At 40.3% G+C, this 59034-nt stretch overlaps 2 protein-coding genes across 2 annotated transcripts in view; one reads left to right on the top strand and one right to left on the bottom strand.

The window, feature by feature from the left end:
• Positions 1–2222: 2222 nt before the first annotated feature.
• Positions 2223–47378, top strand: LOC103771349 (serine/threonine-protein kinase MRCK alpha-like; the record flags this gene model as incomplete). The annotated part of the gene is made up of 20 exons (XM_008938642.1): positions 2223–2328; positions 2922–3070; positions 4069–4160; positions 7435–7511; positions 15786–15905; positions 16593–16673; positions 19164–19269; positions 20011–20147; positions 21095–21234; positions 21988–22069; positions 24049–24265; positions 24930–24992; positions 25876–26469; positions 28449–28546; positions 29751–29835; positions 31533–31656; positions 32955–33072; positions 44177–44294; positions 45270–45427; positions 46631–47378. Coding segments are annotated over 20 exons (2797 nt in total), but the record flags the coding sequence as incomplete, so codon positions are not given.
• Positions 47379–54315: 6937 nt separating this feature from the next.
• ADCK3 (aarF domain containing kinase 3) overlaps positions 54316–59034 on the bottom strand; it is a 32924-nt gene continuing 28205 nt past the window's right edge. The window contains exons 11-14 of the mRNA XM_008938641.1: positions 57877–57984; positions 57062–57127; positions 56198–56284; positions 54316–55731 (exon numbers count right to left, since the gene is read on the bottom strand). Of these exons, the coding sequence (XP_008936889.1) occupies positions 55438–55731; positions 56198–56284; positions 57062–57127; positions 57877–57984 (555 nt within the window). The 3' untranslated portion in view covers positions 54316–55437. The remainder of the gene's footprint in view (positions 55732–56197; positions 56285–57061; positions 57128–57876; positions 57985–59034) is intronic.

Genomic DNA, 59034 nt, shown 5'->3' with positions numbered 1-59034 from the left:
TATGATTCTATGATTCTATGATTTAAAGTTTTTCAGCTTTAATTTGCGAAGTTAAAAATAAGGCACCAGTTCAATTTTATTTTAATCTGATGTTGTCCCTTTTTTTCTGCAAAGATTTTACCTGTCATTAAAAATAGGGAAGATCAAATACTGATTCCTAAATCTCTTTTCCCTCCTTGTACATGAGGAAAACTTTCTTACCTTGAGAGCCTCACATTTTTATTCCTGCTTACATGCTTTTCTTTTTACAATGCATGTAATAATGCACACTTCTTCCCCACCCCCCCCCAAAAAAAAAAGACATCTTATGCTACTTCTCACATCTTTTGGCCCGTCTTGGCCCCTCTTATAGCCTAAGTGGTGTGTATAGGCCAAGATTATTATTGGTCATCACAATGTGTCATCCTGCATGTTACAGGAAAAGGTTTGTATGCTCCTTCCATTGAGTTCTAGCATATCGTGGGAAAAATAGTGACTCATTAGTCACTAGTGACTCTATGATTAATATAAAAGCTCTCACTTTAATAGAGTTAGGATGTTTTTTTTTACCTAGGCTTCTCCTCACATCTTGAATTAAGTTGTAAGCAGGAGACAGAGGAGATAACACCCAAAGCATGAGTAAGTGCTGACTCTTCCATGTTGGGTGTGAGTTTTGTGGCAAGTGGTTGCTATTTTTGCATTAGCCTCCTTTGTATTAACACAGTCTTCCTCATGTGAATCTTAAACTGCACACCCAGAAGTTACTGCAGCCTGTGGATGTTTAGCCCACAGCTTTTGCATTGGGATCTTCCCTAAGGCCACTGGGGGAAGACTCTCCTGTTCCTCCCTTGCCTGTGGCAGTTCACAGTAGGTACTCTGTCTTTCTTGCCTCCTGATTGAAATATTATATTATCTTTATTACTTAATGGTAAACTGGCAACTAACACCATTTCCATACTCTCTGTGTGTATGAACCCCATTGTATCAACCAGAGAAATTTATATTGCATTATAGACATGGGGAGGGAATCACTTTCTGCAGAAAGGCCACAACAGGACACATTCAACCATCTGGAGAACTCTCATCTCTAGTCCAACACAGTCAGGATTACAGTTACTAAGAAAAGATCAGGAAGCAAGGATAAGTTGATCTCTGTGAAATAGAAAGACTGTTTTCCACTTTCCTCTAAGTTATTTAAAACTATTTGAGGTTCATTACTTAGAGCACTTTCTAAACATTTCTGTGATCTGTGTTGATGGATCTAACTGTGATCAAGCTGTTGCATTAGAGTGCTGGTCTCTGAGACCAGCTCAGAGACTTGGGTATGCCCTGGTGTTGCAGAACTGAGTTTGTTCTGTGGGCAGGATGAGTATGTTCAGAGCCAGGCATGTAAGGTGTGAAAGGAATAGGGGAGTGGGATGATGGTTTTTTTTTTTCTGTTTGTTTGGCTAAGGTTTTTCATAAGCTAAGTTTTTTTCTTAAACTTTTCATAAGTTTTTCAGTGAGGTAATTTTTTAGCAAATTTCTTTTCTGTGTTAATACCAGAGGCAAAGTGAAGAAAGAATCTGCTTCGGTGATTAATCACAGAAAGGTGTTGGTTTTTTTTTCCTTTGTAACTGGTGATCAAAGAATCTGAAAAACAGACATGTCTCCTCCTTGATGTCTTTACACCCAGAAAACATGTCTTGATAGAACGAAAGCTCAGGGGATGGGAGAGTGTCTTCTGGCTTATGCTGTTTAATAACATTACAATTAGACTCTGCCTGTTTAATTAGTGTTTCAACATCACTGTTTGATTCTAACTACTAGTTCTCATAGTCAATTGATACAGTAAAGTCAACCACTAGTTCCAGTATTGCATGGACGTTTGAATTGTTAATTACTGGTTATAAATTTTGTCTTAATTTACTCCCTAAAAATAGGTTGAATCCTGAAAGGTTTCTTTCCCACAGTCTCAATTTCAGGTAGTTGACATTTATACTGAGGAATATATTGCTTACTTAGATACGTAGTTCTTCAGTCTTTATGCCTTGTCTTAGTGATGCATATTGTTTAATGGAACTCTGCAAAGCAGCAAAGGCCTAGTTCTGTGTCGGTTTCTGGAGTTCTTGTTTGTTTGTTTCCCTATGTTTTATTATTTTTGGTGTGTATTCTGATTTTTGCTGGTTGCTATTTTGTTGAAGGGATTTTTTTTTCCTTTGAATTCTTTTGTTAAAACACCTTTTTCTTATGTAATTGTTTAGGGTGAGTGATGAAAAAGATGCTCGAGGTTATCTTCAAGCCTTGGCCTCTAAAATGACAGAAGAACTAGAGGCCCTGAGGAACTCCAGTTTGGGTGCAAGAGCGACAGTAAGACTCCACTTCCATATGTCAGAACTGGTTTTCTTTGAAAAACACAATTGGATAATTTCAGCTGCAGTCTGTAGAGTGTGTTAGTCAAAAATTCAACTTTCCTAGAGGTTCCCTTCTGAATAGGAAATTCACTGTTCATTAATCAAGTAAATCAGTATCTTTAGAAAGTATTTTTATCTGTGATGTTGTTCAACTAGCTACTTTATAGTTACATATCAATTTGCTGAAGCATATATATACTTAGGGTCATGAAAGCCTTAAAGTCTTTTGTTTGTGAAATGTGAATGTCCTTTATAGGTGCCACTTGAATTGAGGCACATCAAAACTAGAATTCACCAGATGTCTTTACTTTTGAGATTACTACAGCATAAGACATTCATCTGGCCTATTTAGTACCTGAGTTTAAAAACAGTAATGCTAATAACAATCCTCTTTCGGTTTTTAATTTTTAGATTACTTTGGAATGAATGAACTCTTACATTAAGAATGTTACAGACTGCGAAATGTAATTGTTGAAGTTAGTTCCATTCCTCATTTCCAGCTTTCTTTCCTCTTACTGTTTCTCCTCCCACTTTTTGATTCCTCACTAGGACATGCCCTGGAAGATGCGCCGCTTTGCAAAACTGGATATGTCTGCGAGGCTGGAGCTGCAATCTGCTCTTGATGCTGAAATCCGAGCCAAACAAGCTATTCAAGATGAGCTGAATAAAGTCAAAGCTTCCTGTATCTCTACAGAGTGGTAAGACTGAATTGTTCTGATGGAAATTTACTTTTGATACCTCCCAGTGAGTGTCATCAGACATGATTTTAATTACCTTGTCTGTCCAAATTTGATAATGATATGATATGATTTGATTTGATATGCCAGTTTCTTATATCCAAATGTGAAAAAAGACTCTGTCTCCGTTGTTTAAGCAGCTAAACACTTACTGGGAAAATTTCAAATATTTAAGACTTTTTGAGGGAACACTTTAATACAATCTCTCATAGTTGTGAAAACAAGTTCAAATGCAAGCAGAGTTTGGGTCCCCAGCTTCAGCCTAGCTCAGAGCACTGACTTGTTTTGCAGCTTTAGGAAAGGAGTTGGGCAGAGCTGAGGTTCAAGTATGTTATCTGTGAAGTGGGAATACCTTGTCCACCTGACTTGTGTGTTTTTCAGACCAGGTAACATGATGATAGGCAGCATTGTAGGTCCTCTAAGAACAGGAGAACCAGAGTTTGCTTTAGTAGGCAAGGGTGAGAAGCACAGTGGAAATGCATGGTAGAGTTGCCTGTCGGCTGTGAATTGGACAGTAATGAAACATCTCTCAGGTAACTGAGAAAAAGAATAGATCAACATAACCTATCAGTATCATAGGTACTGCGAATAAACAAATTTAAAAAATAATAATTTTAAGCATAAAAATACATGTGGTCTTTTTTTATCATTCACAGGGTACAAGCTCACTCAATTACTCATAAATTAGAAACACAAGCCCTCTTTACTGGGTAAACAGGGACAGCTAATGACTTGTTCTCTTCTGTTTGGTTGGGTCTTTTTGAAGCAACCATACTAAACAGGTCACAGTAGATGAATTCTGAATTCATTCTGGCATTTGATGATATCTGGCATTTGATGATATCAAGAAGCTTGCTGGGCATTAACTCTTATAGCATGCAGAGATGGGCAAAGAAAATTTTACTTGTATTGTGGGTTCTCAGTATTTATGTAAGTTTTTTGTTTGTATTCTTTTGAAGTAAATTGCAAGAGTCTGAGAAGAAGAACATGGAGCTGTTGACGGATATTGAAAGGCTGAAAAAGGAGACAGAAGAGCTTAGATCAGAAAAGGGTATGGCAACTGATATCCAAGTAAATAACATGTTTCATATTGGGGGGTACATCTTACCAATTAAGTGTCACCTTGCAGGTAAAATACGATGCCAGCAGATGCTGACATACAAACTGTGAGCACAACAATTGCGTGTTAAGATGTACCCACAGCACCTGCCTTTTCACTTGTAATGCATACTTGTCACATGCTTCAGTTTTGTTGATATGCTTGAACCAGTAAGGCATTATTTCAGCTGGAACTGTATTATTTTTATTTGGGGTGTATGGTGCCTTACTGCTGAAGAACTCTTAGAAGTACAGATATTTATAATTTCCACCCCCCCCTTTATGATGGGTGAAGGTATTTAGACTTGAATACCGATCATACTGCTCTTCATCTATGAATGTTTTGGCCCTGACTGCATGGCAAGTAAATAACTGCAGAGGCATTCATAGCATTTATTTCTTTCTGGGGTGACTTTGTTGATTGGTTTTGTAACTGTATAATGAGCAGTGTGGTCATGTTTGCTTTGCTGGGGTATTAAGAGTATGTTCCGGGATTTCTGGTGCATCTGTCTAACAGTATTTTGCATGGTTGCTGGGAGAAAAGACTTTTTGGTAGTTCTGGAATTAAAAAAAAAAAAATTCATTGAGAGTTGATTAATGCTTTGGATAATTCTTTGCAGTTCCCGCAGTAGCCCTGCTATTTGTATCTTAGGAGTCACATGGGAAGAAGTGATTTTTGAGACTGAATGGAATTACCTGACTTTCTGTAGGGAACTGTTTGAACTCCACAGTTTCAAACCTGGCAACAATTGCTTTGTAGAGATGTCAAATATTGTTCAGCCTTTGCAACCTAACAGCATGGCAATCAATAATATATTGAAGTTAATATTAATCTCCTATATATAGGCCTCTAAGTGCTGGTTGACTGGTAGAAGTAGTACAAGCCCATGCAGAACATTAAAAAATGACGGGTGCTGATGGACTTGGGAAACTTATACCTGTTCATCTTGGTGTTTAGCACTGGTACCAGGATTATGCTTCTTCCAAGTGCTTGAAGAGGAACTCCTGGTAGCATCTCCCTGGAGACAATAATGTTTTGACATGTCTCACATCGATTTATAGATTATCGAACTGTCTTAAATATTATGCACGGTTACTTGGCTTTTGAAATCTTCCTTCGCATTAAACAATCTGTTAAGATTTATAATTAATATTTTACCCTGTATTTTTTTCCAGTGTTTAAAACTTTCTTGGTTTTGTGACAACCAAGATAAATATTTCTCTTTACTCTAAAAGAAAAAAAAAAGGAATTTACTATTCAAGTAAAAGTTATTATCCTTTTTGACAGAAGTAGATTAATAAGATTCTACTGCAACTGTTCAAATATTTTGATAGAAATACACCTTAATCCAAAATCTTTACTATATTTGAACTGGGTTTTCTCTTGTAAGAAGAAATATATTGATGACATACAATATATTGCTATCATGAACTGTACAGAGGATTCAAATGGAGTCAATGTACAGTGATAGAGTAACTTCCCATTTGTGGAAATTGATTTCTAGGAGGGGATTACTTAAATTAGCATATGCATTCTTTGCTCTTTATAAATGTGTTCCAGAAGCTGAGGAGAGTAGGGAAAAAAGATTACTAAAAATTTTTCTGTACAGTAGCAGGTAGTTTGAGAATGGTTTTTAGTCTTTTATTGGGGTTTCAGTGGATTTGTATTTTGAAGAGGAAAGAATGCTTTGTAACTTGTTTGTTCATTGCGGGTTGTATTTAGTGCAAACAGGGTGATATGGACAGTTAGAGCAAGGCACTGGCAATTTTTTAAAACAAATAAATTGCTTTTGATGGCATCAGTCTTTTGAGATGCACACAGTCCTGCAGGCTCTGGTCATAAGGAGTATATGTGTTTATGATGTATTTGTACTGTTAAGGAAGCTGGAGTTTCTACACATATGTGATTTATAAATACCCAGACAGCAACTTGAATTGTTCCTCAAAGGAAAGAGCAAAGGAAAAAAAAAATCATCTGCCGCAAGTTAAAATAACAGTCAAGATGTGTCAGCCTCTGTGACTTCACAGGATGCAGCACTCCTGCCCTACTTGCTGGATGAAAGCTGTGTGGCTGGTGTAGCATGAGAGAGGCATTTGATGCTTTACCCAGGGTTGTATTACTCTCGTACATTCATAAGTGAGCAGTGGCAGACAGACATAGAACATGGGTCAGGGAACTTGTATTATTTGGAAGTGCAGCATGTTCCTCAGGCAGGTTATTCTGTAGGTTTTTGGGGAAGCCCACTGTTTGCTAAAGGTGTCTTGTCACAATAGGCTCTCCAGGGTGGGACTAGAGCAGGGCTGACACCTGCTGTGCTGGTGTGTGTGCCTGCATGTGGTGCAGTGTGTGGACATAGCACATTAGAAACCTCTGCCTTCTGCTTAACAGACATGTACATATGATGTTTTCAGGTGAAATTCACACCACACATGCTAGCTTGGAAAATTCATCCTGGGTGTGGCCAACAGGACTAGGAAAGTGATCCCCCCCCCTGTACTCAGCAATGGTGAGGCCACACCTTGAGTACTTGGTTCAGTTTGGGTCCCCTCAGCACAAAAGAAGACACTGAGGTGCTGTAGTGGCTCCAGAGAAGGGCCACTATGCTGGTGAAAGGTCTAGAGCACAAGTCTTACAGGGAGCAGCTGATGGAACTGGGGTTGTTTAGCCTCAAGAAAAAGAGATTGAGGGGAGACATTGTGGGTCTCTACAGCTAACTGAAAGGAGGTTGTAGAGAGGTGAGTGCTGGTATCTTCTCACAAGAAATAAGTTATAGGACAAGACAAAATGGCCTCAAGTTGCACCAGGAGAAGTTTAGGTTGGATATTAGGAAAAATTTCTTCACAGAAAGAGTTGTCAAGCACTGGAATAGGCTGACAGGGGAAGTGGTTTAATCACCATCCCTGGATGTGGTTAAAAGTCATGTAGATGTGGTGCTGAGGGACATGGTTTAGAAGTGGATTTAAGATAATGGTTGGACTTGATGATCGTAAAGGTATTTCTCCAACCTAAACTATCCTATGGAAAGGTTAATTAAACATACCCTGCTTGCTTAGTGGGTATACGTCTTTTAAAATCTTTTACTCTGGAAAACAGACCAAATGCAACAACTCATTTCAAAAAGATGTAGGTGGTTCAGGTGGATACTCAAACCCTGATTCAGCAAGGCAAAGGTCCTCCATGAAAAGGTCATTTTTCTGTAGCTTAAAAACCTGCTGCTGTTTTCTAGGTGTAAAGCACCAAGACTCACAGAATTCTTTCTTGGCATTTTTGAATGCGCCTACCTCTGCTCTGGATCAATTTGAAGTAAGTGTACAGCTCTTCTAACTCTATGTTAATCAGTGCAACTACTGCTGTTGTGTGTAGGTTATACACAGATTTGCGGAGAGTTTGCTACTGTATTTTAATCAGATTGCTTTGTTTATATTTGTGTATAATAATGTGTGAGAATTGTCATTTGCAGTGCTGGCTGGCTTCTCTCGAGCACTGGCAGTGAATTCTCTCTCAAGCCTTCAATGCAGAAAAAAGCACAGCTGTGCCATTCCTTTGTATTCAGAAAAATGCTAGGTAATGCAGATACTGGTTTGGTAAAAATGAGAGAAAACAGATAAACCTTGAGCGTATTGCGTGAAGTCAATGATAGTCTCTAATAGTTTGTGTTCATCTTTTGTTCATTTTACACAGCTGTAAAATCCAGATAATTACTACTAATTTCCTCTCCACAGATCCTATATATTTAAAAAAATCTACTTAATTCCTTTTTCACAAAAGACCAGTTTAGGTAGAAAATCTGGAAGAAAAAAGTGGAAACAGTAGCATGCATTTCACATCTTCTGTTTTTTAATCAACAGTAAGCAATGCATCATTTCTTTTGAATGACCAGGGGGTTGAAATATTGGTCCAACTGAATTCAGAGGGGACAAGGCACGACCTTTATAGTTGTGCACTGGTCTAAAATGTGCCCATTTTTTTCCTGATGGGTGTACAGGGTCATCACGTTTAGCTATGAAAGAACACAATCCCTGATGTTCTGGTGTTCCAAATTTTCTTTCTTTTCATTGTGTATTCATTAATTCATTGTTCTCTCTTGAAATACTCACAATTAATAACATTTTTTAAATTTGCTTTTTAATTATTTATCTTAGAAGTTGCTTTCAATAAAAAAATCCTGCTGGAGTATAGGAACATTATTTTATTGAGTGAATGCTGGCAAAACATTGGGTTTAATACAGGTAGTGTATTGCTTAATTGTCTATGAAAGGCAATTAATGAAAATTTACTGAGCTGGCTATTACTGGCACTAGTTACTTACAGTTCTTTATTTTTTTACTTTCATTCATACTGAACAGTTTTCTTCATCCGTTTCTCTCTGTTTCTTTTTTTTTACTGCTGTTTTCATTAAAATAGGATTCATTTTCCTCCTCTTCATCCTCATTGATTGATTTTATGGATGACGTAAGTCTTTGACTTTCAAACCAGTAAATCCCTCAATAGCAGAAATCAGTTGATTGATTTGGAATATTCAAATGTTAATGCAGTCAACTTAAAAAACCTTCAAGTGCAGTGGAGAACAGAATATTCCTATAATAGCATACTTACACCTATTTATAGAGGTAGATGTGCAGTTTTAGAGTAAGTGTTTTTCTTTAGGTGCAGGTGAAGAAAACCTAATTGCAAACAGTTTTTCTAATGGAGAATCTGCTTTTGAGCCTTATCTAGAAGGCCTTATCTCTTTGAAAATGGTTCCAAAATCACTGGCACATTTATTTAATTTAGTTCTATTTCTTCCTATTATGTGATCATTAGTTGTTTTCAAAAGTTTTCTGATCACTTCAGTGAAATTGTTTTCTTTGCATACACTTAATTTCTGTTTGCCCAGATAAAATATTGTCTCTGTTCTAGCCTGTATTGTTAGAAGTAGTTTTCATAATAACTGAATATACCACTTTTTATTGCCATTTGAGGGGCTCATTTTCTGTCAGGACAGCATTTAAATACTTACCCTAGTTAACTGCACACTAAGGGAATTTAGTTAAAAGCTGAAAATTGACTGCATTATGTTTCTCCCAGACTGAACAAGTAGCCACATGAAAGTAAATAACAATAAGATTTTAAAAATCAAAGTATATACTGTGCATCCATGGTAGAGAACCATCCATTACAACTCTGTAGGTATTGTGTGTGTATGTCTGTGTGTGCATGTATATATGTGTATACACATATTTATACATGTAGAGTTAAAATTGTATAATCCTATTTTGCATTTAAGTGTGATATAATTAATTTTATCCTAGAAATGTCTTCTGTGAAGGATGTAACAAAGAGATTATAGTATATGAGCCTGTTCTAGTGATTGGATTTCCTTTCACAAACTCTGAAAGACTGCTTTTCTTCTACATGCTTTTTTTCTGATAATCAGGTATATACCTTAGATAAAATGTAAAGGTACATCTGTGTTGTAGTGTAGTAGAAGGTTTTTGCCTGCACTTCTGTATAGCATACAGAAAATTTTGGCTTGCTCATATTTTTGGAATTTTCTTAGACCACAAAAAATGAGAGTACAGTTGCCTGTCATGTTAAATCTACAATAAATGAATAATATTTATATACTTTATCCAGATTAAAGAAGCGTTCTCTGTGTTGCCTGAGTATTGGGTACACTTAGTTTGTGTCAGCAGGTTCTTTCATAGAAAGATAACTAAACATTTTTAATACTCTCTTCTAAGATGTGTTAAAAGAGAGATAAAGTACATATGCAGCAGTCCCTGATAATATTCTATTTTTCAAGGGAAAACTTAGGACAAGAAAGTTTTCATCATTGCCATCTAGTGAATTTTGAAGAACGTCAGTACTTTATTCTGTGTTTAGTGTTGGTTTGTTGTTTGTTTGTCTCTGGGTTTTTGGGGTGCTTTGTTTTGTTTGTTTGTTTTAAAGAAGGTATATTATTTTCATAAGTATTTTGACAAAATCACCTTTTCTTAAAAGAAAAATCTATACAAGTGAATAGTTTTCAGCTGTTGGCATACATCCTTTAAGACACTTGTCTTGATTAGTCCACCCAGATCAAATATTTTCAGATACTCATCTTAGTCTTGGATAAACCTCCAGGTTTTAATGTGTATATTGTTGCACGTGAATGACTTACCTAATACGTGCAGACTCAAACTTCCCTTGTTACATCTTCAATCTGAGTCCAGCAGGAGGGTTTTTTTTTTCAGTCGCATTGAGCCAGAGTATGTATGGGCCTGGCCTGGTCTGGCCAGAGGCTATTGTCTGTAACACTGGGGCAGAATTCTTCCTCATAGGACAAAACTGCAGAAGAGGGTTGACGGTTCGAAATGGAAAGAGTACCTTGCAGACAAATACAAGACTTGTTGAGCTATCTGTCTTTATTAGGAAGAGAAATAAAGCTAATGTTTGCATTCGTAGGTGAAAGGTGGAAAGTCGTGCTTAAAGTCAGTTCAATATCTTTCATTTATTGGACAATTATTTAATTCATAGAGAGATTCATAACATATAGACTTTGAATTATCAAAATGAATGGTTATTTATGTTCTAGCTCATTGAGTTGGTTCAATATCAATGTATTAGGCAGACTTAAGTGAAAGCAAGGGCATTAAAAAGCCCTTCCCACTGGATGTGACCACCATTCCCTTTCTAGTATCTTTTTTTGACTTGAAGGGCAGTTTCTTGTAGCAACTCAAGAAGAATTAATCTGTGCTCAGTCCAACCTGAGAAGCGTGTGGTTTTTTATGTACAAGGAAGAATTAGAAAACCTCAGGTCAGGCTCATGCAGTGCTGCAGTATTGCATGGGTTTCAGGAAATCCTTTCCTGTCATCAAGAGCCCCAAGTAAATATTAATAATGGCCCATATTATTTCTTCAGCCTCTGTGCTTCATTAAGAAATGACAGAGAGTGTAAAAAGAATACCAGTTACCTAGCACTCTTTGCAAGGTCTCTGCAGTCTATTTAACATACAGATGTGTAAGCAGCACCGAGTTTGGCCCACCCATTACATTTGGAGTTTGCAAGAGTTCAGTGTGTCTTGTGTATCTGACATCCAAGTAACACTGTTTATAGCACTCTGAATGACTGGAGTAAATTCTAGTTTTTGTCATGAGGAAAATGGTAGTTCTGCAATTGCTACTGGAGAGTGAAGTGCTCAGAATTGGGGTTTGACATATGGACTATTCCCTTCTCTGCAGAGATGTGTGATGATTCTTGTCTCTGAAGAGAAGGGAATCATCCATATGTCAAACCCCAGTTCTGATACTTCAGAGAGAAGTAGAGCTATATGTCCTGCTGCATCTGTAGCCTGCAGGTGCTGAGCAAGAAGAGTAGCAGCTCACTATTCAGACGGGTAGCAGTCACTGGTGGTTTCACCTGTCCCTCCCTGAAAAGATACTTGGTCAGGCTGGCAGAATGTGGTGCCCAAATCCTCATAGCTGCAAAAGCTCATGCCCTCAGAAATGATCCTTCTGCGTCCTGTGCATGCAGGAGGGTGCAGAGGGGAGTAGGAGTGGATTTTGCTGTCCCTGGTTTCTGATTTTGGTGAGGTGGAAAATCACCCCCAGCGACTTTAATACACTAATTTAGAAATCTTTGCTGCTGTTTCTCCTGTGTGTTGCAGGCTGTCTCTCCAGTAACGTCGTCTAGCTGTAAAGTCTCCTGTGTTCACTAGAGTGTCTGATAGTGGAACTGTTGAGGTTTGGGTTTATTTTGCCAGGTGGATCTTTCTGTATCTTGACAGCTACTAGAAGCCATCAATTTGTTTTATTTAAAGATGAATTTGTGATTATTCAATAACAATAAAAGGAAATGTCATCTTCCCTTGACAAAATTATTTTCCCCAGTTGCTAGAAAATATTATTTTCCCCTGTTATCAAACCATTATGAATTAAAACTAGATTTCTTAAAACCTCCTGCAGTCTATTCTCACATGTAGTCTCCCTGGGCTTTGGTTAGACTAAACTAATCTGAATTTTGTAAATAACTACAGAACAAATCATGTTCTGATTTCTCATGATGAAACAGAATAAGTCATAGTACTGTGGCTAGAGCCCTGGCTCTACCTGAACATTCATAATTGAATTTAGAATAATTCTGATTCTTAATGGCACTTTAAATTGGACATAATGCCCCTCCAAGAGATTTTTCTTTTAATGATCTTTCTTGAAGTACAGAGATGCTAATTGCCAATTAGTGGTGTAATGTACTCTGCAGTTTCATTGATATTGACCAGTGTAAGTCTACAGACTTTAAAACTACTGTTCTTCTCTCTTTGTTTTTTTTTTTTTTAATGTTTTTCCCCCTCTTGTTGCCCCAGCCTATCTTGTTTCTAAAATACCTGTGAAAATGACCATGTTTGTGTGTGTGTCTAAGCACTACCTCTGGAAATTTAGAGCAACAAGTTCTGAGCTGATGTATCTGTCACTGTTTGGTTTTGTAACATTTTCTCCTCCTTTCTTTGTTAAAGCGCTCTCCTTCCTGTACTCCAGCTAACAAAGGCAGACGTGTAAGAGGCTGTCTCACTCTTTGTGGCCCTTTATTTTTTGCCTGTTGTGTACATGCCTTTGTTTAATGTATGGATTGTGTATCTACCTCACTGCATGTCTGTGCTGCTGCTGCTGTTTGCTGCTGCTGCTGCTGCTGTGCTTTTTGTTGTTTTGCAGCTGTGGGCTAAAAGCTTTTGGACTATTTCGTTTGGTAATTCCGTGAGCAGAATATCACAGTAACGGGAGAAGATGCGTTGGGTACTTTCTCATTTGAACATGAAAGTTCCTTGTGAAGGCTGACCAGGTAGATGCATGTTGGGAAAATGAGCCAATGTCAGATGAGGGCCTCTTTGTCTCCTTGCCCTTAGCAGAGGGCATGTGTTGAGTTATGGGAATTGCCTCTAAAAGTTTGGCAATGGGAGGCATGTCATATGGCAAATAATAGAAAGTACTGCAGTACAGAGATAAATGGGAAGTAGGGAACTGAGTAAATTGGAACATCAAGGAGGGCAGGAAAAATTCATACAGGGAGAACAGAGTTGGATGTGTTGTAGTCTGTTCAGCTGGAAAGCTCCATGGTGTTTCAAAAATCACTGTATATTTTTAAACATGGTATTATCAAAGCTCTGTCAGACTGAATTCATACCAGGCGTGCTATCTCCGTTTTAAACTTGTGCTGCCACTTTTGATTCTTTCATAAGATTATGAGGATAGGAATAGGAAAGCATACAAAGCATTTATATTGAATATTCAATAAGTAATAATACTCAACAGCTCTAATTATGACCTTACCCAAGCAGCTGAAAGCACACCACTCAGTGTCTTAGGCAAGCATAAAGAAACAGCTTGGTTTTGTCAGCTGTGGCTCAAATTCAGAAGTTCATCTCTCCTTAAGATGTGATTAAACACTGGCCAGCTTTGGCTCAACCTACACAGATGACACTGTCTAGGCAGCTAAGCACAGTCCTGTGGAAGATGGCAGGGCTATTAGAATATCTAGGAAATATTGAAATATGCTTTTAATAATCCGGTGGATTAGTTTAATTTTAAAGGTGTTAATACAGTCCACAGAAGGTTTTTGGCCATAGTTGAGTCAGGTTGCTTTTGTACTTGGTTCTTCTCATTAAAGCAAGGAATTTGGAGTTCAGTATGGTCTAAGGCCCTGTTTCTACAGTGAAGGTAGTAGTTAATTTCCCTTCAAATTCTGTAATGAATGGATCAGGTTCTCTGTTTTGTGGGCATTTTATGTTCATGAGTAAAATAAAAATATATTTGTTACTGGTTCATCAGTTGCCTTCAGCCACAAAGGTTTTGTAGCACATTCCAGAAAAGTTCTATCATTCATATCAAGCTTGTACTAAATTTTTTAAGAGACACCATGAAAATTCTTTGGTATGCAGATGCTACTTTGAAAGGGAAGGCCTTTTGAGTATCTGGAAACATTTATGAAATGACAGATTAGATCTCTGAGTTCAACTTGCAAAAGAAAAGGAATGTCTGCTTCTTGCTAGGAACCATTTGCCTGTAGTTACTCATTGGGCTTATTTTTAATAACTCTTTTAAGTAGAAGGTTAAACAGTCCTTGAGTGAACGTCAAGTTATCACGTGTTTAGACTTGATAAAAAAAAACCCTTTAAAATAATTGAAGCACTGTTACATGTCTGGGGATTTACTACCTAAGGGCATCAATGTTTCTAATACTGGATAAAGCTTCTAAATATTATTTGGTTCTGATAAATCTGAGCACAGAATTTTTGCTTTACTGCTAATTTTTGGCCTCAATGCTTGAAACACATGATCTACGTGTAGACAACAGGTGTATTCCAGTGAGACAATTTCATGTTTTCATTACAGAAATACTTGCAGGCATCTTAATAGGCCTAAGTTGATTAAGCTGATCATTTTCCACCAGATATATTTTTTTGAAGGCTATAATAATACTAGAAGCCATCAGATTTAACTCACTACTATTAAAAAAAGAGAAAAAGATACCAGGAACTGCACCTGTTTGCTACCATGACTGAGTTTCTGGAGAACAGGACTATATATGCATGTGTAAGATTGGCTTGGCAATATATTTTATTCCCAAAAGGCAGTAAAATTTGTGGGATTCTTTAGTATGATGTAAATGGCATATGAGATAAACACTGGAACGTTCAAATGCTTTCTGTAACCGTTGCTGCATATTTTAGCTTGTGTGCAAGGTAGCCAAACCCTTAGCAATGGGGACCTGATGATAGCATTGCTCCAGAAAGGCCAGGTATGCACCAGAGACTTCTGAAGGCTTCCAGCTTTTAGTTATATTATTAGTGGAGAAAAACATCATCTCGCTCTGATTTTTTTTTTTTTTTTTTAAATATATGAATTTCAATAGGAAACTTTGATATGGAGATGTCTTGTTTTCAAGGACATTCTCTGAGTTTTCAGTTGGACTGACAAAAGATGACTTGTTATCCAAGATACCTGGTTGTACCCATATGCCTTGTTGTTCAGTGTAGTTCTGTGTTGGGCTTAGTTTCATTGTATATCAGGGACTGGGAAAATATTCCCCTGAAGAAACTATTCCTGGGAAGGATATTTTGGTAGTTCATATGGGGTACAAAAACCAACTCAATTCTCTGTGAGTATAACTTGCACTAACCTCAGGAAATATGTTGTTTGCGCTCCCTTTTCATCTTATTTTGTACTAAATATGTTTGCAGTGATTTCTATGGACTATATTCACTCTGATGAATCTCTGTCACCAGTGGACAAAACCCAGTAGTGTTTAGAAAACATTCACCCTTTAAAAATGCTGAATTACAAGTCTGTTGAAGTGTTTATCAGGCCCCTGAACTAGCAGCTCTTATGCATGTGCTCACCTCTTAGCAGAAGCCTTGGCGTGTTTGTATTCAATAATTTTCACTGCATTTTTGTACTTTAATTAGGAAATTGCTTAAAACTGAATTTTTATCCTCTCAGTTCTCTCTTAGGAATTCTACTGCTCCCCTAACTTATTTTGGTAAGAGCTGAGAATTCTCTTTTAATGTTGTCTTTGATTTATTTTTTTGGTTGTCTTTTTTTTCTCTTGAACTGTTCTCCTAGATTGATTCCGTTGAGAATTTTACATTGTCTAATACACCGTCACGGGATGATGATAGCAAGTCTCACCTCCATTCAAGATCAAGATCTCCTTCTACAGCTAGTGAGATTGAACCAATCGAGGTACTTCAGTGTTGACAAGTTTTTGTCTTTATTTTAGGAGTAACAGTTTCACTCTTATAAAAATCACTATTGCAAATCCTTTTGTTTAGAATGAAGCTCACTCTGTAGCAAGACTATTTGACCTTGTAATAGCCTTCTGTGTTAGTGGTGAACTGTATTTTGGGGAATGTTGCACTTCCTTTCACATACAGGTAATGAACTGGGGATGGGAACTATGTTGAATCAACTATTTGATATGGTCTCTCTTCATAACATGTCCTTAGTCATTAATATTTCAGAAAAGTTGGCACAAAGTTAATGTTATACTGTAGTTTCCAAGAGCACACTTTGGTGTCCTGCGGAAAGTCTTGTCAATACAAAATATTAGCCAATCTCTGCAACGACAACAATGTATCTCCTTTCTCTGTTAAAAAAATTAACTGTCTGATTATTTCAGATTAGAAAAGATTGAATCAAACACTTAAGATAATACAGAGTTATTTTTGACATTTAGGAGATGAATCTTACACATCATTTTGCTGAAAAATAAGATTTGGTTTTCTGAGTCCTTGTGTTAATCAGTCTGGTTTCATGGCTTCTGTGTTTCGGGATGGGTGGGGTGGGATGTGGTAGTCTTTTTACTTTATTCAAGCTAACTGTGTTAGTGTGTATTTGATGTCTTACTGACCCTCTTGGGTCTGTGTTCAGGTTACAGATCATCCTCCCCGTTCAATTCACACACCCACCATGAGGACAACATATATTGGATTGGGACTCTCTGCACCAAAGGTATTCAGTCAAGCATTCACACTTCTTATATAGTGAGGGGGAAAATACCAGTCCTGGAGAACTGTTCCTCACAATACTTTTACCAAACCTGCCTAGAAAGAGTCTTTATGTGCAAGCTGGTTGCCTTCTAAAATTTAAACTTCTTCATTCTTATATAGTGTGTTGTGACAACTTGTACTGAGCATTTCACTGTAGCGGCACAAAAGCATTCAATTGTAGGAGAAGCAGTAGTTTGGACATTAGAAAAGAATAAGAGAATGACAACATAAAGCAAGGAAAAGAGACTTCCTAGAAAGCATGTTTTCCAGCATGTCTGACCAACCTCTGTCTTCTGCAGACAATCTGATGTCATTGTGGGCTGGTGTCAGATTAGCATACCTGTGTGCTAATTAGATGCTTATTTTTGAGAAAAGGCAAAGAGAAAGCCTAGAATCATAGAATGGGTTGGGTTGAAAGGGACATTAAAGATCATCTAGTTCCAACCCCCCTGCCATGGACAGGGACACCTCCCACTAGACCAGGTTGCACAAGGCCACATCCAGTTTGGTCTTGAACACTTCCAGTGATGGAGCAGCCACAGCTTCCCTGGGCAACCCGCTCCAGTGTGTCACCACCCTCATAGTGAAGAACTTTTTCCTAATTTCTGATAGAAATCTACTCTTTTTCCCATTTGAACCCATTACCCCTCATCCTATCGCTACAAGCCCTCATAAAAAGTCCCTCCCCAGCTTTCTTTAGGCCCCCTTCGGGTACCGGAAGGCCACAATTGTGTCTCCCTGGAGCTTTCTCTTCTCCAGGTTGAACAGCCCCAACTCTTTCAACCTGTTCTTGTAGGAGAGGTCTTCCAGCCCTCACATGAAAATGAAACTGTAGGTTTGCATTTTTTTATAAGCAGTGTAGAATGAGCACTACAGCCAGCACTGCAGCACTGGGCTGGGAGAAGGAATTTCAGGCTTTCTGTCTAAGGGCTTTTTACTTGCATCAATACTGATTTTACATCAGTTGTTCAAATTATTTTGCTGTTGGGCAAGTAAGCGAGTAAATATATGCTAATTCCCAGTGAACTGTGTATATTCAAGCAAATGAGGAATAAGATACAATCTATGAAAGGAAAAATTTTCCATCAAAGTTCCAGAAGTGCCTCAATGGCTTATGTATCTTTTGTATCTTTTAAAAACTGACAATTTTTCTGCAACTAATCAATGAAGTAAGTCTCTCTAACAGATCTGTTTCTCTGCTTTGATAAATTCCAGAATAACATAAGACTTTGTCTAAAGGAAAGTAAAAGGTTTGAGTATTCTGTGGGTAACATCTTAGTAAATCAATTAAAAAAATACTGTAAGTGCATTTGGAATCATGTGAAACTGATTTGCTTTCTAATTTAGTATGTTCCCTAAAGAATCTTCTTGCCTTATGATTACATCAGTTTCTAAAGTTAAGTATTGTTTCCCTGCAAGTTTCAAAACAAGACATCCATCTTTATACAGAAAGCTTCCATTTTAACAGTAAAGCTGTCATTAAATATGAATGCAATCTGAGCCCTTATCTGAGATGTCCTATGATGTGAAATACAGGAGAGTGAGTAAAATTTTAATATACCTACTCATTAAAGTAGTCTGCAAAATTGTTTTGTTTCAGATCACATGTGTTATCCAGGTTGTTTTGGCAGCCTTTGTGTTCACCCTGTGCTGTGTATCCTTTCCCCATCTACCAGTTTTACTTCACTGGGAGTTTTTTTAGAAAAGAAAAAGAATCTTCCTAGATTTTATATAAGACCTTTCATTAATTTGACTACCACATTACGTAGTCATTTAGCCTTGATATCATAGCATCAGCACTCCCACCCTTGAGGGCAGTGAGGAAATTAAAACACTCATGTAGTCTGTGTGCCCAAGAATTAACAAGAAGAGAAGCCCTTTCAAAATCAACTTCATCTGTCCTCTTGCTTTTAAATCAGGTGTTCTGAAATTGCCTATGCCTGACACCATAAAAATGAACTCTGTCATGTTTTCTGTCTTAAAAGGTAGAATTTTGAAAAAGTCTCGTGTTTTTCTTTGAACTAAGGCAGCACCTCTTACAGAGGAGCATTGAATTTGCAGCTTAGAAAATACTGTGGTGGTTTGACCTTGGCTCGCCGCCAGGTGTCCAGCAAGCACATACACACAATCAACTTCTAGAGTGCAATGGAATAATTTGGGCAACTTTACAGTTGCCCAAATCTGTAGTGGAAGCAAACTAATTTTCTGAGACAAGATCCAGTTTCCATGGTTTCATTTATAATGGATGGCTTAAATAATCCATAACAAGCCCTGATAAGGAGGGTTTTTTTGGCTCGTGTGTTAGGAGCTCAAATCTGTTTCAGCAAATACAAATAAGTGACCTTTTTAAATGCACCTCTGCACTCTTAGGTCTGTGAGAAAAACAAGAGTAAAACAACTGTTCTTCAGAAGTGTTAACAAGTATTAACATCCTTGTTTGCTTGTTTTGCAGCCTAAAGCCCACCAGTTTGTAGTGAAATCATTTAATACACCAACAAAATGCAATCAGTGCACTTCTCTGATGGTCGGTTTAATACGACAGGGCTGTACTTGTGAAGGTAAGCACAGAAGTTGTGAACAAGTTCTTACAGGTGCAGATTACACGGTAAGTGTAACGTGACAATGCAGAAGTCTTCTGTTCATATTTTGAATAACTGCATATATTCTCATGCTTCAGTCTGTAACGGTGGAAGCCAAACACCGAGCATCTTACCTAACAGATTGCCTAGTTATCTGGGGACAGACATATTCCATTTGGTAGTTGAAGAGCTTAGTTCACTTTACTTAAAGTAGTGATAAGGGGCCACAGCCAGTGGTCAAGAATGCTGACAGCAGCTTTGATTTCTGGCTTAGGACAAAATGTAAGACAGCGTTGACATTCAGAACCAATTTTGTTTCTTTCCAGGACTAATTTATTCTAGGTTTGTATGTACATAGAATGACACTCTCCATTTAGAGGATCTTCCAGCTTTTTCTTTGGTAGTAGAGTTGAGCCTAGAGGAAGTCATAGAGACTATCTCTGTATGAGCTTCTGATGAGGCTCGCTCTTACCTGGATGATACCAGACTGCATATCCATACTTTTCTGAAAATGAGAATACCAGAATGCAGAGCAGATAAAATCATGAGCTGCTGCCGTGCGCAGACTTACATTTCTGTCTTGGGATAGCAAGGCTCAGTGAAAATATTCACTTGTTGGTCAAAAAGAAAAAACAGAATTTCCTTAAAAATGTCATTGTCATAGCTTTCACTTTGCAAAATAAATAACCATGAAATCTTTTTGTTTCTTCTCCTCGCAAGTGTGTGGATTCTCTTGCCACGTGACCTGTGCAGACAAGGCTCCTGCAGTGTGTCCAATCCCTCCTGAACAGACTAAGGGACCTTTGGGAATAGATCCACAGAAAGGCATAGGAACAGCTTATGAAGGACATGTCCGAGTAAGTATCAGGTAGCTGCAATTGGGGCACTTCTATTAAATTTGTTGGGTTTTGGAGCTGAAATTAAACTCTACTTGGTGCATTGGGGACAGGGCAGGGAGAGTGGGTGTGGATGCAGTTTTACAGTAAGATAACAGCTTGGAAACTGTGACCTAAATTTTCACAAAGCAGCTCTTAGCATTTTCAGTAGTAACTTTCTCTCCATGTCTGTTGGCCATGGTACTTTGAGTGGGTCTTGAATAGCCCATTTGTAGAGACCAGATCATCTTACAGGGCCTGTTGAGTTTTTCATTCTTTCTGGTGATGCCCAGAAAGCTGACAGCATCCTGGCCTGGATCAAAAACAGTGTGTCCAGCAGGAGTAGGGAAGGGATCATGCCCCTGGACTTGGCACTGGGGAAGCCACAGCTTGACTGCTGGTTTCGGTTTTGGGCACCACAGTAGAAGGAAGACATGGAGGTGCTGGAATGGGTCCAGAGAAGGGCAGCGGTGGTGGTGGAGTCACAATACCTGGAGGTGTTCAAAAAATGTGTAGACATGGCACTTCAGGGTGTGGTTTAGTGGCCATGGTAGTGTTGGGTTGATGGTCGGACTTGGTTGTCTTAGAAGCTCATTGGTATGGATACTTTTATGTAAATACTAAAAAAATTGCTCAACACAGTTTTGACCATATTCCTGTTGACCAACTAGAGATGGATCTCTTATCTATTTAATATAGCTTTGAATGATTCTTTGAAATAAGAAGAATCTGCACTGCTATGAATTTTTAAAATATGTTCTGATGTCTGTGGCTGTTTGCTGCTCTTACTGCACCTGTGCTGTTGCTTAACATTATCACTGAATTAAAGCTTGTCAGCTTAGATGAGAGAATTGATTTTTGTACTGTCTGTCTGATTTTTGATTGCATGCAAACTCACAGAGATCTGATCAGGATTTATTTTGCTCAAGGTACCGAAACCAGCTGGAGTAAAGAAAGGTTGGCAGAGAGCACTGGCAGTGATCTGTGATTTTAAACTCTTCCTCTATGATGTAGCAGAAGGAAAAGCATCCCAGCCCAGCGTGGTAGTGAGTCAGGTCATAGACATGAGGTAAGCTGCTTGGTGCTGAGGGGGAGCTTTTCAGGGGCTTGGGGAATTTTTTTCTGCTTTTCTTTTTTGTGAAATCAGTAAGCAAGCTCCAGAGCTTTTATGAAATACTGTAATCCATGCTGAGAGCCTCTAATTTTCCAGAAAAAATGAAACAATATTTGCAGTTAGCCTGAACTATACTTGTGTGTTCATGTGTGGGAATTTAAACTTTCATTACTGCATCATGTGCCAAAATGCATCTGTTCAGCTGTGTGGAAGAGCTGAAAAGAATAAAGAAGAAAAATACATTCTTTCGGGGTTGAATAGAGTTTGGAAAGACAGCTAAAAATTTGTTACAGGATAAAACTAGTACAATTTTTGATTCAGAAGGGATAGATAGTTTTTTCCACAATGTCTTCAGTATTACTTCAGTACTACCAACTTCATGATGTAGGTTGGTTTATCCAGGATGTCTCAAACAGCTGGAGCTTGCAGCTTCTAGTGAGTTTGGCTTTTTAGGAAAGAGAGCAGTGTCATTTGTCTAGGCTTATTTTTAAAATTTGATTATTTTTCAAAAAAGATTTTAATTTAAACAGACAAAAATCAGAAACTCTGAATAGATTTCATCAACATTTACTGGGAATTAATTGTGTAGCATTGTGTTTGTGAGTTTCATCTGCAGATAATGAGGAAAGGATAATATTAAAAATTAGACCTCAGTATTGTCTTTTACTCTTTTAACTCTTTTCCAATTATGTCTGTGGTTTTTGTAAGGGATGAAGAATTCTCAGTGAGTTCTGTCTTGGCCTCAGATGTCATCCATGCCAATCGAAAAGATATCCCCTGTATCTTTAGGGTAAGTATTATGTCTTAGCCTAATGTGCAGGGTCCATTCACTGACAGCTTGCTAGTATTTAATTTCCTTTGCAAGTTCTGGCCCTGTGGTATCCATGGCAGCAACAGCAATGCATAGGGATCTGTGCATATATCATTTTCATGGTAAAAATAGAACGGGTACATTTAAACAAGTTCTCATCTCCCCTTTATGTGAGTTTTATGTTTTTTAACCTTCACAGTAAGGCATACTTTTCTCAGCCTCGTGGAAATCATCTGGAATTACAGAATCACGGAACATCAGGGGTTGGAAATCGAGTCCAACAATCGAGTCCAACCCCCCTTCCAGAGCAGGGCCATCTAGTCTAGGGCAGGTCACACAGGAACGCATCCAGACGGGTCTTAACAGCCTCCAAGGAAGGATAGTCCACAACCTCCCTGGGGAGCCTGTTCCAGTGCTCTGTAATTCTTCTGTTCCTCATGACCTTCTACATTTTCATTTCCTAAAGTTGCCTTCAGCTTCTCAATTTAATTTGTTGTGTTATTCCTGAAGCCTTTATTTGATGTGTTTTCTTTGTATATATGCATTGGATCTCTGAAAACTCCCATTCGTTGGGCTGTCACTATAGAAATGTAGTGTAAAATGCTCATCAAAATTTATATCTAGTATCTGGTATCAGGTTTTTGCCATCGTTGGCTTTTTCTAATATTCTTCTTATTTTTACCAGCTATACTATTGACGCTTTGACCTCAATGAAATCTTTGGTGTCTTATTAATTCCCCTATCATTTACAATACTATTATATTTCAGCCCACGTTTTTCCAGCTTTCAGACTGTTTTCATCACTCTGCATTCTGAGAGGATATAAAACTGCAAAAAGGGGCTTTCATTTTTATCTATAATAGCTGTGCCAAATACATGAAAAGGATTATAGATCATTCCTCCATAAAGACCTTTCCTGTTGCATTAAATTATTAACAGCAACTGTTGATCTTAAAAAACCCACAGAATACTTTGTAAGAAATTAGGAAGGTGCTGGTGGACAGCTGGTTGAACATGAGCCAGCAGTGTGGCCAGATGGCCAAGGCAGCCACCAGCATCACGGATTGGTTCAAAAACAGTGGGTCCAGCAGAAGTAGGGAAGGGATTGTGCCCCTGGACTGAGCACTGTTGAGGCCACAACTTGAGTACTGGGTTCAGTTTTGGGCACCATAGTAGAGAAAGGTGCTAGAGCAGGTCAAGAGAAGGGCAACAAAGCTGGAGAAGGGTCAGGGGAACATGTCTTCTAAGGAGCAGCTGAGGGAACTGGGATTGTTTAGTCTGGAGAAGAGGAGGCTGACGGGAGACCTTAGGGCTCTCAACAGCTCCCTGAAAGGAGGCTGTAGTGAGGTGGGGGTTGGTCTCTCCTCCCAGGTTACTAGTGATAGAATGAGAGGAAATGGGCTTAAGTTGTGCCAGGGGAGGTTTCGATCGGATATTAGGAGGAATTTCTTTCCTGCAAGAGTGGTGAGGCGTTGGACCAGGCTGCCCAGGGAGGTGGTGGAGTCACCATCCTTGGAGGGGTTCCAAAAACTTGTGGACGTGGTATTCTGGGACACGATTTAATGGTCATGGTCTTGGTGATCCTAGAGGTCTTTTCCAACCTTAATGATTCTGTGACTCTATGAAATGCTTTTCATTATAAAATTCCTGTGAGAAACAATTTTGACTACCTGATTTAGGGCAGACATTTCCAAATTGTGGAATACATTTATATGCTTTTAGAATAAAGCCAAAGTTTTGTCTGCTGTTTGCTTGGTTAGTCACATCTACAGGTTTCGCTGCTGTGGGTTAATGATTGAGACTGTTTTCCCTTAACTAAGGCTACGTTTTTGCATTCTTAGTTCAGACAGCTAATTAAAAGGTAGCTTACATGCATCTGATTTTTACCATTGTAAAAATGATATGATGAATTTTTTTAATTGTTTATGACTTAAAATGTATATTTTGGAATTTTCCAGGTTACAGCTTCCCAGCTCTCTGCATCCAGTAATAAGTGTTCAATCCTGATTCTAGCAGATGGTGAGAATGAAAAGAGCAAGTGGGTAGGAGTGCTGAATGAGTTACACAGGATCTTGAAGAAGAATAAACTCAAAGATCGCTCAGTCTATGTTCCCAAAGAAGCTTATGACAGCACCTTGCCCCTCATCAAAACCACACAGTCAGCAGCAATCATAGGTATGAAATGAGTAAGAAGAAATCTCTTTTAAGAAAAATGGGTATGCTGAAAGTATGGGATTTTTTTTAAAAAAACATGTTAAATGGTATTATCTACTGAATAGAGAGTAATATGTAGTAGATTTGCATCATATGGAAATGTGTGTGAGTTAAGAGAGAAGTAGAATTCACTACCCAGTGGTTCTATCAGTCTTTAAGAGTATTTCTCTCTATTCACACATATTCATAATTACGAATAATTTTGTTATACTGTAAACATAATTCCTTAACTGGGCAAAATTAACACTATAGAATAGCTGTGAATCACTGACTTTACAAAATCTGCTTGTGGGATAGAGAGAAAACATAAAAGCAGAGAATTTAGTAATTTTAAATGGTTCTGCATAAAATATGCTAAACTGATTATTTAAATATGACATAGTTATTTAAAGGTTGGTAGTACCCTTAAGCGCTCTGAATGTTTTGGTTTTTTTTTTAAATCATGTTTCTTGCTGTTATTGCTGCTAACAGAGTTTACCAGTTGTTTTTGTTACATGAATATGTTTGGTTTGGCTTCATATTTCTTTATTTCAAGATACTAAGAAACTGTCAATCAGAATTGTCTCTGTTGTTGATGAAGTATTTCCAAAGAAAAAATAACTTTTTTTTTTTCTTAATATCATAGACCATGAAAGAATAGCTCTGGGGAATGAAGAAGGGTTATTTGTTGTACACGTCACCAAAGACGGTAAGAGATTGGGAACTGGTAATAATTTCCCTAAAATAATCAGGAAGTGACTTTGTAACCTTTTTTTTCTTGATGTAGTAAACTACAGTATCAGCTGGAAAACTCCATATGAGAGCTGATAATCCGGATTATGTTCTATGTGCTTCTGTTTTGGATATCCTTTCCAATAACAACAATCCAGCATCTGGAATACAGTTTAAGTTTTTCTTCTCTTGTTAGAAGCAGGCTCAATACTGAATTCTGCCCAGGTTGCTCAGGCTGTCCAGTCAGGTCTTGAAAATCCTCAAGGACCAAGGTTCCACAGGCTCTCTGGGCTGACTGTTGCATTATTCTCACAATGAAATGTTTCTTTGTAATATCCAGTAGGAACCTCACTCATTTCAGTTTGTGGCTATTGACTCCTCTTCTCCTGTTGTGCATCTCAGAAAGGAGCTGGCTTGATCCTTTCTGTAACATCCTCCATTATACTGGAAATGAAAACTTATATTCAGTATCGTAAAGTAATGATGGATGCCCAAGATAATTCGACAAGTAACATGTTTAACTGTATGTTTCAATTCTCTGAGGGTTTTCTTTTATCAGTGGTTTTGTGGCCAGAAGCTGTTTTTGAAATGAATACTGAAATAATACAGTGTTTGTTGCTGTATCAGATTTGCTTCTCCCTTTTTCTGATGGGGAAAAGCCAAAGGTCTACTCAGCATTGCCACATCTGGTATTATTAAAATACAAGTTTTTATTCTTTTCAATATTGCAAGGAAGCAATAAAGGGGATTTCTTCCATTTCCTTGATAGTTTATCATTACAAATACATATGTTTATAATCAAGTCACACTTCAACATTATTTACTTGGATTTGGGGTTTTCTGCTTTGTTTTGTTTCTAGAGATTATCCGTGTTGGTGACAATAAGAAGGTTCATCAGATTGAGCTTATCCCAAATGAACAGCTCATTGCAGTAATCTCAGGACGAAACCGTCACGTGCGGCTTTTCCCTATGGCCGCCCTGGATGGAAGGGAGACTGAGTTCTATAAGCTGGCAGAGACAAAAGGCTGTCAGTCAATAGTTTCTGGACACGTGCGCCACGGAGCTCTCACCTGCCTGTGTGTGGCTATGAAAAGGCAGGTCCTCTGTTATGAACTCAGTCAGAGTAAGACACGTCACAAAAAGATCAAGGAGATCCAAGTCCAGGGGAACGTCCAGTGGATGTCAATCTTCAGTGACCGTCTTTGTGTGGGCTACCAGTCAGGTTTCTTAAAATATCCCCTTCAGGGAGAAGGCAGCCCATACAGTCTGCTCCATCCAGATGACCACACACTATCCTTTATCTCACAGCAGCCAACTGATGCCATCTGTGCAGTCGAAATCTCAAATAAAGAATACCTGCTGTGTTTTAGCAGCGTAGGGGTTTACGTTGACTGCCAGGGCCGAAGATCCAGACAACAGGAATTGATGTGGCCCGCGACTCCATCTTCTTGCTGTAAGTTGCCATCTGTGTCAGTGTATTTGTGGTTATGTGTTGAATTGGTCACTGCTTGTGTTAATATCTACAGGAAATGAAGTTCAAGGATAATTACCTGACAGGTAAATTAATTCTCCCAGCTTCTGTCAGCATATTTAATCTAGTCAGAGGGTTTAATCCTGTTCTAACTTACACTAGTTTTGACACCTCTGTCAGTGACCTGTACTGCTGTAAGACAAGAGAGGAATCTAGGCTCAGGATTTCTAGCTCTGATACCCAGCTTCTAAACATGTGGCCTGATCTTTAAAGCAGCCAAAAGCCTCAGGTCCTACAGAGGTTAATGGGGTCTTTTTGTATTCACCACTGCTGATACTGGACTGTTGTTACTTAAGGTCTTAATTGTACTTCAGCTCAGCACTGTGATACAGGCTTTCTTCATGTTCAGAGTCATCAGAGTCTGGTAGTTTAACTTGCTTTTCTCTGATGGTGTTTATTCCTTCTTACTGGGTTTTTTTCCTTTTCTTCCCTTATTCCTTCATCCTCTCTTCCTCAGCAGGTTTTGTTGATACTCTAGTCATTCAGCTCCTCTCTTCAATTTTTTAGAAAGCAAGGTTTTAAGTTTTTCCTCTGTCTCCCTTTTTCCTTCCAAATACAATTTATAGCAGGCAGTACAGAAAATATATTTCGTGACCTTAAGGGAAAAATACTGTAATTTTTCAAGATTTCTATTTCCAGCAAGAACTTTTAAACTTTTACTGTACATTTTTTGGGAACTGTTACTTCATCTTTGTGACAGTTGGATGGAAAAAAAAACAACCTGCAGTGTCTATATTCTTCTTTTTAATGTCTTTCTGAATGCAGATAAAGATTAGCCAAATTTATCCTCAGGAGTATCCAAGTACCTCTTGAATGAATGAGCCCAGTCTTACATTCATTTTTCAAGTAATCTGCCTTCTTCCCTCACTGTGACAGCAGTACCGTCACACTGCAGAGGAGAGGAATGTTTCACTTTGTTTGAGTGAAGCCCTTTCTGAATGTAGAAGGAGCAACTTTTACAGGCTGTGAATCATTTCTGGGTTTCAAGCAAGAGTGTGACTATTACAATAATTACACAATTGCATTATTAGAATTATTTCAATAATATTACTACCCGTAGAATGAATGAATCAAAATAGAAGATTATGTGATAGATTGAGAAATAGGCATTTTTACATGTAGTTTTTCTGTACTGGCCATTGGTGAAAGTTTTTTGATTGCCTTAAGTGAAGTGACTTGATGTTAATCCAATTCAGAATGAAGGTATATTTTATAGCAAAAGCTATTATGTTTAAACACAAATTGGATGCTTGTTAGTCTTGGCCAACCATGGCAGTCTTGTTGCCAACATGGAAATACTGAATTCTCCTTTAGAAGTGGTCCTAGTGGAACAAATTTAATCCTGGAGAAATGTGGCAGTTAAGTAGCACAAGAATTCTCTTTACAATCCAGTAAGTAAGAAAAGACAATTAAAGCTGGAAGGAAACATGGAGATTTTTATGACTGTGCCATGCTGCTTAGTTCCAACTGATGTTCATTTAGTACACAGCCAAAAGAGTGGGAGCTCAGTTCATTCAAATGACAGTTGTTAAATAACAGCAATATATTTTTTTACTATGTCATTTACAAAACGCAAACTCATAAAAATAGGGCTTCTAGAAGGAAAAAAGCCTTTGAACACCACCAGTGTTTGGCAGTGTTAACTGTAATCTTTTGTAGTTCAAAAAATAGTTTGGTTCTGAAAAGTTAGAAGCCGTGGAGGTTTTAAGTTTTTTGGTGGTGCTGATTTGCCTTCAGAGTCAATTTCTTGGTAATTTTTTAAGACACATTTTGCAGAGATTGTTGTTGGATTGTTGGATGTTTGTTTTTTTAAATAAATATGGTTAAACTATAAGAAATAGTGAATTTTGAGCCCTATCTAAAAAGCATATGATGCTATATATGTAATCGTTCCCCCTCAGGTTACAATGCACCATACCTCTCTGTGTACAGTGAAAATGCAATTGATATCTTCGACGTGAACTCCATGGAGTGGATTCAGACTATTCCTCTCAAAAAGGTAACTCGCATGTGATTTCCCTCTTTTGGATGAACCTGGAGCATATGAGTATGTTAGACTTGCTGATACTATTGTAGAGAGCAATTCCTTGGTATTAATTGCCTGTGGCTTCATTGGGACTGATTACAGCTGTTACTGCCAGAAGATGGTGGATGTTAAGATAATTAAACAGACTTTCAAAAATCTATCTTCTGCTCCTTGGGAACACTGTGGACAGCTAGGGTTAGAAAATTTTGGTTCAACCAGTACAAATACTAAAACCAGGATGATGTCAGTTTAGGAGGTGTTTGCTTGTCTGTATTTGGGGGAAAAAAAACCCCTTTTTTTCTTTGTCTTCCTCCCTCATTAGACTGACTTCAACTTTGTATCAGTGTCAACCTAATTCCTTTACTGGCATTCCAGTGACATAAAACTACAAGAAATTGCCATTGTGGCCGTGTGTTAGTTAGTCTCTCTGCTTATCAATTTCCCATGTCAGATGGAGAGCAGGATATTATGGCAATGCTGTAGGGATAAACAATGCAAAAATGAAGGCGCTTAGCTATTAACTGGCCTAAGGAGAGAAGAATCTGGCCTTTTACAGGACATTTCCTCCACTCTTTCTGTTGTCCAAACTTTCTGTCATTAAGCAGTTAGAGCATTTTTTTCCTACATAGCAGAATGTGATTTAGTACTTTGGTGAATACTTGGCTCAAGGCAGCCCATTTAATGAAATTAAGCTACTTTCAGCAAAGAAGAATTGCTATATGTAGGAGACTTAAAAATGGCAATTTAGTCCTAAGAGTGTTTGTAACACAATTCACATTCAAAGATTAGAACACTTCTTTCATTTTGAAGTTTGAAATGGGTATTAAGCCTATGTCTTCTAAGTGGAATTTTAAGCAACGCTCTCTGTACTCATTCTCCAAACAGAAATTCAAAATCTAATTTTTTTTTTTAGCTCTGCTTCATGGCTTTAATGACTCACAATTGTCATTCTTGAGAGCAGGCATGTGTTACCAGAGGCAGGAGGCACTACTCCCTCCAGCCTGCAGTTCTTCTGTGGAGCAGGCTTTGCTCTGGCCAGTTAAACTGTTCTGCTCTCTGATTTTATCACAGTGCTCCTATTACACAGTTTAGAATGCACCTTGGAGCTTTCAGAATAAGATGCATTACATAAATGTGAGTTATTACCATTATAAAGACTGATTTTTCCTTGTTTCAGGTACGACCCTTGAATACAGAAGGATCACTAAACCTTTTAGGCCTGGAGACAGTTAGATTAATATATTTCAAAAATAAAATGGCAGGTAAGTAAAAAGAAGATAATTGTCATCATACAAATTTTTGTTTAAAAAGAGCATTTTTCTTTGGCCTGGGTCTGTGCATTATAGAAAGTGATCTCTCAAATGTGTGTTTGCTTATTAATTTGGGAGAAAGCCAAAGCTTACAGATTCCACAGTGATTGCAATGATGTCTGCTGGGCAGCTACTCTGAACTTTTTTATTCCCTTTTGAACATTCAGTGAAGACTTGAATGAAAACTGCAAATGGAAAATAGAATGACAAGGTGCTCCCTCTGGAATCATCTGCCAGAATGCTACCTAGAAATGTCTGCAAAATTAAAGACTTTAGTAGTGCTCTTGGCAGTGTTAGATCAAAATTAACATAACTAAGCAAACCTTTCCCAAGGATCAGGAAGCCATACAATATTATGTATATAACTTCTCATTAGGACCACATATGACTGTGTGCCAAAGTTTTAGCTTCAGAATTCTATTTTTGTTATGAATCTTTTTCACCTTTTTTTTGTCTTTTTAAAGCCCATTTCCTAAGCATGCTCCTGAGTTGTTTCCTTAAACTTTTGTTTAACTTCTTAGATAGAGAGGGAATGTGCTTTGTTTTAACAATCAAAAGCTATAATTTTTTCTAACAACCATTCTGAAAAGAGTGGAAATAAACACTCCAGAAACACGCACTGCTGTTGGCAGTATTTCAGTGTTTATTTCAATTGCTAGCAAATTAGTACAAAAGGAACGATAATGGTAGATAGGAGCAATATGGTGGAAGTATGTATAAAGAATTTTCAAGTCTAATAAAGATTAAACATTAAAAGTAGAGCAGAAGAGGAAAAAAAAAAAAAGGAAGAGAGCATAGGATCAGAAGTGAGTAAGGCTGATGCTTTGCTCCTGTACACTTCTCACTGTCTTTCAGGAAAGGTTGGGTTGCCAAACAAGAAGGCATCTTCCAGGTGTATCTTTTGAAAAGTCCACAAATTTTTCCAGGAGCTACTTACTTAGCAGATCCCACTCTTTGTGAAATCAACAGTTGATCTTCAGGAAAGGAGATATTTCAGTTCTATACAAAAACTGTTTTGGCAGTGAGCAGTAGGTGTGGGGTTTGTTGAAGCTTATGAAGTGTAACTTCAGTCTGCAGAGATGTGTATATAAAACAAGACAGAATAGTTGCAGTGCTCCTTGAAAGTAACACTTCTATTGTACCATTATCACTACTGTACATTTTATGACTTTATTAAAGACACCTTGGCCAGACATACACATGGAAAAAAAAATCTTCCCTTTTCCCACAGTTGCACCAAAATACACCAGTGTTCAAATATTTCAAAAGGAGTAGACTCTTTGGAGCAGGGGATGAATGAAAAAAAAACTTGCACTGAGTTTCCAGGCGATTGACAGAACAAGGCTGTTGTAGTGATTTTCAGTGAGGACTGCCAAAGCAAGTTTGAGATAGAGGACTGAGATCCTTTCCTGCCAACCTGAATGTTTTGGTTGAAAGAATTAATCGGTGGTATTTTGAGAAAACAGTTGTAGCAGCTTGTATGTCAAGAAGGGTCTGTTCCTTTGTAACAGAGTAGAGAGTAATCCAAGAAAACCCATGAGTGGTGACCAACACTAGCAAGAGCAGGTGGAGAAAATGTCTTTAAATTTAAACTCCATGAATAGCTAATGAATTATCCTTCTGGATCATCATATTTATGTTGATTTCAGAGGGTGATGAACTGGTAGTTCCTGAGACATCAGATAACAGCCGGAAGCAAATGGTTCGAAACATCAACAACAAGCGCCGCTACTCATTCAGAGTACCAGAGGAGGAGAGGATGCAGCAGAGGAGGTCTGTATTCAGCATGTACTTGTCTTCTGTACAGGCCTGTAGGCCCTGAAGAGCAGTGACTGATGCCAATGTAATACTTCATTTGTCGCTTTCTGGAATGCCCATTCAGATGTTTCTGTCTCTTCACTACCGTGTTAATCCTCATTGTTTAATTTGTGTTAATACCAGTTTGGATATGGATATGCACTGGATACACAAGTATCATTAGTTCAAATTAATTATGTGAAGCAGTTGTTATTTGGAATGCCTGTCTTCATGTACTGTATATAGGTACAGAGGTGTACACATATACTGTATATATAAAAACCTGTAATAAACACTTTTCAAAAGGAGATTACTTTGCTAACTATGCATATGGATTAATTACTTTCAGACTCTGGTTCTGCTTTTCTTTCTGAAGGGAATTCTACTCTCAGCAGTATTCCAAGGCATCTGCTTTTTTGATTTATAGATTTAACTACATAAAAATTCTAAACATCTCGGAAAACTCACCTCTTCAGAGGACATAGAACTTCAAGATGTGTTTCTAATAGAAGCCTTTAACAGGTCACAAATACTTTCCTAAATGGCAATAGAAATAGGTCTGCACTGCTCACAGTATTCACAGAGGATGTTACTGACCATTTACTATCACTCAGTAAAGATTACCTGCTCCTGTGCTAAGCTACACTCTAAGAACTGAGCATTTCAGTTTTCTAACTTCCAGTGTCTTCCACCAATCCCTGGCTCCCAGCTTTCCTTTTATTTTGACTCTAAGAAAAGTAACAGCTGTGTACAGTGGAGATAAAATTCCAGTTGTTGTCCTTGCCTTTTCTGAGCTGATCATGGTGTGGTCTTTCAAAACGTTATTTATTCTGAGTTCTGAAATACATCCTTGCCATTTCGAAGAGCTTTTAATTCTGACCACAGGCTGAGAAAGGTACTGCAGTATTATTTTAATTCTATTTTCATATTTTGTACTTCATTTTCATCTCCACTTTGTAATACATCACAAATGAGTTCTGTTTTTACTCATCTTACAGAGCTTTTTGTCAGCTCATGTGTGTTCTTTGAATGCTAGTAACTACTGGGCATGGGCTGTTAGCCTGCAAACAGCATTCTTCTTTTCTCGCCCCTTGCCCTCTCTTCAGGCAGGAAGCTTGTCCATGCCAGTGCTCATAGGAAGGGCTTATCACTATTAACATGGTTAAATAGTTAATTTCCATTTTAAACTAGCTGATAATGAGAACTGCACATGTTTTGTAAATGTCCATCTTCGCTTTGAACACAATATCTAAATGAATTATTTTCTCTTCCAGGGAGATGCTACGTGATCCGGAAATGAGAAATAAATTAATTTCTAACCCAACTAATTTTAACCACATAGCACATATGGGTCCAGGAGATGGTATACAGATTCTCAAAGACCTTCCAATGGTAAGTACAAAAGTACCCGTGTGAGGGACCGACTGCAACGGAAGCTGCAAATAAGTGAAAAACAAGTACAATTTTAAATACATAGTGAGAGTGTTGACATATTTTGTATCAGGAGCAGTGTAACCAGGGAAATGGAGCTGAACATGCTCTGCCGTATGTGGTAAAATCTAAACAAAGAGGGTGAAAGTTAAACATCAAGGACGGGAGGAGGAGGAGTGGCTAATGCCTCCTGGTTTTAAGGCAGGTAGGCCTCTCAGTGTTGCTGATAATTTTTATGACCTTCTCTCTTAGCCTCTCTCTTTACAGCCTCTTTTCCTCAGACAGTAGAGCTGTAGCAGTTTAACAGTGTGTAGTGCCCAACTTTCTCTCCATGCGAAAGACGCTAGTTTTTATTTTCTCTACAAACTAGGCTCAATGAAGCAGAACTTCTTACATAAAAACTAACCTTTTAAGTTGAAAAATGGGAAAAGAAAACATGTAATAGAACACAAATACTTGTTTCCACAAAACTTTACATGGGAAATACCTGAAAGTTACTGAAATTTTTGCTGAGCTGAAAACAGTATTTTGTTCATAGGAGAGTGTTGTACTGCCTGCTTCAAGCTACCTCAAGCATCTTGTTTGTGTGTTCTGTATTGTTTTCTAAACTCATCCACAATGACACAGATGTGGTTCAGAAGATGCTAATTAGCACTGTAAGAAAGATCAGATGGTACACCATTGAGCAGACTGTATGAGCACCACCATAAGATATAGGCAGTAGTACGCACATGCTGTCGAAAATGATCATTATTAGTTTGAGTTTGTGCAGAAAGCAGGAAGTAGATGCTGAAATTGGGATTTTTCAGGTGCTGAAAAGCCCAGAGGAAATAACAGTAAGACTGGAAAATAGTGTGCCATGCAGTTGCACTGGTTTAGAAGCTTAGGAGCACAACCTCTGGTCTTCAGATACTCCTTCTACCTCACTTCTGCAGCAAATGATACTTTTATTTACACTATGCTGTGAAGTCTGCACGTTGTACATGAGCCCTTCTGGCATTGTGTTTTTCTTAGATGAGCATATGCAAGGAAAGGGAAGGATTTACTTTAAGTCTCGTGCTAGAGACATTCTGAGAAACTACTTAATAACAAGTAGATTCATCACAACTGAGCCAAACCCAACATGGTGTGCATATCTTTATAAATTAGTAAATAATGAAGGAGCTGCTTCTACAAAACACATGAAAAATCCAAGGGAAGTTGGCAGGTAGTGTTTGTCTTACCTGGATGTGAGTATGCATATGTCTGATGTTAAAGAATGATAACTTGCTTCAGGGCAGGATATAGATTAAAACCTTTCTTCACTTTTCCATTCTGGTGGGTTCTTAAAAAAATCTCTGGCTATTGCTAAAGGTAGGACAAAAGATGTTCTATTTCACACCATCAGTAGTTGAACATTCATGGGAACCAAATGCTGCAAGAACTCCTAATCAAGCCCCAGACTGGGCAAGTATAAAATGAGGAGTGATTTAATCTCTAGAAGGTGATTTTGTAGACTTAAATGGATTAATATTTCTTCATCTATGTCATCTCTAAATGGCTTTTAGCTTTGAATTAATTCTAATTATGCAAGTCTCGTGTTAGCTCAAAGGTCAGACTTGAAGTTAGAACTGTTGCTTTGCTTCTTACCAATCAATATGTTGGTTTGTAAGAAATTCATGAGTTACCTTCCACACATAGGAGTAATGAGTAGACATTAAAAAAATGTGTACAATACAGAATTGATTTCTGCACTTGTTCCAATGCTGCAGATTCTTTTTAAAGTTACTATTAAAAGCTTAATTTTGGCAAGTAGGGATCAATCTTAATGCTGGGAGATGTCACTGCAGATAGAGCAGATTTGACACGTATTTTTCCAGCTGCATCTTGCAGTATTGTATTGTATTTGTATTCCTAACTTAATAGATAAAGAACTGCATCAGTCACAGGACTTATAAGTGTGCGAATTTGAAAGTTTGAGATAAATAAAAGCTCTGTCAAGAGCTACTTCAGTCCAGGCAGTTTTTATCTTTTCCACCAGCATTCTGTAAGGTGTTTGGCTCAACTAAGTTTTCATTTAGTGTGTTCCAAAATACCTACTTTGTTCCTCTGGCACAAAAAGTAAAAGAAAAGGAGTTGTGTGTGCATATGATGTTATGTATCAAGTCTAATATTTTGTTTGAAAAATAAATATAAAATTAAAAGAGAGGATGGAAATAAGGGACATTTCCTGGAGAATCAGTACACAAGGTAAAGAATATACATCAAGCCCTCTGTGCAGTTCATCTGTATGGTGGTTTCTTTACAAAGCCGTAGAATTACTTCACTAGACTCGTAGCTTGTTCCAAAAAAGGTGGAGAGCTGTTTTTTTCTGTGCTTCTGTAGCATGTGTGGATTTTGCAGATGAAACATCTTCTTTGTATTTTGAAATAGATTAGTATGTTTCAGAAGAAAAGGTGTTTATTTGTAAAGAACTATGGGAAAGATTGTATCATTTTACTTTGCAAATGCTTGTTTCTGTTTCTGAAAACAGATGACAAAATGTATTTTTGCATTTTAATAAGGCTACCACTAGGGGGAACAAGCAGTGCAAGGCTAATAATTCTCTCAAATTTTCAACTACTTTAAATGATACAGCTGCTTTTTTTTTTTTTTAATGAGATTCTGAAACGCAGAAAACGTATGAAAGAATGGAGTAGGCCTTTTTGCTTGCAGTTTCTTCCAACTTCAGTCATTTCAAATTTGGCCAGATCTACTGATAGAAATTTGTTCATCCAGCATGAGCTTTTGCTGAAGTCAGTATGGTGCCATGTAGGCAGAAGGGTCCTTAGTAATAAATAGGTTTTAATAGAGAATAGCTATTTAGATCGCTGTGTTGGCACAAACTAAATCAGAGAGCTCTAGCATCCACGGATGAGCTTTGTAAAGCAAATGGTAATTTTCATCCATGTATGTGTTTGTGACTATATACATATTCAATTTATACAGGCAGTGTGAATCCAATCAAAACTTATCTGCAGTCCCACTAACCTGGCCCTGCTGCCTTTTTCAGGAGAAATGCCTAAACTGAACAAAGCACAGGATTAGAACTGGTAGCAATGGCCCTTGCGCGGCTGGGTTGCGGCTTGTGGGTGGGCAGGAGAGGACATACACTTGTGCTGCCTTAACCCGTGGTGTAGCCGCCTGGTGGAGGCAGAGACAACAGGAGCTTGCTTGCTCTCTGCCTACTACTGTTATTAATAATATCTTTTAAAAGGCCAGCTTTAGTGAGTTCAATTTGTGCTGTAAACGTACAAAATGAAAACTGGATAAATGGAATGTTTCAAACTCTTTCAGGCTACTTGATAGGTTGTTTCAGATGCGTACATATGTACAACAGTGTCTGCCCTAGCTGATACAACCACACAAGGGGTGAAGAAGCTTCCTCTGTGCATTGTTTCCAAGGCTTTGGTGTGCAGCAGACACATGACATGAACAGGGAGATATGGTTATGGCAGATTGCAGTCCCAGGTTCTCTCCGTGAACAAGCACCCTTGACTTCAGCATTGCCCTCTGTTTGGTCAGAAATAAACATGCCCAAGGCTCAGAGTGAGATCAGATTTAAGAGAGAAAATATTAGAGATTAATTGTAAATTTGCATCCTTTTCTTCATGGCAAGCAATTACTCTGAGGTCTGGCTTTGACAAGCACGTTCATGGGCTACAGCACAACAGAAACCAGAAGTTCTTGTTTGCTATTAACAGAGCCACAATCAGTATATATTTGTATTTTATTGATGTGGATGCTAGATCTGGTTCATTTTGTCTTGTTTTGTACGATTTAGCATCATTCCTGTTAGTATATCCCCAGACTTATTTGTTTACATGTTTTTCTTCCCTAGCAGCCTGTCACCAATTAACTGGCCGTACAGTCTGGCCTCCCTTCTGCCCTCTTGTCCCTTGAAGCCACTTTATCGTGGATGCTCCTTTGTAGTGAAGATCTGAAATCTGGAACTGCACTTACTGCAGCACAGACCACCTCTCTGTGTACATCAGATGTACAGGATTGATTTTGCTTTCATATTCTGCATGCCTAAATATTTTATATTCAAAAGCTGGTCTCAACTGCCATTATATTTGAACATTATGCTTCAGTTTGACCTCATTACACATGAGCCATTATACTTCCATTCTAGATGATATGTGAAGCTTTGCTTGTTTCAAATGAGAAACTTTTACAGTAAATGAGTACTTACCCATATTTGGTATTCTTTAAAGAAAATGGGAACCCCATGCATGCATCTAATGGTGGAGTCCATGGAGAAGGTTCCATGGAGGATTATTTTGAAACTGTTGCCATATCATGGCTTTCTCACATTCATGAATGCTGACTAAATATTTTCACGGTCTGCAGCAGGCCTACCCTCTGCTTTTCAGCTTGTGATTTTTTTCTCCCTTATTGCCTTTTCTCCCATATTGGCTTTTAGGAGTGTAGCTAGCTTTGCTGCCAGTTGTCTGCTGAGAGCAGGTAACTCAGCAAAGTCTGCTTTCCTGGACCGTTCTTGGAATGGTGGCTTCTTGTTCAGATATTTAGATGCTGCTAAACTTAGTAATAACAATTTTGTGTATGTTATGTCTTATATGCCATAATGTGGTAATTGATGTTTTGGTTAACATGCAAAGCCTCATAATAACTGTGTGTTTAAAAAAAAAAAAAAAAAAAAGTTGAATTTTACCAGCTGTAATGATGAGAACAGTAACAATAATGTTTGATAATATGTATTGGGATGTGACAATGTTCTTCCAGACTTTAATACGTTCCACATACAAAAAGTAGTGCCTTAGGTTTAGCAGAGGGGTAAGCTGTATTTTTACCATATTTTATTTTTTTAAGTCCTAACATTTCTAATATTACTCAGACCTGTTTGTTTTACTGTGATTAAGTCAGTTGGACAAGGGGAAGAGAAAATTACAAGTCAGTAAGTAGAAAAGGTGTTCTCTTTTGCTGGTGGCTGTTGGGGACACCATCCCCTTGCAGGCTGACCTGCTGCACATATACAGATGGTACAGGGAGGGAGACAGAGCCTTGAAGTGCTCTTCCATTAAGTCTGGATTTAGATGACTTTAAACTACCAGAGCACTTGCTGTCAGTACATTCTGTAGAGATGAATTAGAAACACTTTCTATCTAATTCGTAGGATTATTTCTCCCCTCTCTTTCTTCATGTCACACTCTAAGAGCACATTGCTCAGGTGACCAATTAAAAACATTTTAATTTCCCAAGACTTTAGCACCTTATCTGCTAAGGGCCTGGTCTCTTGCAGCACAGAGACAGCAGCACAAAGTCCCTTCGTCAGAAAGGCCTGTGAGGATGGGGTGGGTGTGCAGGAGGACATAGGCCTCGTGTCGTCTCTCTGCAGCAGAGTAAATTGTCTCGGTTCTCCGACACTAACCAATTCACCTTCCCACACAGCCTGTGTCCCTATCCTGTTGAAACACTGTTCCCTCCCGTTAGAAACACTCTGTTTGTTGTACGGGTGCTACTTAAATTTTAATAGAGTGGCTAAAGTGCATGAATAACAGAAGGAAATCTCTTACAATCTTTAACTGTTGTGTATTCTCATCTTTTCTTTTCCCCACACCATCTCACCGTGTTCACCTCCCTTTGTTTGTGTTATGTCTATTTTAGATTGTAAGCTCCTCAAGGCAGGGAACTGATGCTTCTCAACTGTCTGTAAAGCACCTTTTACAACTGTGGTGCTCTTTGAAATATCAAATAATAATAAATATTAGAATCCATTCCCAATGAGTTAAAAGTTTTATTTGTTTTTAATGTTTTAGCAACAGCAAGGGTGGCAGGCCCATATGACACCATGTAAGGAAGGTGCTCAGAGGACTGGGGGTGACGATGTAAGAACCTGTGTGTTGCTGGGCGAGCAGGGTTGCTGTCTGGCTGTCCTTCAGTGCTTGACTGCTCCTGTGGACTGCTGTTGCCGATGTAACCTGTACAACCATCCCTCATTGCTTTCTCTCTCTGTTGTCTTTGATAGCAGCGTTCCCCTTACCAATTCCCTCATCATCACTCCCGTCTGATCTCCTCTCCGAGCAACTTTGAGCACATCTACCACATGACTGTTAATTCAGCCGAAAAATTCCTCTCTTACGATTCCATAAACCCTGCATTTTCCCCGCCTCCACGCTCTGTCCTCGGTACTGCAGACTTTATGACTCTGAGGGTATGAACGGCCGAGTCAGGTGTTCGCTCTACTAACACTGTGTGGTTTTCCTTTTGCCTGCCTATTAACATGGGAGAAAAACCCTTGTAAGCAGTTTCCTTCACCCCTTAACTTTGCTCTGTCCCAGCTGATTTATTTTCTGCTATCAGCTGTGGTCTTCCCACAGCTCTGACATGCCAAGAAACAGGTACTTCATGGCTCTAGAAAAAAGAAAAGAAGTGTGGGCTGAACATTTTGCTATGAGAGCAGCATTTTTAATCACCAGAAAGGATGTGGGAATTCTGAATGAGAAGTTCTCTGTTCCACAGCGCTCATCCTCCAGCGGTCAGTAGCGGGATGCTGTGTGTCAGGTCGCAATCTGTCTGTGTTGGACCAAGTGTTCAAACTGTTTGTTTATGACAAAATCATGTGGAAAGCAAGAACTCTTACACAGTACTGTACACAGGTTGAGAGAGGGACAAGTTTCAGACAATTTCTAGGTTAAATAAGTGAAATTAGAGCACGTACAACCAAGATAAAAAATTAAAGATGGTTGCTGACATGGATCCTTTTGATCCTGGTAGTTTTAAGCAGAGGCTGAGATCAGACACTGTTCTGTAGATAGCCTTCCAGTTGGAATGTAAACTGGGGGGATGGAAGCAGTCTTTTCTTTCTTCTTCTCTTGTGCATGCTGGCCTGACTACGCGGGGGTTACTAGGTCCTGCAGAAACACAAGCCATGCTAGAACAGGCACACAAGTGCATGTTGTGCATTGTAACTGTGTACCGTGCTGCAGCCTGCAGTCCTGCTTGGAGTGGATTCGCAGATAAATGGGGAATAACCTGTGAGGTAGGTGTCTGTGAAGGTGTTTGGTTGCTCAGGGTTTGTGTGGGTCTGAGCCATGTCCATTGCTGTAATGGAAACATGGCTGTTGGCTTCTGTGGCCTTTGGACACACTTCAGACACACGTGGCAAACCTTCACTGCCAGGCTGCTTTGAGTGCCTTTCGGTTGCTGTTCTAGGTCCCCATCGCTGGTAAGGTTTTTGGATACAGACCTGCGTACAGCACTAGAGAGAATTTAAAAACGTGGGAGGATAGTAGTCCCTTTCGTATGGCTCCAAAACAAATTTGCAGAGCTAAGGTTTGATTGGTCACATGCATGGTCATGTGTCTCTGCTGTGAAGTGTCCCAGCTGTCACAACCATTAGCAGCATTTTGGAAAATGTGCCCTGTGATGACCTGTCTGCAGCCATCCTGGCTCTTCTGGCAGGAGGAGAGATGCGAATACACAACAGGAGTGCTCTCTTGAAATGCAAAACAAAATACTAAGCTGAATTGGAAGTTGTTTCTCTCTTAGAGGGTCATTATAGGGTCATTGAAGCTGTATGTTAGTTCTGGTTTTAACATGTTTTTTTTAATCCAACTGTACTATAAAATTTTTTGTGTTTAATATGCAGTGATGTGTCACCACACTGTGACCTACCCTCTACCTTCCCTTTCTCATGTGGGCAGTCTCACAGGGATCAGTAAGGAATGACCTCTGGTGTTTTAAACAGTAACTCTTCATTTTTGCTTTAGGAGCATACTTCATCCTCATGTTGCAGCTTACTAGCATAAACTGGAGAAAAAAAAAAGTGAAATAGGCAACTTGGAGCCTCAAGAACTTGTACCGGTTAGCTCCTTAGAGCACTAGATGTTCAGTCTTGTGTGAAGAAAAGCATTTGTCTCCTTTGTGACTTGAGGGAAGAGGTGCTGTAAGCTGTATAGAAAGCAAGGCTGTGAGTTTGGTTTCGTGTCTGTGCAGCCTCCCTTTGTGTTTGGAGATTTTAGTGCAAGAAGGGTCACACTCCCACCGAGGGGACTGTGGTCCCAAGTGCGGGTGGGATATTGGAACCAAAACAACATGGAATCCGTAAGGGAGTTGAAAAATGACCCGATAAAAGTAGGCTTTTAGATGCTGTCACATGAATTCATGGAAGAATTAAAAGCTCAGCTTTATATTGTAATAAACAGAATACTACAACAAAACAAAACAACCCCAAACAAACCAAACAAGCAGCAGCATGACGGACAGAGCCCCATGGGTGAACAGTTTCCTACAGATGTTGTAACTGTTGGGTTCAACCATGAGGGCATTGTTGCCCCGCTGGCTGGGGAGGCAGTGGGGGTCGAGAGCTGGGGCAGCCACGCATGGACAGAAATGGGATGTACTGAACTCATTTGGGGTTCTCACCCTATTTCACAGCTATTAACTTTGCTCAGCAAGCAGCTTCTCTGCTGCTGGCTTGGTTTTGGGTTTTTTTCTCTCATCTTTCTCCATCTGGGTCAGCAGGGAGGGAGGATTTTCCTGCTAGGTTTTGAATTGTTGCTCTAAATGAGGGGGTTTTGTGTCTGTCTTTAAGGAAAGCAAGCTCAGGTTTCCCTTTTTTTTGTCCCTCTTCTTTCTTTTTAACTTGCTGCGTTTTGCTGCTTTGATAACTACCGCTAATAACTGCCATTTCTTTTCCTTTGAATCCCCTTTCTGCATCACGTGCGTATCGCTTCCACGGGTTTTGGTCCAAAATGCCAGGGTCTCTGGCATGTGCTTATCTCATTTTTTGAACAAAGAACAATGAGAGAGTTGCTTTGTGGAGAAACTTTATACAAGGAATTACATGGACTTTGCAAACTGAAGTAATGAAAAATAATTAGAATACAGTAGTAAAATAAATCAAGTCTTTTTGAGGTACCCACCCATTCCCTCCTTCCCCTGATGCCTCTATGTTGTCTGCTCAGTCATTGTTAAAGGGGTTAATCGCCTTATCATTAAACATAATGGTTCTCTTTGCAAAATGAACCACTGTAGGTTTCTGCAGGTACAAGAGACCTTCCCTTCAGCTCCAGTGTCTTGAACACAGCGCACACATTTGCATGGTGCTGAACTTGGCTTTCCTTTGTTTCTCAAAACACAGCAGTAACTTACTCCTTACACCATCAGTTCGTTTACGTACAGTCAGGGGAGCCTCTGTTGTTTATGTACAGCCAGGATGCTCATAATTTTCTCTGTAGCCCACATTGTTTATTGCATGGTGAAGGACACAGAAACAGAAATTTTGTGTTTTGTACTACAAAATAGGTTAGTTGATCACATTTAAAAAAAAAAAAAAAAAAAAAGGGGGAGAGGGAAGGTAAGCAAGGGACAGCAGTGTGATCCCACAAATTATTTCAGAGACTTTTTTTTAAGCCTTTAGGTATAAATCCTCATTGAGAATAGTGCAGCAAGGGATAAGAGGAGAACGGTTTTTCATTGGTAAAGGTCTCTGATTCTCTTCTGTGGGTGTTTGAGAGAGATCTGGGAACATGAGAAATTTTAATTGTTTCTTATTTGATGTGTGTTAAAAATCAGCCATTTCTATCCCACTGGGAGAATGAGAAGCGAAGGGTTGTCTGTAAGAGCAAAGGGGTCTGTTATAGCAATGACTTTAAGGATGATTCTAAGACTGGATTGACAGCAGGTTGGTAACAATTATCTGATAAAGTTTGAACTGTATAAAATCTGTTCATTACAAAGCCTCTGTTTGATTATCCATTTTAAAATACAGATGGAGAAATAGGTAGTATATGAGGGTCTCTGAGAATAGCCTTGTGGGGGGTGGAATCCTTGTTCTCGTCTGACATTTCCATGACATCTTAGCTTAAAAAGGCATGGCGGTTGCAACTGTTGTTTTATGTGTGCCTACTTGATCTCAGACTGAGGATGGGGAAATAAATTGAATATAAATAGGAACAAATGAACAGTTACTGCAGGAGGTGTTTTGTAAAATGAAAATAAAGTACTGCTCAGAGCTACCTGTAGGGTTTTTTTCACGTTCTGCGTCTATAAAGGTTCTCTAAACCTAATTCTAGTCCATGCTAGTGAGTTTAATAGTGTGAATCATGTTAGGGACAGGATGAAGTCTCATATTTAGCCAGAGATTAACTGATACACATGGGCATTAGAAAGTCCCTCTATGCCTAGAAGCCAGCTCATCTACAGAGAGATGGGCTAAATAGCTGAGAAGCCTTTTCCCCTAAGGTCAGCTATAAGTTAACAGAAGCAGAAATAAAATCTCTCAGAGCTCACTTCAAAGCACTTCTTTAAAGACAACTTATGCTTAAGGATCTACCTTACCCAAGCAGAGAAATTGTATTTTATCTCTTCCCTTAGTAAGGGGCCACTTCAGTCCAGTAACTTGCCAATTTGAAAAATCACACTGGAACTCTAAGGAGACAAAACAGGAGTGATAATCAAAATAAGCAGAGAAACAGTGGCACGTGCTCTGGCCATCCCCTTTGAGCAGGCTGGAAACAGGAGGCTGGTTCTCACTGTGGCTCAGTGGGCCTGGATCTGGAGTAATGCTGTTAATACCTTTGGAACTGCATAAGTAATTGAAATACAGATAGATCCTCTAGGTGTCCATAACTCTGCAGGCATTAGGGATTAACATGGTTATTGCATAAAGTTGCACATGCATGGCACAAGTGATGACATCAAAGAGCGACATTTTAGTAAGGCCCCTGGAAGCTTGTGTTCAGAAACAATGCATTATGCCATAAAACTTGAATATATCTACAGCAGCTTCATTAGGCTTGGAAACGATCCTTTCACGGATATTCTTGAGTTATTAGACCTACTCTTTCAGTGGTCTGCATATGTCCATGTAATTCAGCACTTCACTGTTGCGCTGCGTGTGCTTCCAGTCTCTGCACTAAACTGCAGAATATTATTTTGCAAATCTTGCCGATTTCCTGCCCAGATAATTCAGCTCTGGTAAGGTGGGCTTTTAACGTGTTTTGGGGCCTCACTTCGTAACACCCAGGGCTGAGCCAGCAGTCAATGAGTAAACGTGTCCCTGTGTGTGTCTGCGTTGCAGAATCTTCGGCCTCAGGAAAGTCGGACCGTGTTCAGTGGCTCTGTCAGTATCCCGTCAATCACCAAGTCCCGCACGGAACCAGGACGGTCGATGAGTGCGAGCAGCGGCTTGGCAGCACGTAAGCAAACAGAACTCTTCTGCTTTGGGGTCTGTGCACAGGTATTTCAGGGAAAGTGCCACCTGCATTCCTTCTATCCATACTGCCACTAGATAGGATTTTCAGAAGTGATGATTGATTTTGTTCCTGTTGAGGGTGAGCACAGTATTTCAATCTTGCTTTCAGAGGAGCACATGAATAAGCAGCTTGCACTTTTGAGAGCCCCGTATTTCTCAGATTTTTAAAACTGGTGTTAGAATTAAAATTATATTCTTTCCCTTTGGACTACTTTGCTCCTTGCTTACATGGTTTCAGTCAGTGGCAAGTTATTTACAAGCTCCATGGTTATAAACTTTTTGCTGAACTGTGGAGCGCTCTTGATGCCTCTCTTGCTGCCAGTGCAAAGAGAAAGTAGAAAACTGGCTGCTGGTATGGAAGAGTTGCATTGTGTTGGAAACGCCATTCCTAGCACTGCCATGCTGCCTTTGTGTGCCAGAGTCAGCACACTGGCCTGTGCCAAGACCAAGCAAGAGACTAAATAAAGGAACCCTGTGAAAATAGAGGCACAACTGGTGTCCCAGCTTCTGTAGGTTTGGGGATTTTTTTTCCCTTCCTGTGGCACGCACCACGTTTCCTGCACATTGCCAACTGCCTGTGTGTCTGCTGTAGTCTGTACCTGCTGGTACAACCCTCAGGAAAGAGGTCACTGGCACCAGGCTGCCATTGCAGCAGTTTCTACAGCTGCTATCTTTGTGAGGAACATAGCGACTGAGTATCTGTTGGATAAAGTGTGCCAAGGGACAGGCTAGAGAAACCCCAGGAAAATCTGCAGCTGGCAGCAGACAAGATAAAAACCCACACAGCCTGAAAGCCATGAGCTCTGAGCATCTTGGGACATGCTGGAGGAACGCAGATCTAACCAGAGAAACAGCTAACAAACTTCCCGTGCTTTGAGTGGGCACCTGTAACACAGTTCAATTCCTGGGTGCTCCTCAGGCTCGTCTGCGCAGAACGGCAGCGCTTTGCGGAGGGAGTTCTCCGGAGGTAGCTATGGAGCAAAGCGTCAGCCGATGGCATCGCCCTCAGATGGGTCCTTATCCTCTGGTGGCCTGGACCAGGGCAGCGATGCACCGACAAGGGACTATGAGCGAGAGGTGAGTGACAGGAGAAAGGGGAGAATTTAAGTGCGTTGATAAAGATGACAAAGCTAAATTCTGTCGTGCGTTTGGCTACACATTCAGGAGTCATTGACAATGAAAATTTTGATTTCCTGTATTTCAGGCTGTCCTGACTAAAGAATTGGGTCAGACTGTGTCAGCTCGGGTCCTGGTATTTAACACACAGAAAACCCTCTCTGAGCTCCTTGCCCAGAGATATGTGGGTAGTGAAAGTTCCAAAAATACCAGCCTAGTAGAGTAGCAGCTTGACAGTGACCTATCACAGCTTGAAGTGGTGATACCACTTCTGCCCTTTATTTGCAAAGACTCTTAAGCTACCTTAGCAACCATTTCACAGGAGACACTTTGTACTCTAGTGCCTGAAGTTAAAAAGGAGTAATTTAAGAATTATCATATAATAGTTCCATTTGGAGTAAAACTCAATTTAGTATTTTATATTTTACGAAGAACAAGACTATCATTGTGATAGAACTGCAGTCCTGCCTTGTGCTAAACTCAGTCTGTCCAACCAAGAATGTACATGGGAGGGTTCAGTCTGAAGCTGGCCAGCAAAACTTCCCCAAGCCCATTGTCTTACCATGGAGTGAGAAAATCAAGTGACCACACAGGCCTTCCATGGTACTGAATACATCCTTTCAGGTGAAGCTGGAAGGCAGCTTTCAACCCAAACTCAAGCTCAGATATAGTTGCGGCCTACTGTACTCTGGAAGCTCCAACTGGAGTAACTTGATTGAGATGCTTTGAATTAATATCCTGGGAGTGACATAGAAGAGGTAGCTGTGATGAAGCCCATACCATAAAGATTCCTCAGTTAGTGCAAGAGCATCTCAGATCATAACTTGTGAAAAGGAAGGAGCCGTTGTAACTTCAAGGCAACCTGAAGTTGCACGTTCTGCTGATGCCCTCGGCAGCGTGTGGACTGCAAGCATCCCACAGGTGCTGTGTCCTTATGACAGAGTCAGTTATGCCTGCTGAGAGCAGAGTGATCTGACTGCTTACTTTTAAGTCTCCCCAGAACGGGAAATTCTGAGGAAAAAAAACCAAACTCCTCAGTATTTTTGGAGACAAGGAAAATATATGGAGGCCTTTGAATCCAGTCACCTGTTGCTCAGACATCCTTAGTCACTCTCAAACTTGCTATCCTGTTACTAATTGGTGTTCTTGTGTGTTTGGCTGCAGGACTCTGACTCTCCGAGACACTCTACTGCATCAAACAGCTCCAACCTCAGCAGCCCTCCCAGCCCAGTTTCTCCTCACAAGACCAAGAGCCTCTCCCTGGAGAGCTCTGACCACGTGAGTTGGGACTCATGAACTGCTTCAGCATTCAGATTTGACTTCACAGAAGCTTGATGTCCCCATGGCTGTCCCCTTCACTTCGTCCAGTTCTCACCTTCATCATCCTAACCCTCCCCATTCCCCATCTGAAAGTGGTCTGGGAGTGGGGTACAGAGGAAGGTAAAAGCTGGTCATCTTCAGCACCGCTCGGCACTGCCTCACCCTCCCTTCCCCAGATCTGACAGCAGCAAACGAGCAGAGCTAGGGTGTCGGTAAATACCAGATGCTGTAGATTTGTATTACTATTGGTTTCATTTTTGTGGTTACAGCTGCTTCATTTTTAAAGAGATATTTATCCCACCCCCACTTCTACTTCCCAAAATGTAGCTTAAGTAGATCAGACCAGTATCAAAAAGAGAAAATTCAGAGGGATTTTGTTATCACACAATAGCTCATCGTACTGTATGAAAGTAGCACAGAGACCCCTTCCCCCTCATGGGGAACGATCAGTATGTCAGAGGCACATAAAAGCTTTCAGCCACCACGTTTGAATGTCAATCTGATTGTCGCCAGCAAATCCTTATTGATTAAAATGATGCATATTTTACTACAGTACAGAGTTTAAATAAATAACGCAGATGTTAGAGTAAAATACGTATGTATATATTCAAAGAAAAAAAAGCATTGTGTATGCAGCAGAAGATGGATGCTTATTTAAGAGAGCCTTTAATTTAAGATTTGTGTTGTCCCTGTTTTCATGCTCAGTGATATACAGACTCGGAGGCCTGGCCTACAGCCTCCCGTTCCTCTCGCGCGGCGCCCGCTTCGCTGCTGGGGGAGGCCCCGCGGCGCTTCCGCGGCGTCTCGGCGCTTCTGGCGGTAGCATAACTGAAGCTGCAGCCCCTACCTTCGTGTCAGTCCCCACCCTTGCAAAAACGACAGCAGTTGGAAAGCAGCCCTCTGCCCCAGCAGCGAAGGGGGCCCGGCGGCCGCCCTGGTGTCGTGCGTGCTGGCTGTGCAGCTGAGGAACCTTGCGGCATGCTACAGTAGAGGTCCTTCAGGCAGCGAGGGAGTCCAGTGCAGCGGGATTCAGCAGGAAAACTGCTTCCCTGGGTCAGCCTTTGGCCAGGTTTAGCTCAGAAGGGAGCAGTCTTCCACATCTCCGTGACCATCCCTAGCCAGAAAACCGTTACTGTTGTTACCAAATACTAGTTGCTAATACACATCAGCCAAATGAGTGCCCTTAGCCCAAAGCTAGCTGTGGCTGGCTACGCTGTCACTGTAGCAACAAAGAACCTTGAAGACTGACCTCACACTGTTCACACTGTGGTAGTCAAAGATGCCTAGTCACCCACAACCACCATGCTGGCAAGGTTGGTTTTCCTCTTCCTCCCTACCCGTGCTGTGGGTTTGTGCAATTTGCAGTTGTTCCTATGTGCTCACCTGCTCTTTGGTTCCAATAGCAGGTCAGGTTGGAGGGCAGAAAGTATTGCGACAAAAGACAGAGCCCACTGAAGTTGCAAAAATAAATAAAAAGCTGAAGCTGGTCACGCAGTCAACAGAATAAAGTGAGAGATTGATGTACAAACAGATGGTAAGAGGAAGATGTCTCTTCTCTTCAGGTAGCAAGGCAGATGTTTTTCATTTGGGAGCGTGTTCATATGAGCCTTTCTTCTCAGTAGTATTGTTGCTGGCTTTATACTATGACCATACTCAAACATATAAGGGCTTTTTGTATTTAGAATACTGGGTTTTGTGGGTTTCAGAAACTTGTTATGGCTCTTATTAAACCATTCCATGTTCTTGCAGTCAGCAGTACGTAGTGTTTCACCCACATAGAGAAGTTTGGAGTTTTCCAGTTTCTGTCTTCCCTAATAGAAGTTATAGGTAAGTTCAAACCATGTACAGTAATTGCCAGGTATGATCTAAATGTGAAACAGAGAGTGAGGCACAGATCATCTCCAACCTGTTTAATTATGCTGGGTCTCCTAGGTAAGACTTCTCTTTCACTCTGAGTCAAGAGGCTTGTCCAAGTTTAAGCTCATTCAATGTTATTTTGAGACAGGAATTGATGAAATTTTTTGAGGAATCATCCTATCAAAAGCCTGTCTCTCTCCTGTTTGGGTTGTCCAGAGTAGCAAGCTGGTTATGCAGTTTGTTTTTGCTTCAAACCTACTACACTTGCAAGCCTGGCATTTAATATTAAAAGCTTTAGCAAACAGCCAAGCACTTGAAATTAATTCCTCCCAGAAAAGTTTTGTGTCTTTATAAGGGACAAATAGGCAGGGAGTTACTGGCATTGTTAAAATTCCACATCAGCTTCTTTTTAAAGGCTGCATATTGCTTCAAGTATAGCCACTGCTTTTCCCCCACAATTCCCTCCTTTTGGTGAAGCATGTCCACACACTTTTCAAAGCCTTTGCAGACTAGTTTTCTATGTCCTGTATGTTGTATTTAAACATTAATCTTATTTTGATGTTGAGAGAAGGCATTTAAACAGCAGTCATTGAAGATAGATCAGCCTGTGTGACAGTCCCCTGAGGAGGGGTCACGGGATCTTTTTTGTGGAGATTTTTTTTTTTTTGCAGTTGAGCTAACGCTTTGTCTGAAAAATGGAACCCAAAGAGCCACAACACAGCAAACAATTAAAGCAAGTAAACCCCCTGCATTTACTCTGTCACCGTGCCTGCAATCTGGTGATATCAAAACCTGACATTTTTCAGGCAGAGAGTAGGTCAGCTGTGTTACAAAAGTAAGCTCCAAGAGATGAGAGCTCCACGGGCCTACACTGTTTCTACACCACAGTTTCTGAGCCTTGGCAGTGTCCTTTAGGATTCCTATATTTAACCCATTAGTTTGGTACTGTGCATTTTTATACGCATCTGTTCAAAAGAGAAACAGCAACTGTTCTCTCAGTTGAAAAGCAAATGACCACATCACTTAGGTGAAAAGACAAAAATTGTCCTAGGGCTTGAATAGTTTTCTGTGTTTGGGGACCATTTGATTATACACTCAATTTTAAACCACGCTCATAATTTTTGTCAGTATGAACACTGAAAACATATGCACACTGTAGCTGGGCTTTTTAAATACTTGTTGGGCTAGGAAAAGTAACTTGGTCATTTGAACTGTAAGACTCTTGACTGGTATCTCAAAGACAGTTGTCTTTTAAGGTTTGATGTTGCTACTTTGCACTGTGGTGTTGCTTCAGCTTCACGGTTAGAAGAGGCTGCGTTTTGTCCAGGGAGCTTACAATCTCCCACTGAATTTTTGACCGTAGCATATGTTCTCTGTACACAGTATGTAGCTAGCAGATTTTTTCCTTTTGGCTGAGACTGAAGGTGTTTGCATTTTTGACACTACTTAAACATATGGGTTGTTGGGGTTTTGCCCTTTTTTTTTTTTTTTTTTTTTCCTCTTTTGATAGCAACAAAGGATCTCAACAGATTCAGGCAGCTACTAAAGATTCCAGGATATAAAATGAAAAAGGTTTGGTAAATAGTTTTCCCCCGCACATATGCACACACAGATAATGTGGCTTCCTTGCACATTTCATAAACCCAAAAGCAGGGTCATAGTACTCTCTTCTCTATTGCCTTTGACCTGTAGAAGACAGCTGGTGGTTTCAAAAAACATTCCTGAGGCTGTGGTGAAGTAGTTGCTGCTTTTCCTCTCAGTTGCTGTGGCTTGTTCCAAATGTGTGTTTTGCCTATTTTAATCAGTTTCAAAGCTAAGTCGGGAATGTTATCTCTTTAATTTGACTCTGATAAAACTATAAGCCAGGTGTGTTATTCTCAGGTAATGGCAGAGGGAAGTTAAGGGTCTTGTCATACCAAAACAGCCCAAAAAGTATAGAAATGGAGTTCAAGTGTGCCTGACTGGTTCACAGAGTGTGCCACTCTTTCAAAACAAAACAACTCGAGTATTAACACAGAAACAGATTCTGGCACCATATTGTTTTGCATGGCCAGACCCTGAATGACAGGACAAACATGCTCTTGGGTAGAAGAATATTTTGGGTTGTTTTGTTTTTGGTTTTTTTTTTTTTTTTTCCCTATTTTAGGAATGCTGTTTAATTTTGAATGGATACAATAAGGGTAAAATTTATTGCAGTGCAAGTACCCACACCTCTTGAGCCTTAGTCTGAGAATCAGTGGCACATAGTAGCTTCTGCTGTGGGTTTTGTTGTTAATAGGAGTCAGTTCCATGGAGGAAATGGGACAACTTTCTGCACTAACGCAAACTGCACCCCTCTGTGTGCTTTGTGTTCCCACTGTATTGGATAAACACCCCCAGAAGCCGCTCTGCTGTGGGCTTTCCAGCCTAAATCCCAGCTCCACTTCGTCTGTCATTCCAGCTGCAGCTCAGTACAACCTGTTCTCATTCTGCATTTAAGAAAGTCTCATCCACAGGGAAGAAATCCACAAACAAACCAGTGTTGGTATTTCAGAGCAATTATACCTGCCTTTTTATGTATGACAGTTTCATATCATTTATTTTTAAAATATGTTTTTTAGGTTTTTCATTGTAATATTATTGTACAGTTTTGCATGGCATAGATGTAATCACTTTTTTGTTTTAGAGTATAAAAGCTGACAAGTGTGCGTGTGGGGGAAAGATTCTGCTTTTTGCCTCTTCTCACTATTTTGTTTAATGCCCTCAATGTTGTAGGGGACATTGTAAGAGATTCTCTGCTACAGAACAATGATGTAGATTCTTTTGCACAGAAATATTTAAGGTGGAAAAGTCAACAATGTAAAAATGACTTACCACCAATATTTTATGTTGGTAACACACTTAATATTAACCTACTTTGATGTACTGCAATAAAACAGGGAACTGTTAGAAATGCAGATGTTCTGTCTTTTTTTCCTACCTCCCCAGGTTAAGCTTTGAGGAGGAAATGGAAAGAAGAATAATGGTATTCTTGAAGATAAAACCAGCATGTTGTAACACATCTGCACAAGTACATGGTAGGAAGAAAAAGAATACATGAGAAAGTCCATTCAGCTCTAACAGCTTCCAGAAAAAAATTACCAGAACCTTTTTGAAAATTCAAAGTCAAGCCCCCTTATACTTTGGTATATTGAACTTTTTCAAATGTAGTTTTCATGACTTTTTTTTTAGGTCATCTCTTCTGTGTCAATATTTGTAGTTATTGTTTCTGATGTTCCTCCTTAATTTAGTTACACATCAAATGTGCTAGAGGCTGGATTCTTATTTCTGACCTACCACCATCAGATTGACTTTCACACATTTTTTGTGTGTGCCCTAACCCTTTCACATTGTCCACCAGTTCCTCACAAGTCAGCCTGGGCTTTTCTCCATACCAGAGGCTGTCTCCTGGGACATCTTCCTCTTCATTCATTACCCTAGTCCTAGCTTCAGTTACATGCTCAGTCACCCCACATACCCTATACAGCTGTGCTGTTGCTGATCCTATGCTGCCAGCCTGGGCATTCTCCTGTTTCCAAAGACTACCAGCCACCTCCTCCAAGAACAGTCAGCACACTTCCCACTTCTTACATGGCCACAGCTTACCTTTTTCCACAGCAACTTGTGATCCTGTCTCTCTCCTTCAGTCAAAGTTATTATTTTCTTAGCCTGCCCCCAGCTCCAGCTTATGTGGATTTAAGCCTGTGGGCTCATCCCATCTAGGCCATTGCAGGTCTCTCCTGGCTGCTGTAGCTCTGTGATGGTCGTACCATCTGTTTCCTGTGCTCTGAGTTCCCAGGGTTCCAGTTGCACCCTCACAGCTGTGAAGGTCTTGGGAAATGGGCCTTCTACTGTCAAGGGATTTGAACACTAGAGAAGCAGAAAGTGAATTGCATGTTGAGCTTCCTGCTCGGTTCCTCAGCATTCATTTTCTGCTTTGATGCAGCAGCTAGGTTGACTAAAGAAAGGAGGAGAGGGGTGGAATAAAATAAAAAAAATCACTGCTACCACTTGTAGCCTGAATCTTGATTATTGAGAATGGAAAAATCCCTGTCTTCAGAGAAGCAGCTGTAACCTCCAGCTTGCCCTCTGGAACAATTAACTGTTTTCTGCAGGAGGCTTTTTCTATCATTTAGAAGCTTGCAGCAGCAGAGGAATGTCCTCAACCTACATGTGTAGTTGTCTGCAGTAGCTGCTACAGAGCAAGCAGGAGTGATCGAGTTTCTTGCGCGCTGCAAAATGTCATGACTCCTTTGACTTGTAGCCAGAGCACAGTTTCTGGCTCACCTTTTCTCTACAGCTGCTACCCTGACATGCAATTCCTCATGTCACAAATCTCTCTGGACAAAACTATAGACATTATTAATGCTTTTAGAACACAGACAAAAGGCCAGGAGAATTATGGTCTGGGAGCTCCAGTTAGCTCTCCTAATAAACATCTTACCTTCTGCTAGTTGCTACCCCTTTAGGCAAAACCAAAACAACTCCATTGTTCAGCTCGGTGTTACTCTTAAACCCACTGTCTCTCAGGGAAGGGAAATCTTTGCTGACAGTTAAACACTCACTCATGCCCCAGCATAGCTGACAGATCTGTGGTCACATGAACAATCTCACCTAGTTGTGCTTACTGGAAAAGTGAACGTTAATGATCTTATTTTGCTTTCTTTGCAAGTTTTCTGCACATACTGGCTCTGCATCTTCAGTTTCAGAAATTTTGTTCTGAAGGTTACCTAATCAAATTCCCTTGTCAGCTTTTTAACCTTTAACATAGCATTTAACAGTTCCACTGTTTTTACAGCTGCAAGGTCTAGATCCAAAGGAGAAAAAAATAAGCAATCTCTATCAGAACCCAAAACAAGGAAAGTCACTCTATCAGTGTACAAACACCTACTACTTCACTGCACAGCAGAGTTCACTCTTTGAAAAGAGTTAGGAATAACCTGACCATCACTTTTAGTTGCATTAAACAGCACTGGATCTTTCTCAAGCAAGTCTTAAATGAAGCACCTTATATGTTAATGATCTTGAAATAAAGGTAATAAAATAACCTGTTCTCCCATTTCTCAGAGATGCCTCCCAAGAGAGACCATTTATTCACTTGCTTGTTCTTTACCTTTGGAAGTGTCAGCACTTACTTACAACTTCTGACATACTGAAGTTTAAGATCATACATTCCTGGGCTGCTTTAACTGAGTGGGACCAGCTGGGCCTGCTTGCTTAATATCTGGCACTTGCCAGATAAGGAAATATGCCTTACTAGCACCAGGTAAGCATCAACTCCAAGAGTCACTCTTCCTTCACAAGGGGAGGAAAGGCAAAAAGACCTGTGTCCAGGAGACTGGAACCAGTGATTAAAACAATGGAAAACAAGTAAAGCCAGGTGATTCCCGTGGCCAGACGGATGTTCAGGCTGATGTCCCTGTCTCCTGGTAAACCTGTCACCATTGGCACTAGTGGCACAGCTGCAATGGCAAGAAGCAGGAATAAACAGACCATAGCTAGATGGCCTTACAAGGGCTTTAGCGATTCTTTGAGCAAACAACTGCAACAGGAGGAGACTTGGAAGTGTCTCCTGTTTATCCCACAGAACAGGACATGGTTCTCTTGGCTATTCTTTACCACAACAGAAGATGAAAAAACTGCAGGCGGAAGGCCCACTGCACAAGCACTTTTTTATTGAAATCAGGAAGTCGTACAGGTACAGACTTTGTACAAAAATCTAAGAAAGTAAGTCTCCTAGGTTGTCTCCAGCAGCTGAAAACTGTGCGTCTGGTTTTAAATATGTGACATTTCAGCAAAAGCTTGAAATGCCCATGAGAGACATTACGTGCTTGTCTGCCTTGCCTTAAGTTCTGCGTTACAGGAAAACAGACAGACAGACTAGCTTCTTGGTTAGGAGTCCAGCAAGCAATTGGTGTCAGAGTTGTAGCTTATCTGCCTCACCTTCAGGAAAGCTGAGACCTACCAGACTGAAGAATCCCACTACAATTTGTGCTCAGGTATAGCTCTTGTCGACTACCTGTTTGACTCCCAGAACTGAGATGGGTTTTGTGAGCGTACACGTGTGTTTAAAAGAGATTGGCACTCGATTCTCAGATTTTTAAAATATTTCCTATGTTTAGCTTGCAAGCCAAAAAGAGGCAGAAAGCATAAAACTTTGTTCCATGTACACACACCCACCCCTTGCGTTAAATCAATGTCAGTAAAATCCAGAAGGGTTCTTAGACTGCCACCATTAGACTTACTTACAAAAACGGGGGGAAGGTGCTGAACGTGTCTGTGGTAGGGTACACCTTAGTATTTTATTCTATAATTCACAGTATGAAAACTACTTGAATTCCACCTTAGCATGAAAGAGGGAAAAGATTTTAAAAAACAATTTTTGGAGAATGTTACAAACAGGTTTCAATATTAAATTCTGCTCTTGTCCTCCTTCCCCTACTTGTTGTAAACCCCAATCAATGTGCAGCCACCATCACAATGTTAAAAACACATTCAAGGTAGTTGGTTGGTGCCTTGAAACAGTACAGAAGCACTTGAGAAGAGAGATAGTTTCCTGCAAGCTGTGGACCACACTAGCAGTCAGTGTAGGTAGGACACACAGAGCATGAAAGAACAGCTTTGTCCTTGGGAAACACACACTTGGCTTCCAGGGCACAGGCTGCTGTGTCTCAAGAGGATGAAGAGCTGGGGTGTAACACGTGGGAGGCTAGAATGCTCTCTGCAAGGCTCAGATGAACTGCGCCCTCAGAACAAGACATGTTGGTTCATTCTTATTACTGCTCTGGCTTCTTGCCCCTGCTGCTCCAATATTTGCTATATGCCTCTTGGAACATGTTTTTACATGGAATTTTTGCCTTCAGTTTGGTGCAGATAAGGAAAGAACCCCCCATCTTTCGATGAAGAGAGTAGGTCTCCTCTGGTGGAGGGATAAGCCGATGCTTCAGCATGACTGGGATTAAACCATGGATCTTTTCGGTGGTGCTTTGGTTGCCAAAATCAAAAGGTTCATCAGATGCAAAAGCCTCTCCCAGGATGAGGACAGCATTTAAGTGGGCATCTTCCATTTCCTGCCCAAAAGGAGAAAGACGTAAATAAGATTTTTAACCACCACGGAGGAAAAGAAGAAAAGCTAGTGCTAACAGCAGCAGCTCAGGAGAGATACCCAGACATATCCACAACAAAGGTAATCTCCAGCCCCCAGCAGTCTTACTGAACATTCAGTTAATACAGTTTGGAGCAGCTAGACCTCCCAGAAGACCATCCACCCAGTCATGACATTTCAGCAGTCATCACCACCTGCAGGGTCTTGGACAGTGTATTTAGGGCTAGCTGTACCATCATTACTGCTTCTGGTCCCAAAAGGAAATGAGTGACCAAAAGCCAAAACCTTTTCTGGCTTTCTCCCTCATCTTTATTCACGGGGCCTTCAGACTGACTCTGGCTTTTCCCACATCGAGAACATTGGGGAAGGCCACAGACACACAACAAAATTATTGGTGGCCACCACTAAAAGCAGACCCTTCTTCTCCATACCTTGACTTCATAGCCAGTGAGGAATTTCATTTCAATGGACTTCTTCAGTACTCTCTCTCTGTCCATGTCAGCAGCTGCCTTGATTACCTGCACAGGAAGAACACTTTCAGGATAGCTACAGGACAACTGAAAAAAATGTTCAGAGTGCAGGACTACTACATAAGCTACGGCTACACCCACTGCTTGCTTTCTTCCTTGCCTCTGCCCTTGTCTTCAGGGATCTGCATGTTGGCCAGCTTAAGGGCTACCAGCAAGAAGATACATCTACTGGCTCTCCAAATCTCTTTCTAGCAGAGCTACACAGCCCAGAGAACTTAAGGGACATCAAAAAACCTTCACAAATCCATCACCCCTTTCCCCAACAAAATAGCAGAGCCAACTGTGAGAAGCTTTAGGTGACATCTGCTGGTACCCGAAGTTCAGTTTCTCAAACACTGCAGAACATAGTGATCGCAAAGGAAGCACATAGGACTTATTAGGACAAATTTATCAGGCCATACATACGCAAGCCAGAAGCTGCAGGAAGAGCCAGTGAACAGGACAAGCAATTCCTGCATACCCTCATGTAAGAGCCACCAAACCTGCGAGTGCTCTGATTGATAGGCTCTGCTGCCCGAGTCTCCCAGTAAGTGACATTACAGCTCTCCATGTTTGTCATGCAATTCAGACATCCAAGCTCAGACAGCCAGAGGCTTGCAGCAGACATGGGAACAGAGATCTCTCTCATGCCTCTAGCCCTGCTTCCCTCCACACCCAAAGGGTATTCAATCAAATGCAAAGCGACACAGCTACGAGAGAAGCACAGTTTTGCAAATACTCCAAGAAGCACAGTGCAGCACTCTAGGACACAGTGCAAGTCCTCACCTCTATGTAGACATCAGTGAACTTCTCATCGAACCCTCGTGTTGCTCCAAAGTCCAGCAGGGCCACCTGGAAACAGGCAAACTCATCTGTATTACGGTGTCAGCCAATCAAGTAGAGCCTGACTTTAAGAGATTTCTGATGTCTTCAGGAGGCTCAGTTGGCTGGAGAGCCTTTGCACTGCAGCTCAGCTTCCCCCTAACTCCTTTATTCCGACAGCAGCACGAGTGTTTGCACCAGTTCATGGCAGAGGAGGGACAACCTGTGCTCCCATCATCACACCCCCTCAGCTGACAGCTCCGCTCAGGCTCCCTGTGTGAGGACAGAACCTCTGCCCAGCACTTCCAACACAGACCCCAGGAAGGAAAAAGCAATTCCATCTGACCTGCAGGGCACAAGCCAGCAGCCAAACCAACAAGCAGGACATCTGCAGCTGCTACCCTTATCTTCAGCACCACGCAAGACAAGAGCATTCAGCTGAAAAGTCTTTGGCTCAGGTACACCCTAACAGAACACTGCCAACTGCAACTTCCCACTGACCAGCTTCAAAACAGACCCTGAGGCTATGGACATAGCCATGACTGGATCTAAGGCCAAAGACTGCTAAGCAGCCAGCCAGGGTTCCAGGAGCCCTGCTCTCCTAGCCAGACCAAGTGACAACAAGTGGCAAAGGGATGGGTTTCACTGTCCTAACCACCCAAGGCTTGAGGACAGACTGAGGTCTCAGTAAGGGCTTATTAACTCTGTGAGTGGGGAACAATCAGAAGCTGGTGAAAACCAGCTCTTGTACAGGCAGAACAGAGGCTGCTTGGGCTTACCTTGTGCAACTGTGGGTCATAGAAGAAGTTCGACCAGTTTGGGTCAGTCTGCATGTACCTGAATTCAAACAACTCCCGCAGGCACAGGACCAGGATGTTGTGGCAGATCTTGTAAAGCAAGGAGAGAAAGAAGCAAGTCAGGAGGGCAGCAAGACTCACACGTCTTTTACATCAGGCCTTAGCAAACAGGGAGCACAGCACTGACCTAGCTTGAGGGAGGAACAGCAGACCTACACCTTGGGACTGACAGGCATGGGGAAGCAAGAGTAGCAGCCCCTGAAGAGCCTGTGGTTGTATGACATACTACAGCAGAGCTTTTCTGTGAGGCTATTTAAGCTGGAGGCTCTTCAGCAGAAGAACTGCCAACCTCATTCTGCCCCTCTTCAGTTTCTGCAAAGCTGAGTAAAACATCAGATCCTAGAAGGAGGGAGGAGGACACCAAATGCAAGCCAGGACACTGCCATTTGGGTCAGACGGCCACAGGTCAGCCAGGCCAGTTGTTTAGAGGAAAGAATGGCTGCTCCTGCAGCAACACCCCCCTCACAGCCTTTTAAAAAGTGGCTCCGATGATAGAGCAGTTCATTGGAGGGGACAAGCCCTGAGAACAGCTTGTGGGGGGGTCACAGGCAGCCAGCTCTGGCATAGTTTCAGGTCCAGTGTGACGCCAAGATCTGTTTGTGTAGAGGAGCATATGCTGCTCTCTTCGCCAGTGACCTGCTAACAGCTGACACCAAGACAAAAAAAAAAAAAAAAAATCTAAAATCCAAATACCAGGGCAGTTATTTCAGCTACTAGAGCAGCTGCTCATCCCACCACAGCACTCCATTCCCTTGCTATATTCAGCACCAACACCCACCCAGCCCCACATCTACCCTCCTGTTTACCAGGAGGTACTTTTCCAGCAACCCTGTGCAGCCCAGGTCAGTCCCACAGGAGGAGATGACACCCAGCTGCTTACACAGAGACGATTCTGCACTCCCACCCAAAAGAGCAGCTGCAAAACAAGGCCCCTCTCCCCTAGCTGACAATCCCTCCCAAGTTTAGGGCCATCAGAGTGAGGGCATCGAGGAGTTACACAGCAAAGCTACCTCCCCTTCACCCCCTCCAACCCCTCCCTGCCGAATGCGGCACCTGCAAGGCCTAAACCAGACTGAGGAG

This window comes from Merops nubicus, unplaced genomic scaffold (assembly GCF_000691845.1).
Source record: "Merops nubicus isolate BGI_N331 unplaced genomic scaffold, ASM69184v1 scaffold3464, whole genome shotgun sequence".
Lineage (NCBI taxonomy): Eukaryota > Metazoa > Chordata > Aves > Coraciiformes > Meropidae > Merops > Merops nubicus.
The sequence above is the reverse complement of the archived record's forward strand: the minus strand, read 5'-3'. Positions and strand labels throughout refer to the sequence as shown.